General features: G+C 38.1%; 5 protein-coding genes across 9 annotated transcripts in view; 3 read left to right on the forward strand and 2 right to left on the reverse strand.

Moving 5' to 3' along the window:
- The window catches only part of aldh18a1 (aldehyde dehydrogenase 18 family, member A1), a 14,407-nt gene extending 8,973 nt beyond the window's left edge, over positions 1-5,434 (reverse strand). The window contains exons 1-6 of one of the 4 annotated variants that reach the window (XM_030163334.1): positions 5,032-5,296; positions 4,731-4,844; positions 2,973-3,124; positions 2,403-2,552; positions 887-991; positions 630-782 (exon numbers count right to left, since the gene is read on the reverse strand). In XM_030163334.1, the coding sequence (XP_030019194.1) occupies positions 630-782; positions 887-991; positions 2,403-2,552; positions 2,973-3,124; positions 4,731-4,821 (651 nt within the window). In that variant the 5' untranslated portion in view covers positions 4,822-4,844; positions 5,032-5,296. Of the gene's footprint in view, positions 1-623; positions 783-886; positions 992-2,402; positions 2,553-2,972; positions 3,125-4,730; positions 4,845-5,031; positions 5,298-5,318 lie in introns of those variants that run through there. The other 3 variants (XM_030163333.1, XM_030163331.1, XM_030163332.1) reach the window with 3 other exon arrangements.
- Positions 5,435-11,419: 5,985 nt separating this feature from the next.
- On the forward strand, positions 11,420-15,809 carry pnmt (phenylethanolamine N-methyltransferase). The gene is made up of 3 exons (XM_030163338.1): positions 11,420-11,902; positions 13,541-13,748; positions 15,275-15,809. Exons 1-3 carry the CDS (start codon positions 11,731-11,733, stop codon positions 15,711-15,713), a joined length of 819 nt encoding a protein of 272 aa, XP_030019198.1. The 5' UTR covers positions 11,420-11,730; the 3' UTR covers positions 15,714-15,809.
- Positions 15,810-16,568: 759 nt separating this feature from the next.
- On the reverse strand, positions 16,569-37,288 carry LOC115439513 (protein phosphatase 1 regulatory subunit 1B-like). The gene is made up of 5 exons (XM_030163337.1): positions 36,925-37,288; positions 28,994-29,077; positions 26,878-26,953; positions 17,939-18,061; positions 16,569-17,837 (listed from the first exon to the last, which is right to left on the reverse strand). Exons 1-5 carry the CDS (start codon positions 37,051-37,053, stop codon positions 17,707-17,709), a joined length of 543 nt encoding a protein of 180 aa, XP_030019197.1. The 5' UTR covers positions 37,054-37,288; the 3' UTR covers positions 16,569-17,706.
- A 5,932-nt stretch (positions 37,289-43,220) lies between these two features.
- On the forward strand, positions 43,221-46,872 carry LOC115439512 (neurogenic differentiation factor 2-like). 2 transcript variants are annotated; one of them, XM_030163336.1, is made up of 2 exons: positions 43,221-43,410; positions 45,498-46,872. In XM_030163336.1, the coding sequence occupies exons 1-2, from the start codon at positions 43,286-43,288 to the stop codon at positions 46,582-46,584; spliced, it is 1,212 nt and encodes a 403-aa protein (XP_030019196.1). In that variant the 5' UTR covers positions 43,221-43,285; the 3' UTR covers positions 46,585-46,872. The 2 variants fall into 2 exon arrangements, with proteins under 2 accessions (XP_030019196.1, XP_030019195.1); XM_030163335.1 differs by having other exon boundaries at positions 43,238-43,643.
- A 17,557-nt stretch (positions 46,873-64,429) lies between these two features.
- Positions 64,430-71,908, forward strand: part of med1 (mediator complex subunit 1) — a 10,939-nt gene continuing 3,460 nt past the window's right edge. Inside the window, exons 1-16 of the mRNA XM_030121540.1 lie at positions 64,430-64,550; positions 66,370-66,476; positions 66,852-66,930; positions 67,238-67,292; positions 67,531-67,663; positions 67,818-67,846; positions 67,962-68,033; positions 68,194-68,268; positions 68,675-68,838; positions 68,978-69,089; positions 69,485-69,609; positions 69,755-69,882; positions 70,068-70,269; positions 70,390-70,485; positions 70,605-70,710; positions 70,794-71,908. The exon at positions 70,794-71,908 is cut by the window's right edge and continues 3,460 nt beyond it. Coding sequence (XP_029977400.1) covers positions 64,430-64,550; positions 66,370-66,476; positions 66,852-66,930; positions 67,238-67,292; positions 67,531-67,663; positions 67,818-67,846; positions 67,962-68,033; positions 68,194-68,268; positions 68,675-68,838; positions 68,978-69,089; positions 69,485-69,609; positions 69,755-69,882; positions 70,068-70,269; positions 70,390-70,485; positions 70,605-70,710; positions 70,794-71,908 — 2,719 coding nt within the window. The remainder of the gene's footprint in view (positions 64,551-66,369; positions 66,477-66,851; positions 66,931-67,237; positions 67,293-67,530; positions 67,664-67,817; positions 67,847-67,961; positions 68,034-68,193; positions 68,269-68,674; positions 68,839-68,977; positions 69,090-69,484; positions 69,610-69,754; positions 69,883-70,067; positions 70,270-70,389; positions 70,486-70,604; positions 70,711-70,793) is intronic.

Below are 71,908 nucleotides of genomic sequence, written 5' to 3' on the forward strand. Positions count from 1 at the left end.
AAGGCAGACAAGAATAGACAACGGCCATCTGCCGTTCATCCATCTGAGCAGATTAGTGCACCACTACCCTAACTATTTTGCCTGAATAAATGATTTTTTTTTTTGAGAAAAAGCAACAGGGAAACTTGTTAATTAGGGCACATTGTATCAAATTTGTTTTAAGGGATTTAAAGAAATGCAGATTCGGTTTCTGTAAGATTTCTAAAATGCAATATTTCACACTATTACAGCTATATCATGGCAGAATTTCATGAAATATTAACAGAGAGAAAATTAAGTAGAATATTATTTGGAAAAAGACATTTGTTAGCGAATGTGGTAGGAAAAAGGGAAGATAGGAGGAATCTACCTCCAAAGGTTTAGTTGCATTCTCTTTCGACAGCACTTCCACCCCAGTGACTGCATGCACATGTTTTAATTTTAGAGGGTAGAGCTGGTGAGGTGAGGCAGTGTAGCAGAGATGATTTAGAATGTGGATGACAGATAATCTACTAGTTAATGAATGCTATTATCTCTATATTGTATAAACTCTACATAATATATCTGCCAGCCACGTCAGCACCCCTGCTGCCACCACTGCCATCACCACCACCGGAGTCACCCCCCCTGCTGTCTGTACCCACATTTACCCCCTGCAGGTCGCTGTTGGGTTCCGGTGGGGGTACCACAGCATCATTAGTGTTGATGATGGGCACGATGTTCATGCGCAGCAGCTCCTGCAGTGTGCTGTTCAGGTTCTGTCTCTTTTGGTCATCATGGAAATCCAGATTCGTCACAAGGACCTTAGAGGACAAAAAGACGAAACTTTGGGAAACAACTACGGCTTAAAAATAGAGTTGTTACTCCGCATTAAATGCTCACATGATTTGCTTTCAAATGCAAGTACCTGTGCAGTGCAAGTACTGTACTGGGTGAACATAGCCTCGTACAGAGCCATCAGACCACTCTGTCCTGCTGCAGCACAGGCCCGGGCCTCCAGCACTGGCAGGGACTGAACAACAGACACACAACACAAATCTCAGAAGGGAACAACAACGTCTGAAGGATTTTAACCACCCACCAGTACATTTACACATGATGCACGTTGAGCATTTGTGTTGTATGCGTTATCCTTGTTTTCTCCATTTGTCTTGTTACATGTATTTCATATGCTTTTATACAGTGTGTGCAGACTGCAGTTTCTATTTAAAAAGGTGCAGTGTGTAAGATACAGGGAGATTTAGGATGATCCAATGAGAGAAATGGAATCTAATATTCATTTTTATACTTCCAGTGTATAATCACGTAACTGTAGAATGAGCTGTTTCTATCTGCAGAGGAAGAAGGTCACCTCCACGCCATTTTACAACATTATGTATCTCAAAACTGACTTCCTGGGGCATCTCAGTGACTATCCTGGCAAAACACACACCACATGGTCCAAAGCCTTAGCACAGCGACCTGGCTTTGTATTCTTGGGCCAAGTCCTTTGCTGCATGTCACTCCCATCTCTTTTTACTATGTGCTATCTCTAATGAAAACAAAAGGCATAAAAATATCCTTAAAAAAAGTGACTTCCTTTTTTGCTCTCTGTTTCTGTATCAAAGCAAATGGCATCCACTGTTAAGATGCATAACAGTTTCTTACTATGTTTAATTATGGACCACAGTTAATTTCACTAATAGTTCAAAAAGTCTGAATTTGAACCCTCCAGGTGCTGCAAAGCTATCTTTATATTCATTTTGGCAAAAATCGAGTGGATTTCTACAACCCATTTTAATTCCTGCTTAATTTGTTATGTCTATAACTAGTTACGTCACAACATTTGCACATGTAAGGTCAAGACTTGCGACGAACATTTTTGCGAGTACGCCATAATTGTTTGTTAGCAGTTGTAGTTTATACTGAAAATATGTCCAAACATTGAGCCGATTACCTAAAATGTTCAGTTGTTGGTTGTATTAACAAACAAGTGGCTGAACAGGACAGAGCAGCACAGCCAACAACCTAAAGGGGGTGGGGCATGAAGTGGCTCATGTGCATTTAAAGGGCCAGTGCTCAAAATGACATTTCTGGTGTCATTGCTCAGAAATAGGGTTGAAGATGGACCTGTGGACCTTAATTAATGAATTCAGACCCAAGTATAGCATTTACAGTTTATGTAGACCACAGGGAAATGTTTTAAAATATATAACTCCATTTAAAAAAAAAAAAAAAAAGTAAAATATCACTCCTTTAAATTCAATCTCGTTAATATTTTATGAAGTGTTTAGTAACTGGGCTGATTTTAGTAACAACTACTACAAGAGAAAGGTGTCAAGTCTACAGAAATATGTAGAAAAAGGAGCAGCTGCTGGTTTTCTTTGTCAGAAATCTTTTACCTGAACTTGCCATTCATTCCTCTACCATTTTCCTTTTCTTACCATGTCTTTGAGCTGATTCTGTCCGGAGTGCAGGGCCTGGCGGACACTCTGGGACAGCAGGATTTCATGTCTTAATCTTTGTTTGCCAAAAGCTACTGCTCCACTGGTGACGATCATCATCTCTCTGCCTTGATTCTGTAGCATGGCCACCTGGGTAATGAATTAACCAATTAGGACTTGTGAACTGGACCAGGCTAACAGTTCTTTTCTTTGCTCAGAACCATAAAGTGTATGGCTTTAATAGGTCCACAAGCACATATATCCCTCAAAGATATTTTTAGCTTCAGTTGACCATATTTGGAGAGATCCCTAGAAATTTCTTGTCGTGCTCAAATAATATATTTATCACTGATACAACTTTCCAGAAATAACTTATTCTGTACAATTGCTTTAGTGTGGTAAGACTAAAGTAACGTAATTTCCTTTTTACTATTTATTCCTCAAAGAGTATGAAAAAAATCCTGTCAGAACTTAAAGCCATTGTTGACTTTTATCTTTATCTGATATTTGTTGGAAGACCTAAAAAATGTTTAATGTTGGCAGTTAGTGTCAGTAATTAGTGCTCTTCACCTGCTCCACAATGGAGGCCAGCCTGCCAAGAGCCAGGCCACATTCATCCCCACGGGTGACCACAGCACTGCCAAGCTTCACAACGATCCTCTTAGCCTGACGTAGTTCACCGCGATGGGCAAAGGAGCCGCCATGTGCCCTTCCATTGGGAACTGTGCAGAGGGAATAGATGCTATTTTTAAGTGTTTCATCACTCATTTCAATAGTATGGTCTGCCATAATGCAAGAAAATGTAAAAATATGTTAATGGCAATAGTAGCAGATATATTTTACTGTCAAGAAATTGGCCATGAGAAATGTATGGCTGTAAGTATTGAATCGCTGAGGAAGAAACTTGCTTAAGCTTTCATTTAATTTGATAATGATACAGACTCCAAAAATGGTCTCACAGCCTTCTAAAATGTTCTGACACAAAGAGCAACCATCCAGTAATCTGATAAAATATACAACATAGTGGAGTGGATGACAACTTTCTAAAACAAATATGACTAACACATCTCCTAACCCATGAATATATTGTTACACAGTCTGCTTTTCCACACCAAGTTTCCAAATCTAGGTGTGCAAACAACCATGTTTTGCTAGGTTTTCGTTTCATTGATTACATGACTGAGGCAAGCACATTGAAGCTGTCCCCTCCATCCATTTGTAACCTGGGAAACAGATCATCACAGTCTTTAAACTGCCACATCAGCAGAGCAGCAAAGCAGCAAAGCCCATGCTGACAATACACATCTCTGTGGAGCAATGAGGCGCAAGAGAGAAAGAGGCCCATGACATCTTGCACTGACTACAGTAGGTCAGAAAAGCCCCCGCAGGCAAAATATCTCAGTCAAAGTGAGCACAGAAACACACACCTATCTCCTCACACTTTATTGATTATGCTGATACAACCATGACAAAGTCAAACTTGGGTATTTACTTTTAGAATAAAAAGATAAGAGTCTTTATAGGCAGATATTAGCAACATTACAAATTAATTTCACTGTTGTGTTTCGACAAATTAACATTCCTATGAAAATCTATACATTATAAGAAAACAAAAAAGTTTGCAACAAGTTCAGAGCGTCCTAAATGACATTTTCAGAAACACTCATTTATTTAAGGTATACAATTCCAACACACGATACTATCACAAACACACAGCAGCTACTACACACATAAGAAAACCTGTGGTTGTTACATTTAAAGGCTTAATTATGGAAACGGATGTTTTATTTTCTGCGGAAAGACACCTAATCATTTGAGTTAACAGAAGAGCACTTTGCCTCTTTCAGTGAGAAGATGCAGGGATACAGGTTGTTTTACTTTACCCCATTCTAAAAATACTTGTTGACTGTGTAATGTCTACCGAGTTTACAAATTCACATCTACTGTGTATTCTCATTCAATAAGCTATAGTTGAGCAACATGGCCAAAAAGATAAATCTTGATTTTTTTCAGTGATTCAGCAATTTATATTTTTAATCAATTCTTTACAGGCTACATAAACTGAAGAGAAAATGTGATAGTAAATATTCTTTCTTTACTAGTAGTATTAGCCATGTATGATTTCAGAAACACACCCACAACAAGAAGTGAGTAGATTGTATTTTGACTTATTTTGAGCAAGAAAGGTTTCCAGAAGAACAATCTGGATTTGGCAATTTAAGCATTTTTCATGATTTTCAGAAAACCAAACCTTAACTGAATTAAGCTGATATACTGCCCATCCCCACAGCATGCATTAACCCATGTAAACAGTGCATCACTGCTTGCCTTGTGTCAGTGATCTGGTGAACAAACGGTAGACGTGTCTCTGGGAATCCTGGGGGATCCTGGAACACAGGGTCAGCCTCCGGAGCAGCATTGTCAGGTTGTTGCCTCCTTTACCTGGAAAGGACATTCACAAGACAGACAAAAGATAAACTTCAGCCAAGGCATCATCTGTAGTGTTTCCCTGCAGACTTAGGATGTAAGTGTTGGAATTAAAATGCCTGGGCCTCTTTGTAGTGTACAGTCAAAAGGCAATTTACTGCCTCTCTTCATGGTAAAACAATTAAAAGACGGTTGTTCTTACTTCCTGGCTCCCAACCTCTTTTGTCCTGTATCTCTACCTGCCTTGTGTAACTTCTACACAGTCTTACTCATCTTCTTTTTCACAGCTATTCCTTCATTTATCACACAGACAGTTGATCACAGCACAAGTGGGACGACCAGGAGCTCGACTCCTCCCCTAAATCACAGAGCTGCTGATGAAACTGTCACCGCAGTTTGCAACAAGTGAAAACGGTCCGTCCTACTCAGCTTTCCTCACATTCTGTTCATAAAGCGCTAGTGTTAAAATCCCGGCAGCCAATTACTTACCTTTAGGTTCACTGACATTAATATAAAATACTGCTTTGTCTCCCAGATAGCCTCGTAAATTGGCGGTGAAGTGGCAGGAAGTGACGTCACGCCGGCCGGTTAAAAACCCGGAAGAGTTGCGGAAGTGATTTTGTATTTCAAAATAAACGTCTTAACGGTTAAACCAAGATGATTTTTGTCAGATTTTTTTAAATATTAGAACAATTTGTACAATCTTGCACAACGCATAACATAACTCTACCCTCAAAAAAACTTAAAAAAAAAATAAAAAAATAAAAAAAAAAAAAAAATTGAAGAAACCTCAAAAACTCCACAAAGTAGATATCCAGGATGGACAGCAATTTATGAAAATAATATTAACACAAATAAGATATATTTTATATAGAGCAATCTATGTTGTGAATGAGTAGCATTTCAGGCATTGTAGTAATCATTCATGGCTACTTCTGAATTAACCACTGTCTCTTAACCAAGGTTAACACAAAACCACAATTTCTATTCATGTTAAGTGCTCCTAGGAGTTACATAGTAATATTCTAATATTTCCCTGTTCTGAAAACGAAGTGAAATATTTCCTTTAGTTGGCACATATTTAAGATTAATCATACAGTTCAAAACCCACAGGAGTCTATTTCAACCAGGTGGTCCCAGATGAGATAATTCCATATGTTTGCATATGTATGTAAGGACACATTAAATCAAGTCAAGTTCATCAAATTCTTCACTTTTTTTTTTTTTAACCTAGTGGCCATTATCTTATTATTCTGAAACTGATAGGAAGCTGAACTTATCAGAAACAACTGGGAAAAAAAAGACTCATTTTACCAAGTTGTTTACCTTTTATTTATACCATGGAGTTGGATAATTAAGGCCAAGTAGTGATAAAAGTGGTCTGCACCTGCACTAGCCTGCTGTGACAAAATGAAAGGTAAACCAGAGCAGACCTGACTGACACTGTCGGACTCCCACTGCCCCTAGCGCCATAGATAACTAAATTGTCCTCTGTAGCTCCGGCTAAATGTTTATTATTCCATTATATCTGTCCTGTTCTTTTCTCTGTTGTTCATTTTTGCTCTTTATCTGTTCTTCTGTGTTCCTCCTCCTCTCTCCTCTTTTATCTATTGATCTGACTCTGGGGGAGGAACTGACCCTTACTGTGCTCCTGGCTCCACTAATCCCCTTCTATTACTGTGTAAGAGTGTGTGTCTGTGTACATCTACAAACGTGGCTCATTTTTATCCTGAAATATCATAATTGCAAATTCATGTCATTAAGGGAAAAATGAGCAATAAATTCAGGACACAGTGAGATGTAAACACATAAAGAAATAAGATTATTCAAAGATTATTTTTTATATTTTTGTTAATTCAAGACTATTTATTTGTTAGTATATTTTTTGTATGTAACATACACTGAAATTGACCAACTCATTTAACCCATCACTAGCTGAATATGCAGGAACACACCACACACTGCAGATTAGGAGCAGTGGGCTGCCATGTCAGGTGACCAGGAAGCAAATAGGGAGTTAGATGCATTGCACAAGGCCACATTAGGAAACAATTTCTTGCTGGTCTGGGGAATTGAACCGGCAACCCCTCTGACCCTTCCCACAAGCCACTTCCCAACCTGCAAGAGCACAGCTGACCCAGTAGTAATACAAATGATTATTACTCTTTAAAATTCTCGTTACCGTAGTGTGGTTTTTATTATTCAATAATTCCTCCCTGGGATCGATAAAGTAGTTTGATTCTGATTTTTTGTCTCAAGTACAATGCAGAGGAACATAGTGGACATTTAGAACTTCTCATGTTCTGAAGTAAGCGCATATATCTTTTAGCTAATTTGAAATTCCTGTCCCTAGTAAAAGTAAATGGATTACAATTCCATCCAAACCAAAAACAGGACGATACAGGACCTCTCACAAAATGCAAAAATCCAGGACAAAATAATAACATCAAGTTATTCTCTGTTCATGGAAGAATTTGTTTTGAAATGTGTACAATAATAATACATCCACACCCTTAAATAATGAATTGTAATCCAAGGTAGTAAATAGATAATCTCGAATATTTTCCTTGCAATCCTGAACCAACTTTACCATAAAGGTTGAGAATGTCGGAATAATAAACTGTGAGGGTTTGATATATCTGACCAAACGTTGCTTTATTAAACTTCACATTGTAAAGTCTGTTAAACTAAACCCACATACAAAGAGGCTGAGCGGTTATCCTCTGAAGAAAAGCAGAAAAGATCAGAAGAGGTGGGCTGTCTTGATGGAAGGTGGAATCATTTGAAGAGGAAAAACATGTTTTTGTGTGTGTGTATTTGGAAAAGTTCTGTCAAAGTTCAAAGAGGAGGACTGTATGAAGTAAACAAGAGGAGATCACAGCAATGTAAAGAGACAATGGAACAAACAGAAGGAAAACATCAGCACTGAGAAGAGCGAAAAGTATTTTAATAAGTGAAAAACTCTTTAGAACTTTCTGAACAAACGCTGATGAGTATATAAGTTCAACTTTTTACTGCTTGATGATTTTAGAGATTAGATGTGATTATGATTACAATACATTACATTTTCACACATTTCCAACACAATCCTGATGTTTTGGGTTTTTTTTCAGATTTTTATGTAGAAACATTGAGAAAAATTCAACATACATTTAAATTGCATTGTGGTCACGTAACAAGTATGTGACCAATGACCAATCTTTCCATTCTCAACATTTCAGTTTTTCTTTTTTTGTTAATAAAAAAACGGTTGAACAGTGAACAATGGATGCATTGTTACATAAAGAAAACACATACGAAAGACCAAGACACTTTGACCTCCTGTCTCTAAAGAAAAAAAGAAAAAATAAAATATAAAAAGCAGAATTAATTAAACACACAAAAAACAAGACGATTCCAGATACATTGTCATTATATTGTCATTTCTTGTACATTCAGGGTTCCAACAGATTGTGTTTGGTAAGTGTAAACAAAAATATCCACTTTGACCATAGATTTGAAAATTTGTTCATTTGTAATTGATGGGAGAAGGTTAGTCTTTCCATCTGGTAAATTTCATTCATAATATTTACCCATTTTTCCAGATTAGGTGGTTCAGGTTGGAGCCAGTGCCTAGTCACAGCCTTTTTGCCAGCAGTTATTAAAATTCTATGCAAGTAGGCATTGTTCACTAAAATTTCAGTTTTTCCCATAATTAAGATGGCAAATTCAAAAGGTAAGGTAACATTAAGTATATATTCTATATTTTTGTGTATATCCTTCCAAAATTGTTTTATTTTTGGGCAGTTCCAGAATATGTGCCAGTGATTGGCATCTTGGCTTCCACACTGTCTCCAGCACTTAAGCTCCTCCCCGCTACAGTGGTCTTTTTGTTTAGGAGTAATGAAAAACCTAACACTGGGTTACAAAAAAAGGTTTTTTGCAAGTTGTCTAGGTTTTTTCAACTGAATTAGGACCATTTTGCACCGCTAAATCCAAAAATGACATTTGTTTTTCTCAATCAGGTCAGGTTTTTTTGCTAATTTGATTTTGAAAAATTGTCATGTCTGCTCCCAGACTGTGTCTGTCTTTTCTGTTTTCTCTGTCATTTCCTGTTTTATTTTGTTAAGTTTCCCTCTTGTGTCATGTCTGGTGTCTTTACTTCCCCTCCTTGATTGTTTCACCTGCTCCTGATTACCTGACTCCTCCCTGATTGTCTCCACCTGTGTCCTATTGTCTTCCCGCCCTCTTGTGTATTTAAACCCTGTGTCTTCCCCTGTTCCTTTGCCAGTTTGTGTTCTACCTTTGTGTGCTCACTTACCAGCGTTTTTGGATATCTGTCAGTCTGTCTGCCCGTTCTTGACCCGTTTTTGCCTTCCGACCACCGATTCTGCCTGTTCCTCGTCTGCCTGCTCGTCTGGTTCTGACCTGGTTCGTACATCGACTTCTGATTCTGCCTATTCCCTGACTACCTCAGCCTCCAACGTGTTACCTTGTGTTTCGACCCTCGCCTGGACCCTGACCGTGAGTAGCCTTTCCCTCATGTCCCGTTGCCTCCTGAATTGCCCTCCTGTGTATGACCTGGTTTGTTTTTTGACTATCCTCTGTTTTGCCCTAGTCGGGGTGTTGACGGGAATCCTCCGGCTCGGCCGTGCTGACCATCCATATTCTCCGCTCACAGCCCAGACGAAGAGTCCAGTATCACACGCCTTCATAGACGTGTTAACAATTTTGTGCTGTGTTTTTACTACTGTGATTGTGTTTAATAAACACTCTCAATTGGTCATCTGTGTTCTGGTCTTGCATTTGGGTTCAGCCTTTGTACTAGTCCCTTTACAAAAATTTGATCTTCTCACAAAATATAATAATCAATACCAAAATAAGATTGGTAAGCACACTTTATGAAACTTGTGACTTGATTCCTGTTAGGTACAATGGTGTATTCACCGCAGATGTAGCAGAATACGTCAGGCTTATTTTTGCAAGATCTTCTAGTCGAAGCCATTTCATTCACCTGTAATATTAAAAAAAACATTAATCATAAATTGGCAAAAGTAAAATCTTCAGAACTCGTTTATTGCAAGAAATATGAAAGAATTTTGAATCATATGATGTGAAAATGCCCATAAATGTAAGCAAAAATGTTAAAAAGCCAATATGTAGCATAGTTCAGAAAGTTGACCTGATTGAGCAAAATTAATGTGATTTTTGGATTCAGCACACCAAAATTATCCTAAATCATCTCAAAAAACTTAAACAATAAATTTGTTGTTGACCAGTGTAATCAAGCATTTCCAACTGAATTCCCTCCAAGAATATGAGTTTGTGCATTTCCACACAGATGTACCGTAACCTTGCCATTCTTCATCAGTAATAATAGTGGTGCTGTCCTTTTCCCATTTGATTTTCACATATTGTGTTGAATATGTTTTTTGACTCATAAACCCTTTGTATAATCTGGATGTAATACCTTTTTTAGATCCTAATGGTTTTGTTTTTATGGGATGTTACTTCATAGGAGTTTTATTTTCTCATGTTCGTATTCATGAATGTTCTTCTCACCAACAGTCAGACATAAACAAACATTGTGTTCTCAGAACCAGTGACAAATTGGTCTGTGGCTTAAGTGTAGAAGGCCCTTTAGAATGATGGTACTGATATGAAGAGCCTGTGATAGGTGGGTGGAGGACCTGAAAGCCATATGTGGAGTCCATTAGTAGGTCTAGTGTTGGAGGAAGCCCCCTGTTCTGATGGTATCAGTCCCTGAGGCTGGACACAAAGGACAAAACAAATGCTATCAGGACAAAAAGCACGATCACTATCTCTGCCTATGAAACTTTGGGAGTTGCCCAAAGCAAAGACGCACACATACAATGACACACGCACTCACACTCAGGTATATAACGGAGTAAAAGGCAGCAGTGCACCTGAGGACTAACCGCCAAGCCAAGGTGTTGGATAGTGTGTAAGTAACCTTCATTTATCTACTCTCAATCATTTGCTTTTATCTTTCAGAAGGTGGATTTAAATATATTTAAAGACATTTATTTTCATGTATATAAACCCATAAAGACCTAGAGCTACTTTTGTGTCAGTTCCCGAATGAATTTTTCTCTCTATTCAACCTTTTTAAAGTGATTTATCACCATTTATTGTAATATTATCCTCTGTATTTTGCATTTTTCAATAAGAATCATGTATTTTTCACTATATTTAATTAGCCGATCACGTAGATGTTCCTGAAAACTCAGAGTAAATTCAAAGGATATTATATCAAAACAGAGAAAACTGAATAGGAAGTGACTTTTTCAGCTAATCTATCAATAACTGAACATTAAACAAGTGTCTCCATCCACTGTCATTGATCCAACTCGTTGGGTTTTACTGGTGAATCAGTGTTGTAGAAGATGACAGTGTTTCCACGTTCACTACGGAGCCTTTGAACGTCCAAATGGGTCATATCTGATGGCCATGAAAAGATGACAAACTGCATTTTACACCAATTATTTACATGTAATGATAGGATTAGTAGATCAACAGGTATTAAACAGTTCAGATCGGTAGATGATTTTGGTCACCAGTGAATGTTTGGGTCTTTATGGGTTAAAACTGAACCACAATGTTCAGGCCGAATGCATGTGAAAAAACAAGAGATTTGTGTAAATTTAAGGCCTTCACATCCTTATCCTCACTAATCCAAGATGTAGTCAACTGCACTTTTCATGTTAGATTATTAAGTGTCTCATTGCTTGTTTTGACAAAGGTTTATGCTTATTAAAATATGGAACACTGACTGATGAAAATACATTTCTGTTGTGTATTTTAACATAAAAGTTGCATTCTTGTGTTTTTCCTTTGCAATGCTGAGGGATTTTTGATCTGGCAGTTCTTCCACAGCAACAACTGCAAAGAAAAGAGCAGAATGGACATGAAAGTGGCAGAGAATGGAGTGGCAGCCATGGCATCCTGCTACCAGAAGTTTGATCCAGCAGCATATCTGCAGTACAATTATACACCACCACGGGCTGATTTTGAAAGAAAAGACAGCATCGTGCCATGGAAACTAGCATGCTTACACCGAGCTTTCACTGAAGGTGAGGAACGGATAAAAGACCGTCTAAATAGCAATACCTTTTGCATCCTCCTCAGATGTTTTTGCGTTCTGTCACATTAATGCAAGTCTGCGGTGCCTTTAATTTTTCCTGATATTTTGGTTTTAACCCATAAAGACCCAAACATCCACTGGTGACCAAAAGCATCTACTACTGGAAACTGTTTAATACCTGTTGATGCTTTAATCCTATCAATACATGTAAATAATTGGCATAAAATGCAGTTTGTCATCTTTTCATTGTCATCATATATGACCCTTGGACGTTCTGAGGCTCCGTAGTGAACGTGGAAACACCGTCATCTTCTACAACACTGATTCACCAGTAAAACCCATAGAGTTGGATCAATGACAGTGGATGGAGACACTTGTTATATGTTCAGTTATTGATATATTTGCTGAAAAAGTCTGTTTTTCTTCAGTTTTCTCTGTTTCAGATTTAATAAACCTCAACTTTAATCTGAGATTTTATGATCATCTTCATGATCAGTGAAATAAATATTAGAAAATACTTGATACCCACAGAAAATTTGCAAAATAGAGGATGCTAGAAGCACTCGGAGAGCACAGACCTCCGCCAAGGCTGATCAGTGGCCCCTCCCGTGGGCCCCCCCACCCCACCCCCGATCACCACCAAAATTTAATCATTTCTTCCTTATCCCATTTCCAACAAACCCTGAAAATTTCATCAAAATCTGTCCATAACTTTTTGAGTTATGTTGCACACTAACAGACAGACAAACAAACAAACAAACAAACAAACAAACAACAGACAAACAAACAAACAAACAAACCCTGGCAAAAACATAATCTCCTTGGCGGAGGTAAATATTACAAAACTAGAAGCACTCGGAGAGCGCAGACCTCCGCCAAGGCTGATCACTAGCCCCCCCTGTGGGCCCCCCCACGCCAAGGAGGTTATGTTTTTGCCAGGGTTTGTTTGTTTGTTTGTCTGTCTGTCTGTCTGTTTGTCTGTCCGTTAGTGTGCAACATCACTCAAAAAGTTATGGACAGATTTTGATGAAATTTTCAGGGTTTGTTGGAAATGGGCCCCCCCGTGGGCCCCCCCACCCCCGATCACCACCAAAATTTAATCATTTCTTCCTTATCCCATTTCCAACAAACCCTGAAAATTTCATCAAAATCTGTCCATAACTTTTTGAGTTATGTTGCACACTAACGGACAGACAAACAGACAGACAGACAAACAAACAAACAAACCCTGGCAAAAACATAACCTCCTTGGCGGAGGTAAAAATGGTGATAAATGAGTTAAGAAAGGTTAGATACAGAGAAAAATTCATTTGGGAACTGTGAAAAGTCACTTTTTCATCAATTTTCTCTGTTTTGATGTAATAACCTTTGATTAACTCAGTTTTCATGAATTAAGAATAGGAAATTAAATATAGGAAAATACATGATTTACAGTGAAAATTGCAAAATAAAGAGGATAATATAATAATACATGGTGATAAATCATGTAAGAAAGGTTAAATAGTCAGAAAAATTCATTTGGGAACTGCCATAAAATTAGCACTGGGTCTTTATGGGTTGAAATCTTCACCAGTCATTTATCAGTTTCACCTTTGTTCCATTTATTTCTTTATTCCAACTCATCCAGGTGATGTGAGCGGTGAACTTTTGGTGGACATCGGTTCAGGACCCACTCTCTACCAGGTTTTAAGTGGCTGTGAGGTTTTCAACAAAGTACTCCTCACAGACTTTCTGGAGGTGAACAGGCAGGAGCTGAAGCGCTGGCTCCAGGCAGAGGGAGGCAGCCTGGACTGGACGCCATATCTGCAGCACGTTTGCAAGCTCGAAGGCCGGAGGTACAATCAGATCATATGATTCTGATTGAAATTTCATTCAGTAATTAATCCCTCAAAGACTTAAACAGTCACCAGTGACCAAAATTACCTACTGATCTGAAATGTTTAATAACTTTTGAACCAATAATGCTATCAATAATTTGAAATAATTCAGGTATAATGTCATTTGTCAGCTTTTCAGCAGCAACAGATGTTACTCATTTGGACCTTTAGAGGCTCTGAAGTGAATAAGAGAACACTATTATCTTCTGCAACATTGATTCTCCGATAAAAGTCATGTTGTTTGACAAACAACAGTGGTTGGAGCCACTTGTCATGTTAATGATTTACAGTTAATGATGTACAGTGTTTTGGTGCAAGGTTTCTCTCATTTGATCTAATAACCTATAACCTTATGAATATCTACATAATCAGTGCATTAAATTTATCAAAATAGCTAATTTTAATTAAAAAAAAAACTTTTCAGTGGATATGATGTAATTTTTTATTTTAAAGTAAAGCTGTGAAACTCTTGTCCACTACAGAGGACAAAAATGCATTGCCGGGTCTCAGGAGGATAAGAGAGGGAAGAAGTTGAGAAAAATCTGGTAAATTTGATAGTCATCACAAAAAATAGTTTTAGGTTTTTGAGGGTTAAAAGAAAACCAAAACACTGGATGAAATAACTGAATATCATATGAGACAAACAGTATTTCGTGCTGTTCATAATTTGTAAGAGAAACAAAAAGACCGACACAAAAATGAAACAAAAACTGTTGATTCTTCAAAAAGAAAAACAAAGGAAAGCTACTCATGGAGTCTTAAAATGAAACAAAACTAGAATGAAATCGAAACTCAGACTGTAGGACTGAATAAAAATGAAAGATAGTTGTTTTTAAACAATAGGAACTGGAAAATGGATATTTCAATAATCAAAATCAATAACAAAAATCAACATTGTGCAATAATCATAATCAGTAATGTGAAATAGTCAAAAATAATCAATGTGTAATAATCAAAAATCTTCAATGAATAATGAAAATCAATAATGTGTAATAACAGCTGTACTTAGGTTTCACTGTTCTCTGCACGTGTCTACGAACATATGTGAGAGGGATGGGGCGGTGTTTTTACTGTTTTTACTCTTTATTCTAGGTCTTTTAATACTATTTAAATATTTTGTATTTTATATTGTGTATTTTTTTTTAACTCAAGTACTGTTTCTGTAAAGCACATCTGACATTTGTTGTGAATGCTCTGTGTATACAATGACAATAAAAAAAATCTTGAATCTTCAGTCAAAACCTCATATAATAAATAGAAAATAACAGATTATAATGCTAAACAGTGTGTTCTTTGTTTTTGAAATTGTAGTCAGACTACTTGCAGTGATGGTTGTTTTAATTGACTGTTTTTAGATAGAAGAATAAACTTTATTGTCATTGTACTCATGTTACAATGAAATTATGCAGGCCTCCCCCCCAGTGCAATCCACTGGGGGGGGAGTTCTGAATTTTATATAATTTCATTCATATTTTTCTTTCCAGACCCTCAGAATGGAGAGAGAAAGCTGCCAAGCTGCGTCAGGTCATCTCCGACATCCTCCCCATCGACGTGCATCGTCCTCAGCCTCTGGCCCCTGGTGCCCTTCCCTCAGCCGGGGCCGACTGCCTGGTGTCCTGCTTCTGTCTGGAGAGCGTCAGCCCTGACCTGGCTGCCTTCACCAGGGCCTTAGGACACATCCAGAAGCTCCTGCGACCCAACGGTCACCTCCTGCTCATTGGAGCTCTGGGAGAAAGTTACTATTTTGGAGGTCCTGGGGTGAAGATCCCTGTGGTCCCACTGAATGAGGCTCAGGTCTGTGCTAGTCTGCAACAGAGCGGCTTCACCCTGATCAGGCTGGAGGTTTACACACTGCCAGAGGACATGAGGGTGGGGGTTGATGATGTGACTGGGGTGTTTTTTGTAAAAGCAAGGAAGGATTAGTGGGACAATGGAGGAATATTTGTTAAAGTTAAGACATGTGAGACTGTCTATGAGAGGTAAGTGGTTTAGCATAGCAGGAATAAAAAAAATATAAGGAAAATCATATTTATGTTGCTACTAACAATAATAACTACACATAATATTATGTAGTCAGTTTTGGGTCAAATGAATGTTTTAGTGATAGTCACATAAAACAAAAGTGCTTAAAACAACTGAAATCTATCCCCTTACATATAAAGTATATGGGTAAGTATTCATCATTGCCTTGAGTTGCTAAAAAGAGCCAACAGTGTAAGAAATGTAACTACACATTGCCACCTGCAGTTAAAACAGAGCTACTACACTATCAAAAATGTAAGGCTTTGCTTTATGTAAGAAATGTTTTCATTGTTAAAGCTGCTCTATTGATAATCTCTGTGTTTTCTTGTTGATTATGGACTGTATTTTTGTCAATATCCTTGCTCTGAGGCCCATGTTCTCCATAAACTTTAGTTTATTTAGTTTATTTATCTGCTTTGTTTGGCATTTGTGTCAGTGTGAATAAAGATTCGATGGTACACTGATTTCATACGATGCTATCTTGTTTGAACCAGACTCATGCTCATACATTGATGATGATGACAATGATGATGAGGAGGAGGAGGAGCTATTAAGTGGCTGAGACCACTGTTAAAAACAATCCATTACATTAAATCTACAAAGTATTTTTTATTTTTTCTATGCTATTTGATAATTGTTCAGGTAAGACATCTGAGATGCCAAATTACCACTTTTATAATTCTATTATTTTGTCTTTAAAGCAAAAAATACACATAATTGAGATATTTACTGAACACTCAAACACACAAGCGCAAGCCCAATATATTCGATTTATTAGCAAGCAACACAAAACATTGTCTATATACAAACATGCTCATCATTTATACAGTTTTTGAGAAAAAAAGAATAATCTTCCAGCTCCCACTTGCCAAATCTGTCGCCATAAACAAATCATACTCATTAATATGTTACAAAAATAATTTTCAGAACATTAAATCAGCGAGGATGTGCAGTGTTATTGTGATTAACTAATATTAGCATTTAAGTCGAATATAGTTCTGCACTCCAGTCTTCTGCAATCCACCTGTTTATGATATTTTTTTCAACCTTGAACGCAAACTTCTACAAGGTTTTTAAAGTTTATTTGTCGAAACCTTTATACTATTATGATTATTACATAAGCTAAGGACCCTAGTCACATAAAAAAGTGACCTCATCTGGTCCTTCAAATAATACTCCTCTACAAACTCACATTATCTTCATCAGTTTTCAGATGATGTTGAAATACAAAATATAAGTATATACTGTGTCTGTACATTATGCATTAAGATATTGTCAGCAATATAATAATTGTCCCGTTGGAGTTCCCGTCCTGAGGTGTGTACATCAGATCATTTTTGAGCTTTGTGTTTTAGCACCAATGTATTGAATACCCCACACAATACTATGTATATGTATGCACTTAGCAAATACATGTAATTCTATATCTTGTTTTTACACATTCATGTAATATAATGAAAACTTTGTTAACAGAGCAGGTCTCAGAATGTACGTGAAAATGTTGAATCTTGTTAAATCCTTTTGGCGAGAAAAATGCTGCAGTTCTCAGCACTTCTCCTATTTTCAGTGCAGTGTCCTTGGCTGATTGGAATTTAGCCCTGTCTTCTTCTTTGGCTGACGGTGATGTCTATTTTTTCCTCAAACCTGCTTATTATTATTCTGACCTTCATCAATGTCTCATGGCTCATTTTCCTCCCTCTCTCTCTCTCTCTCTCTCTCTCTCTCTCTCTTTCTTTATTTCTCTGTTTTTTCCACATTCAGCTCCATTGCGTTGTTGTATGCATGCACTCACACACAATCCCAGATAACACATTCATATGCACACCCATGCACGCCCACGCATGGCCCATACAGGCCACGTCAGACCCACTCTGATCAGAGTCCTCTTCATTTGTCACTCCCCCTTTTCTTCTCTTTCTTTGGCCTCTTCTTCAGCTCTGTGGCGATGGCTGAGATTAGCATTTCCTTTTAAACCGTCCGGCAGGGCAGGCTCATCCCTAAAGGGTTTTATTTCTTCACTCACATCTAGCAAGAAAGACATTTCTAAATGTTTTCCAGAGTCTATGTATAGGTCAGTATGGGACAGGAAATAACATAATGTGGAAAACTGTGATGTTTCTACACACCTTTGGATGAGTCTGTTTGGTAGCCCTCCTTTTCTTTTTTCTCCTCCTCGTCCTCAGAAGAGGAATCATCTTTGTCCACAGAGAGCAAAGAGGACAGGTGGGCCTGAGCCATCTTCTGCACAACTGACAATGCAAACAAATAAAGCATAAAGCAGTGCAGTGTGTGAAAACAGCTGAATAGTGGTTTCTATGGGTATGAAAAGTAGCAATGGCAAATCAGTCAGCATATTTATTCTGGCACTAGTTGGAGTAAGACAAGGGTTCATAAAGTGAGATGCACGTACCCCCATGGGTACTTGGAAGAAGCCCAGGGGGTATTTGAAATTTTGGGGGGAAAAATACATTAAAAAAGTCATCATGTACCAAATCCAGAATAAATAAAGAGAATTAATGCTGAAATATAAAACACAATAAATACATTCATATAATAATTTTCTTGTCAATAATCTTATTTAACCTTTGGTAACATTTTAAGAACATTTCTATTTTATATTATTCAAAATTAGTTTATGTGAGTAGCTAAGTAACTATTTTTTGTTGATGAAAGGTTCATTTATTAATTCATGACCAATATATTTATTTTTCTTATCAATGAAAGAGGGCACTTTTCAATTTATATTTTGCACACAAAATTTACTTTAAAAATGTGGTTTTATTTTTATATATTTCAGTTAAATATATGTTGTTTGTTTACAAAGTTTTGAAAATATAAACAGACACCTTTAGCGCAGGAACAAATCTTGCCTAATTTTATTCAATCAGAAATACTGAAGCGAGAGTTAGGGGTACTTGCCTAAAAAAAGTATATTTCAGAGGGTATTCCACTGTAAAAAGTTTGAGAAACACTGGATTAAGTCAAAGATGTGGAGGAAGTCTGGGTCTTAACCTTAACCCATAAAGACCCAGGGTTACTTTAATGGCAGTTCTCAAGTGAATTTTACTCTAGATTTGACTTTTTTTAAATGACTTATCATCATTTATTCTGAAATATTATATTATTTCATTCATTATTAGAATTTAATATTATCCTCCGAATTTTGCATTTTGCAGTGCAAATAATATATTTTCCTGTATTTAATTTACTGATCGTGTATGTTCATAAAAGCTCAGATTATAGTTACCTCCGCCAAGGAGGTTATGTTTTTGCCAGGGTTTGTTTGTTTGTTTGTCTGTTTGTCTGTCCGTTAGTGTGCAACATAACTCAAAAAGTTATGGACAGATTTTGATGAAATTTTCAGGGTTTGTTGGAAATGGGATAAGGAAGAAATGATTAACTTTTGGGGGTGATCCGGAAGAAATCCTGGATTCTGGATCACTTTGAAATTTTCGTTAACATTGTGGTAAATGGGGCCAAAATTTTCGTTTCCCAATATCTCACTTAATTATTGACCAAAACTCATGAAACTTAACTCAGGAATTGACAATGGGGTCCTCTATCACATTTCAAAGGCTGATCCGGATCTGATCCAGAAGGCGGATTTTATCTCAATTCATATAAAAAATGGGGGTGCCCTTACTTTTTGGCCTACTGTGCCTTAATATTAAAGGTAGAAATTTCTGACAAGCGCCATCATGTAGCTCAGTCAGTTCCACATTGGGAGTATGCCACCGGATTTCATGTAGCTTTAATACTTAAGGAGCTAGATCCAGAAGAAAACCGCCATTACGAGAAATGTGATTTTCGTGAATAACTACTGAACTAATAAGGATATAATTATGAATCCAGTTGCTAATGGTATGTTTTCATGGTCAAGGAATCTTAAAATATAGGTAAAATAAATATGGGACTAATATTTATGGTGGAAATCACAATATGGGGGAATTGTGCAAATCTCATGCAATTTGACTCAGGGATTTACAATGGGGTGTTCTATCAAATGGCAAAGACTGATCCGGATCTGATCCAGATTGCGGATTTTATCACAATTTATATAAGTGTTCTATCAAATCGCAAAGACTGATCCTGATCTTTTTAAAAAAATAAATGTAGGATTTGTATCACCGATTATGTGGGGAATTTTTGCGCTTGGCGGAGGTCTGCGCTCTCCGAGTGCTTTTCTAGTTGGTTATTATATCAAAAACAGAGAAAACAGCAGGAAAAAGTGACTTTCTCAGTAAAATATCTAATTAACTGAACCTAAAACTAAGTGTCTCCATCCACTGTCATTGATCCAACTCCATGGGTTTTACTGGTGAATCAATGTTGTAGAAGATGATGGTGTTTCCATGGTAACTACAGAGCCTCTGAACATCCAAATGGGTCATATCTGATGGCCATGAAAAGATGACAAACTGTATTTTACACCAATTATTAACATGTATTGATATAATTAGTGGATCAACAGGTGTTAAACAGTTTAGATCAGTAGATGGTTTTGATCACGAGTTGCCGTTTGTGTCTTTATGAGTTAAAGTCCAACATTTCTGGGGTGAAAGTCAACCATGTATAGCCAAGTCATTGTACAAGTCAAGGATGTGATGACACCAGGCAAACATCTGATGATTTAATCTCTATGAAAGGTTGACACAAATCAAGTGTTTTTACTACAGCAAAAATACTGACATTAGCTTTAATACTAATGTTACATCAGTATATTACCAATAGAATTACTGCATTCTTCATGTCTCATATTTTGATGGTTGCTTTACAATCTTTGGTGCATGTTGCATATGTGACTATAGCTTTTTGAGCAGGATGACTTACTAAGTCCTCTGTCACAAATCCGAGTCAAGTCTTTCATCAGTGTTAAATTTCAAGCCCTACAATTGCTGCTTAAAGGGGTCATATTTTGCTAAACCCACTTTTATTAGTCTTTGGTTCATTTATTTGTGTATTTGGACCCTAATAGTTCATAAAGTTTGAATCTGAACCCTCAAGGTGCTGCAAAGCTATCTTTATATTCATTCTGGCAAAAATCGAGTGGATTTCTACAATTTGTTTTAATTACTGCTTAATTTGTTATGTCTATAACTAGTTACATCACAACATTTGCACATATAAGGTCAAGACTTCCGACGAACATTTCTCCAAGTACGCCATAATTGTTTATCAGCTGCTGCCGGTGTAGTCCATACTGAAAATATGTCCAAACTTCGAGTTGATTACCTAAAATATTCAGTTGTTGGTTGAATGGGACAGAGCAGCACAGCCAACAACCTGGAGGGGGTGGGGCATGAAGTGGCTCATGTGCATTTAAAGGGCCAGCGCACAAAATGACATTTCTGGTGTCATTGCTCAGAAATAGGTTTGAAGATGGACCTGTGGAGTTGAATTAATGAAGAATTCAGACCCAAGCATAGCATTTACAGTTTATGTAGACCACAGGGAAATGTTGCACCGATCTGCCATCATGTCACCTTCTCGTAGGGTGAAAGGTTGATGTGATTTGTTAAGTGTGATTTTTTGTTAAAGGGACATCACTGCTGGTCCACACTCAGTAGTAGGTACAGTTATGCATCTTAACTCTGGATTCTAGAAGAGAAGAAATTGTCCATTCTGAGCTAATGTAGAAATATGGCAGACTCAAACATTACAATTTTGAGGTATTTAAACTTTATTTATATTTCTATTTTATGCATCTTTATACCTCTACTCCACTGGATCTCACAGGGCAACACTATACTTTTGACTCCTGAATATTTGGATGACATATCTAGTTATTTACATCATGCTGTAGACAGTGATTTCCAATCTTCTTTTGCTCTGACATCTTAAGAAAAGTTACATAGTCTGCTCCCACTACAGATTTATGTGAATGGTCATTAACTCGATCAAATTGTGATTTTTTCCTCTAAATGTCTCACGTGGTTTGAGTTGAATAAGTGTTAATATCTCATCGAAAATCGAAGTCATAACTAAAACCAGAGGAAACTATCAAAAGTTTGTTTTTTCTCACATTAATAGTGTAGTGGAAGAATTGTCTGGTGTCTCTTAAATGTCAAACTGGATGTAAATTTGTTCAAATTAGTTCCTATTCTGACAGTTACAACAGTATCACAATGCAACAATGCTGAAGTTTTCATATGATAACCTAATAATTATGTAAGTCAGAGGGACCAAAATTCAATGTCAACCTTCTTGGCAGGATACAAAAAAAACCCCAGTTACTTTCTGTGGCAAAAACATTAGCATCTGATTCATATTACACCCAGAAATAGTGGGATTTCAGCATAAAGTAAAACATGTTATGGTGATGTAAGTTATTTAATCCTATATTTGGTGCAAAATCATTTTCAATCTTTCGTTTTCAATCATTTTCTATGCAAATCAGGTTTGTTGCCAAAAAGAAACAAAACCTTTATTGATAATTAATTCAAGAAATAGCAGCACAAATTGTCACATGTAATTAAACTACTGCATTTATCATCTGCAAATCCTTTGTATTAACTTGTATTGTTGGTGGTCTGACACCAGCAGATCAGACAGGTTTTCTTTCAGCTACATAAGAATAAAAATATCCTGACACAATATGCTTAACAAACAAATAGCAAAGCCCCGAAGTGGAGTGCAATAGCTGCAGAACGTAAAACATTAATAACATTAGATGCTGACCATTCTGGTGTTAATGAAATTGCTGTGCTATGTGTATAAATTATATTAACATCAGCACAAGTGCGCCTCTGAAATCCCAGATTAAGTCAACGTCACCTGAACAACCTTACTTCACAATTCATCAATTAATTGAAAACGTTTCAGATTGGAATCACTTTCAGATCTGGGGCCTATTTTAACGGGAATATCAGTAGATTGTGTTATGCTATAGATGTGAAATACAAGAGAAGGAAAAGAATCAAAATATATGAAAATCTGGGCTTTCTGCTGCTTTTATTATGGATCAATGTGTCTCTGAAATGTGAAGAAAAGCCTGAAACACTGGGTATTTCATCAGAAAATAGGACAAATTGGAACAAAACACTTTAGTGCTAATACATCTGTACTTTTTTACTTTTGCCCGCAGTGGAGTATATCTGCATTGCTACTTTACATAAGAGAAAAATTTAAATATCCTACTTTTTTTCTTTTTTTCTTTTTTTTTTTTTTTTTACCACTGGCATAAATGCTGTTTAGTGAAAGACAAAAACCAATATAATACTTGCTACTAAGTTAACAGAAGTCTATCACAGTGATTGAACACCACTAAGAAATCATTAAAACAGTATAGAAAATACAAATTAAAATGGAAGTGATGATGTAACTCCATGATGCAGAGGTTGACAAAGGTTTGCCACAGTAATCCTGCATATATGTGGTTTTATCAGCTATAGATGAATGACGTTTCTTGACGCAATACCATCTGAGGGTTTAAAGCTTGAACCCTTGCCCTTAACACACTGAAAATTCCAATTCCTTGAATATTTTAATTCTGTTCTGGGTCATAGCTAAATCCCATCCTTTCTTTCTTTGAGAACCATTATTTTTAAAAAACACCAACAATTTTTTCACACAAACTGGTGATTCTCAGTCCATCTGTGTTCCTAAAGGACTAGACCTTTCTTGGATGGTGCTTTTGTACCAAATTATGACTACAATCACTGCTTCATCTTCCCTGTTTCAAATCACAATGTTATATTATTTTTATTTTAACCCATTATTGGCCCTAAATTGCCCCCTTTTTAATTTTTTTCTTGAATGTTTTTGAGTGAGAAATGAATGTACTTTATGAGTAAAATGAAGTCAAAGTACATTTTAATATCACTGCATTTTCATGAGGCCAGAAATTAAAATCTGGATACCATTTTTAACACATGCAGTGGGAAGAGTAGTGTGGTGACCTACAGAACAAATGTGACTATTTTTACTGATCATTTATTTATAAATCTATAATAAAGAGTCCCATATCTCATGTATCTCACTACCTATACCAAAACACATTAGCACAACAGTTGTGCTAATGTTGGTGGCCGTGGCTCAGGTGGTAGAGTGGGTTGTCCAATAACCGAAGGGTTGGCGGTTTGAATCCCACTCCATCCTAGTCTGTCCGTTGTGTCCTTGGGCAAGACACTTCACCCTCCTTGCCTCCAGTGCCACTCACACTGGTGTATGAATGTGTATGAATGTTTGGTGGTGGTCGGAGAGGCCGTAGGCACGAATTGGCAGCCATGCTTCTGTCAGTCTGCCCCAGGGCAACTGTGGCTACAAGTGTAGTTTACCACCACCAGAGGGGGAATGTGAGAGCGAATGAATAATGGATCAATAATGCAAAGCGCTTTGGGTGTCTAGAAAAGCGCTATATAAAAATCCAATCCATTATTATTTATTATTATTAATATTATATTAGACTATCTGGGAGTTAGTTCTGTACAATCCTTCCCCACTGTATATGCTTGTACTCTTTTGTTCAGTAAAGTTATAATGCCAACACATATGCATTTCTCAGTTTCTGTATTAAAGGAGTGATATTTTGCGTTTTTAAATGGAATTATGCATTTTAAAACATTTTCCTGTGGTCTACATAAACTGCTTTAAACTCCACAGGTCCATCTTCAACCCTATTTCTGAGTAATGACACCAGAGAGGTCATTTTGAGCGCTGGCCTTTTAAATGTACATGAGCCACTTCACGTCCCACCCCCTCCAGGTTGTGGGCTGTGCTGTTCTGTCCTGTTCAACCAACAACTGAACATTTTAGGTAATCAGCTCGAAGTTTGGACATTCTTTCAGTATGGACTACAACCACTGCTGCTAACAAACAATTATGGCGTACTCTGAGAAATGTTCATCTGAAGTCTTGACCTTATATGTGCAAATGTTGGGATGTAACTAGTTTTAGTTTTTGCCAAAATGAATGTAAAAATAGCTTTGCAGCACCTGGAGGGTTAAAATTCAAGCTTTATGAACTATTAGCATCCCCAAATACACAAATAAACGTACCAAAGACTAATAAAAGTGGGTTTAGCAAAATATGACCCCTTTAAAATACAATCTTAATGTATGTGAAGTCTGTACAGCAGTAAAAATAAAAGTTTCAGGAAAAAAACAGCTTGTGTGAACCAAAGTGGCAGTATTTAGTTTGACCTCCCTTTACACTTGACATGTGATTTATTGTATTAATTTTCTCGTGTTTTATACCAGGTTTCATTCAACACATCTCAGATGTTTCTGTTTGTGTTGCAAGTCGGCCACAGAGTTTCACAACTTTAAACAAAAAAAGAAAAAAAAGAAAAGAAAACTGTCCACCACAAAGGACATTCCATACAAATTTTAAAAACTGCATCTGAAAAAACTGTTGCATCGTTATGTTTCCAATATAGGCACTTATTTAATAAAAAACAGAAAAAGCTGGTACTTTGCAGACATTTCCTGGGTCTCAGGAGGATATGTGCCACTTTGTTTTGTTTGTTATAATTTCCTAGTTAAATTATTCTATTTTAAAATTCTTTTGGCTCTCAATGTGGTGAGCAAAGTAAGCTTTTCATTGTACATGTAAACCTGTTCTACACATGACAATAAAACACTTTGAATCTCTTTGACTCTTCTAGTCACGGGGTCAGGGGTCACACTAAATACTGACTTTAATCTTTAGAACCCATTTAGTTCAGTTTTTTTGTGTGTCTTTTAAGGCTGTGCACATTTTTCCTGCATTTTCTTGTTGTATCTAAAGGACAGTAGATCAGAAATAAATGTGTGCTCATTTCAACTCTGCAAAAACAGCTAAGACTTTTGCACAGTACTGTATGTTCATCACTTTAAAAAATCAATCAATCAAATAAATAAATTAATTAATTAATTATAATAATAATAATAATAATAATAATAATAATAATAATAATAATAATAATAATAATAATGTGATCAACTCATTTTTCGGTCACTTTGGCTGTGATATGTGCAATGATTCTTGGTAATCTTTCTTATCACATTGTTTTTTAAATGGGTATTGTTGACATGAAATGGACAGAGAATATTTTTTGTTTTTTATACAGGTATGGTTAGGAATTGGACATAATTTATTTTTGATAAGTATATTATTGCTAAGAAATGACAGTTTTTTTTTGTGCGTTATTGTTATGAAATGGATAGTACTTTTGTTTCTGATATGTGTATTACTGTCATGAAAAGGACAGAGTTTATTTTTGTTTTTGATATGTGTATTTTTGTTACGAAATGGACAGAGTTTATTTTTGTTTTGATACGTGCACCATTACTGTAATGGAGAGGATAGAGTTTATTTTAATGTGAAATGCTGCTGCAAAATGGAAAGTCTATCCTTGATATGTACAGCAATTTTGTGTTTTATGCAAAGTCAGAATTTAGTCTGATATGTGAAGATTTTTGAGTTACTTAGGGAATCTGACGTAAGAATTTAGGGTAGGTGAACAATGAAGTAAGGGGGCGGGAGATTATAAATTAAACTTCCTCCTGCTCCTTTTCGAATGGTTTACTTTATTTTTATATAATTCTTTTGTTGTTTGATTTTATTGCAATATTCGAAATAAATAAACACACCTCGCGACTGAAAAATCTAACGTAGCGAGTTACCTTAAGTCATGTCACAGACACAACAGCAACAGGAGACAGCAGGGCCCAAAGTCACAAAGACAAGTAATAACATTCAGCTTAACCTACATATCCGTACAACACAAAACCATCTTTGTATGTTTATATTTGAGCGAGTATGAGTGGTTTTGTCAGCATTTGTCTCCATGTGTTTGTGTGTGTATGAGAAAGAGAGCCCATGTTGCAGCTGTGTGCCCATCCTATAATCCAGGATGATCCAGGAGACACTCACAGCTGTCTCTGCTCCTAATCTCACACAACACACACATTCACACACAGGCATACACACATCCCTCACAGTGTTTTTTGGATATTCCAAACAGATATAGAGCACATGTCAGCTGCCACGGCCGAATTAGATCTCCCAAATTCTTGTATTTGTTATGTAAAATAAAAACAAAAAAATGTGAAATCCAAATGCACACTGAGGCCAACGCTTTTACCTTTGAGCGAGGGCGGCTGGTAGGTCATCGTGTTGACCAATTTGGATTTCAAGGCTCCGTTCTCTGCCAGCATCCACTGCACAAGTAAACAGAACATGTATTTGAGTCAACAAGCACCAGCACTGATGTGAAAATATAAAACTGGGTTAAGTTGAATATTCTTGCTCAAAGAAAAATGCACAACATCTCATGTAACATTAGTATTAATACTAATGTCAGTATTTTTGGACTAGTAAAACCACTTGATTTGGGTCAGCCTTTCATGGAGATTAAATCATCTGAAGTTTGCCTGGAATCATTGCATCCTAGACTTTACTGTCTAATACAACAATGACTGTACTCCATGTGGTCGACTCTTTTAAATAGCAGCTCAAGACGTTGTTTTTCAGGAAAGTTTTTGGTTGATGGATTTATCCTTTTTATCTATTATATGAAATTATTCTTATGTTGTTTTATTGCACACATTTTATGAACAGCACTTTATGATTTTTATCTGTGAAAAGCACTTTAAAATAAACTTTACTAACTTTTACAATTTTTATTTATTTATTTATTTATTTTCATCGGTATAATACAACCCAATCTCCTCAGGCTGAGGAGCAAGAAAAACAACAGAACAGAAAACAAACGAATGAAAAGAACAAGCTGTGTTGAGTCAGAATGTGTTTAGGTCCCTTAATAGACACATTTTTCTCTGAATGTAGGCCATTTTCCCCAGTTTTTATAAAGAGATTTTCTTACAACTTCAGTTTATATTTAAGACATTCCATGACAAGTATATCATCTATGATTGAAAGCCATTGGTTGTAAGACAGAGAATCCGTCTTAAAGGTGATATTTTGCTTTTTTTTAAAAGGATTTATGCATTTTAAAACATTTTCCTGTGGTCTACGTAAACTGTTTTAAACTCCATTTAAATTCCACAGGTCCATCTTCAAACCTATTTCTGAGTAATGACACCAAAAAGGTCATTTTGAGCACTGGCCCTTTAAATGCAAATGAGCCACTTCACACCCCACCCCTTCCAGGTTGTTGACAGTGCTTTCTGTCCCATTCAGCCAACAACTGAACATTTTAGGTAACTGGCTCAAAGTCTGGACATATTTTCAGTATGGACTACAACCGCTGCTGCTGACAAACAATTATGGCGTACTCAGAGAAATGTTCATTGGAAGTTGTGACCTTATATGTGCAAACTAGCTATAAAATGTAACAAATTAAGCAGGAATTAAAATGGGTTGTAGAAATCCACTCAATTTTTGCCAAAATGAATATAAAGATAGCTTTGCAGTACCTGGAGGGTTCAAATTCCAATTGTTTGAACTATTAGGGTCCACATACACAAATAAATGTACCAAAGACTAATAAAAGTGGGTTTAGCAAAATATGACCCCTTTAAGCCAGGTCTTTGTTATGGCCTTCAGGAGGATCTTGACAAGATTTCAGTCTAAGACTGTACATTACATTTTAATGATTTACATGTGTTCTTGTTTCAATTTTTTATGTGTTCCTGCTTAAAGACAATCTCAACAAAGCTGAGATTAAATGCACTGGTTCCGAGGGGAATTTACAGTTAGTGTGCACAGACTGGGTAACACATAACTTCTGATTCAATGTTGCAGAAAAAAATATTAGACCATCAAAAGTCATCAGTAACAATAGTTATGCAATCAAGTACTAACTCCTGTGTGTATCATGTGACTAAAACAGACAGAAAAGAAAACATGGAATGCCTAAAAGCATTGTTTTTATCAGTACAATGCCATAGATATTGACGTAAGAACTGAAGTGATTTTGGTTATTATCAAGAAAACCATGGAAAATGGATAGATATCAGCTCTGAAATTAAACTCTTATGAGCTATTTTTGTTGTTATCATTATATTTGTCCAAACAAATGTACCTTTAGTTGTACTAGGCATTAAAATGAACAAGAACTAGAAGAAAACAAGGTTGGTCGAATATTTTTTCTTCGACTGTATCCACAGAAAACAAGACACATTTACTGATTAGAAGTCATATTTTGTTGTTTTGAGGTTTATTTGTTATGTAAAAGATATGCAGACATGAAATGATGCTCCAATCGGTATGGTGAATAGTAAACAGTGGTGGTTTACCTGATGGGGGCTGGTGTCATCGTCTGGTGAAGGGGGGTCTGTTAATCTGAAGAGTGTGGCTGGTGTCGGCCTTCGACGTCGAATCTTAAGGAGACAGAATGTGAGATTGCAAATGTGTTCGAACAGAACATGAGTTCAAACACAATGTCATATTTAGTCCTACACTGTAAAAAAAAATCCTGTTGTTTTTATGGAAAAAAACTGGCAGCTGTGGTTACCAGAACAATACTGTAAAAAAACACATCAAACTGTAAACATATTTACGGAGTAACATGTAGATTTAACATTTTAAACATTGGATTTAGCCCTTTCATGTATAGTGGTCACTACAGTGGACAGCTATTCTCCTGCTGTTCTCTTGTAGATTCATGGGTTTTGTTGTTTTAGTTCCATATCAGCCAACACAGTGGACACTTATGCACCATCCCATTAACTGCAACTCATACCATTATTGTAACTTAATGTTCTTGGTAAACCTGATCTGCACTAACATGATTGAGTGTAAACCAATTGCTGATTGTTATTAAACTGTAATTAACACTTTTCTTAAAGAGAAATGTTTTTTTTTTTTTATATTATCACCATGAAGTGAGTAATAACTAGTATTACAATATGATAAAAATGCGAGAAAACATCAGATTGGCAGCATCAAGAATGTTTTTATTTCATCATTTTCACACAGTATATCACTTTCTAATACTGAGTTTTAAATTCATGCTTCTTTGCTTCAAAAATTAAACACATGGTGTCCAGCTGAGTGGGCATTTTTGTAACTCCATGAAAAACAGGTTCATTAAAAAAAATCAATCACAGTGTTTTTTTTTCATGCCTAAAGAAGAATTAAAACACTCAGGAAAAAATCTTGACTAAGGTTCTCATAATTCATGCACTTATATAGCACATTTTATACATCTTCATAATGTCCAAAGTGCTTTACAAAGCCACCAGGCCCTAATGGAAGCAATTTAGGGTTAGTGCTTTGCAAGGACACCTTGACATGTGGATTGTTGGAGCCAGGATTTGAACTGCTGACCCTTTGGTCATTGGAAACCTGCAGCTGAGCCACAGCCACCCATTATGTTATATGTTTAAAATGTTGAATTGTTAAATGTTTAAAAAAAAAAAAAAAAAAAAAAAAAAAAAAAAAGCAAATAGGCTGTTATTTCAACATTATGGTCTTGCAATTTAAATGGCACCACATCGTTTTTCAATTTGCAGTTTTATTTTCTCAAAACAATAGAAATACATAATTATCTACGTATAAATCTGGTTTTGTTAACATACTCTTTCCATATAAACTACAGCTATATTTGGTTTAATCATCAACTCAACAATCTTTTCAAATAAATAACTTTGCACTGTATTTTCACTTACAGTTCTTTTATGTTGCAATTATATAACTTTTGGTGTCATTTTAAATGAATGGGAAAAGGACAAATGTGGGTGTAGATGTTCTTTCTCACTGATTGAATTGGGTTTGGCTTTGAGATGCTTTGAAGGAACATTGTTGTTATACTTTAAGTACTTTTTAAAATAATGGTGACGTTTTATATGTATGTTCTTATCAGTTTTAAGTTTGTTTGTAGTACTGACTTTCATTGTGTTTATAGGTTAGGATTAGGGTTAGGTTAGGGTTAATCTCAATCACCTTTTTTTTTCCTGGTTAAATAAAGGTAATAATAATAATGATAATAATAATAATAATTCTACGGTCATTTTTTACAGTGTGGTCTACTACCTTGTGGCTCCGTATGGTATGTTCACAGTGGATTTTCCGCTTAAACTATGCAAGGAGAAAATACATATCATTGCATAACATCATTCAGAACCATTGTTATCCAAACCGATCCTGAACCAGGATTACATCTTGTCATAGATGGAGCTCCTGGTCTACAAAGAGGTGGCTGGATTACTCAATTTTTCTGACTATGCAACACCATGTTCCCTGTGTTGTTCATAATCATGTAGGTGTGTTAAATCCTCATCAGCCATGTTCATCAGATGCATGTCAACTTCTACTTAAACCCTCTTGGACCATCTTACATCACAATGCTGAATAGTGTGAAGGGCCTGGAGGAGGCAGGTTTGGACAATGAGTGCAGATTCTGTTTTCGGTTTTCCATCCTCCGCTGCTACTTCATAATTGTGCTGTTTTTATTTTTTACTGTGTGTATTATATGTTGTTGTAGTGGTAGACTGATGTCGACTTGGGTCACAAACTGTGGGTGGTACAATGATTGGAGTAGGATGTTCCTTTTTTTATTCTGCGTGAAGGAAACTCAGTTATGCAAACACATTGTTATGAAACTCCTTACGTTTAATATATCAAATAATTTAGCTAGAACGAGCAAACTCATCTATTACTGCATTCACTTTTGACTTTACTCTTATATTCTTTGTACTCCCGTCGAACGCTGCTTTTTCTAATTGTGATTTTCTCATCAGTTTTATTCTTGCGGATGAGTCTGTTTTTAATGAATGGATCTGTTTTTAATTGGACTCAACTGAGCTAAACTGAAATCCTGGATGTTTGCGGCAGATTTTGTTTACTGCCATGAAATTTCAAGCTAATTAAGTTAATTCTAGCATAATATTTGTTGTATATGAATCTACACAAACATTTAATTAATCATAATACTGGTTGTTTCTTGACTGAGATGGAAAAAGCATAGCACATCCATTACTCTCTGTGTGTTTCTAAAGTGTTATGTTGATAAGACAGTAGATGTAGATATAAGTGGCCACCAAGCCAAGAGTGTGGGCTTGAAATGTGTGGGCGACTTTCACTGTGGAGTAACTCTAACTGCTTGTGCTTCACGCTGTAGGCTGGATTCATACATATTCATTACTCAGACACCACTATTATAGATACACGGACATTGTGGGAGTAGAAATTTATGTATAAAATTTTTTAAAAAGCATCCATTTAGAGGTTTAAGTGTCACCATGGGTATTACAATGAGATAATTTCAAAAAATATGAACTCCACACAAGACAAATAGGTACAAAAACAAAGTTCGGGTCAAATACCTAGCTGAGAGGCTTTTCAGAACCACTGTGACCTTTTCTTAAGGTTTTGCTAATTTGGTTGCAAGAAGGTCAAGCACCAACAGAGAGCAGAGTATTTTCATCCACTCTCGAAAGGTTAGTGAATACATGAATCTCAGTGCAGCTGCATTGGAAACTTTAACCCATAAAGACCCATGTGTTACTTTTGAGGCAGTTCCCATATGATTTTTTCTCTATGCTTAACATTTCCTAGGCAAGGCAACGCAAGTTTATTTGTATAGCACATTTCAGCAACAAGGCAATTCAAGGTGCTTCACACAGGACATTGAAATAAAAAGAAACACATTTAAAACATTATAAAAGAAACATGTAAAAGGTGATTAAAAACAGCAAGTAAGAAAACAACATAAAATTAAAAAAAATTTAAAAAATAAATAAAAACACACACATATTAAAGTAAGAGTTGCAGTGCAGAGTTTCAAAAGAGAATATAAAATTTAAAAAGTCAAAAGCCTTTTAGTCAAAGGCAGCAGTGAACAGGTGAGTCTTTAACCTTGACTTAAAAGAACTCAAGACTCTCAGCAGACCTGATATTTTCTGGTAGTTTGTTCCAGATATACGGAGCATAGAAACTGAACGCTGATTCTCCATGTTTAGTTCTGACTTTTGGAACACAGAGCAGACCTGCACCAGATGACCTTAGTGGTCTGGATGGTTCATACTGGACTAGAAGGTCTCTGATGTATTTTGGGCCTAAACCATTCAGTGCTTTATATGCTAGCAAGAGAATTTTAAAGTCTATTCTCTGAGAGACAGGGGTCCTAAGTGATTTATCACCATTTATTATAAAATATTCCTCCATATTTGGCATTTTTCCAGTGAAAATCAGGTATTTTCCAGTAATTAATTTACTGATCATATAGATGTTCATACAAGCTCAGATTAAAGTTGAGGGTTATTACATCAAAAACAGTGAAAACTGAAGAAAATATTATTTTTTTCAGTAACCCATGAAAACCTGGTGCTACTTTTGTGTCTCTATTCAACCTTTTTTAAGTGATTTATCACCATTTATTGTAGTATTATCCTCTGTATTTTGCATTTTTCAGTATGAATCATGTATTTTCCACTATATCTAATTAGCTGATCACGTAGATGTTCATACAAGCTCAGATTAAAGTTGAGGGTTGTTATATCAAAAACAGAGAAAACTGAAGAAAATGTGACTTTTTCAGTAAAATATATCATTAACTGAACATAAACCAACTGTATCCATCCACTGTCATTGATCCAACTCCATGAGTTTTACTGGTGAATCAGTTTTGTAGAAGATGACGATGTTTCCATGTTACATCCAAATGGGTCATATTTGATGACCATGAAAAGATGACAAACTGCATTTTACATCAATTATTTACATGTATTGAAAGGATTAGTGGTTCAATAGTTATGAAATATTTTATATCAGTAGATGGCTTGGGTCGCTTGTGGATGTTTGGGTCTTTATGGGTTAAATAATTTGTATTTGTCATATTTCTCACCCATTTGGCAAGTGCTTGAGCTGGTAGAAGATTAACTCCCCTTTTATTGGAGTTACTTTTTCGACATCCAATTTTTTTTTTTTTTTTTTTAATCATGCTGACACAAGTTTTTAATATTACAAACAGACTCAGTTGTTTTTTTGTTTTTTTTTTAGATACACAGTTTGCAGGAACAATAAGGAACAATTTGTGATGAATAAAATATGAGGATTTATAGGCAAAGCGAAAGACAGCATAAGCATTAATCCATTTTGGCGCAACCAGTCACACAACACTATGCCATTGCCAGTGAAAGTGAGGACAGCTGGATAAAACAGTGTGCCAAGTATGCACGTCTAATGTGTTTCGGCAGTTTTATGTGCTGATTTTGTTCGTCTTTTATTCCCAGCTTGGAACTATTCTGCAAAAGTAAAAGTAAAACATTTTAAACAACAATGTGTTATTGTCCCTGAGTGTTTTATGTGATTTCTGAGTGAAGCTGTTCAAAAAATAGGGCAGTGTAGTGTTTGCATATTAAACCATTAATCCCCTAACTCATTTTGGTGGCTAATGACCTTCCTGGTTACCTAACGTTAAACTTCCGTACATTAATCTGGATATGTATAATGCACAATGGAACTACATGGTACCCACAGTGTCCTTAAGGGCCCTTAGGACAGAAATAACCTACTGTATCTATGTGAAAAATACACCACGCAGCAAACATACAGTATAAATCCCTTCAGTGATAGAAAACGCACACTGGGTTCATGAGGTGCTTTCAATTTATTCGTGAATAATCCTCTGTGAGGCTTGATTTGACTATGATGCATTCAAGTAAAGATAAATCAAACCCACTATTGTCATTTCACCTCCTTTCTTGCAGTGGAGAATTTCTTAAAACAAAGAAAAGCTGTTGATGAAAGAATATTACATCCTATTTTAACCCCTAGACAACCAGGTGACTCAACTGGAAACAGCCTCATTTTGCAGTAGTAAACTCTGATGAGGACAATACAGACGCCCACTCAACATATGCGCGTTTGGAAGTGAGAAATAACCGGTGTAAGCCCCTGAATTATGCTCATGAGTGATTCCACTGGTGTGTTGTATTCAGTGGTAAGTGAGTGTGCCTTTTTCACTTCCTGTCATGGAAAATTTGCATCTGATCACACTTTTGAAGACTGCTCATTAAATCGTTTTTCATTATTCATGCCACTTTGTGAATGAAACCAATAACCAGAGGGAATTGTTAACTGATACAACACAACTGGAATTTAGCTCTTGGCTGCGTTTTGGCACAAATTTGTTCTTGGCATTAGCTGTCCTTGCCCTTGATTCAGAATCAGGCCTCAGTCATCCTTAACTAATCTCTTTTAGTTTTAATCAGTTGTTCTCCTTGGCTGATTTTTTTTTCCTTTTCTCACTCTTATGTGCCTTCTGTCCATTATCTCTTTTCCTATACCTTCTCACTTTCCCATGCTATTTCATTCCGTCACACTTTTTTCTACTTTTCTGTGTTGGTTTCCATGCCACTGCAGGACATTTCAATGCTAATGTTACACCTGTGTTCTAATAATGTTCTACAGGAACTGATCTGTAAGATACAGCCTGAAGAATTCCCACAGCTTTCATAAAGTGCAAGCATGAAAGCATTAGACATCCTTGACCTACAGTAACCTAAACAGTAACTTTACAGACTTTTACTTCAGAGTGTTTCTGCTTGAATAAGGCTGTGTTTACTGCAGCTAATGAATTACAGGAAAGGTGACAGTGGCTTTCAAGTATAACGTCCATAGAAGATTTTTGTGTGCTTTTCAACAGGATGTTTCAGCTTTTATTCCTTTTACACGTGTTCTAAGGAAAGACTTAAAATAATCTGGTTCTAAGCTGGTAAATTGACTGAGTGTTTTATGGAGGAAACTGAATCAGCTTATGTTTTCATCAAATGCTATTAAAGAGCCTTTAAGTGGTGGAAGTTCTTATGTAAAACCATCTTATAATAATAGTAATAATAATAATAATAATAATAATAATAATAATAATAATAATAATAATAATAATAATAATAATAATAGAGGAATCTAAAAATGACTGGTCTCCAGATGTTGTGATTAGCATTCCTAGTTGTGTGATGCTAATTAGCATAAGAATTTAATTAATTCAAACCATGCCTCAGTGGATATATGCTGGCATTTCTATGGAATCAGTCTGCTCAGAAAAGCAAATGAAGAAATGGCTGGGAAATTTAGGGGGTAAAGAAAGTAGCCCAAAGCCTTAGAGACTGTGAGTTCTGCATAAGCAACAGATGTGTATGAAATATTTCAGTGCCTTACACTATTGAATTATTCGTTTTTACACTCCATAACGAAATAACCTCTCCAAACAGATGTCCCATGAAATCTCTGAAATCTGCAGCAAATAAGCTATTACTGACACTGCACCTGGACTCCAACAGCCTGGCATTGAGACATGAACATGATGCCTTAAAAACAGAAAGACTGGAGAGAATCACTTGGCTGCCATTTGGAGAGTGAACTCTGCCCAAATGTTAGAACCTTGATGGAATTTATGGGCTGATGCCAAACAAAATGTCAGGTCTGCATCCTGCAACTTTATTCCTGTTCACACTGCACTATTTCACTGGCGCACCTTCTGTCCCACCAGGTCAGCATGTTTTACCCACATTGGAATGGTTCCGTATAAGCTCCAGATAAGTGAGTTATAGCTGTTTTATTTTACATAACAGCACTCACCACCTCCTCCAAATATATGACTAACACCATGACCTTCTTTTAGACAAATGTGGTGAGAGCTCCATTACTGAGTCTAATTTCTAATATTACTAACAGCACTTTTCCCTACACTTTCTCCTCCACCACCACTCCATTTGAAGGGCAGAGATGCCTCATCACTTTTCTCCAAAATTTCAGGCTGCACAGCTCAGCTTAATCCCATCGTTGTCCATATTCTGCTGCCCACTGAGTAATACACAACATCAAAACAGAGTTCTGCAAAGTCGTGCTAGACTAGTTATGTAACTGTCTGTCAACCCATGGCCGGATGTTTTTGATGCCCCAGAAAAGGGAAACACACACTTCTGTGTAGCCTACTTTAAAGTGGTGCAGAAAGTTGTGGGATGTTGTATTTTTAAAGCACACACTTCCACAAAATATAGCTGACCCCTCCCCCATTACGCACTGACCCTCACAGTACGCGAGCTGTTTTATGTTAATGTGCTGTTAAGCCTTTAAAAAAAAAAAAAACAACCCAAAGTGATTCTCATGCAGCCTTGAAACAGTTCAACACCCAGATTTGACCTCCTCACCCACTCGTAAACTTCCACCCTTCCCCGCATCATTACAACATCAGTGACATTACGCGCGCCGCAGCCATCCTCACCATCTCCACCTGTCGTGGGTCCAGCTGGGGGGGCACCGAGGAAGGCACTGAGAACTGGATCTTCCTCCTCGCGTCCTTGTCTGCCTCCCGATCCATCAGCTCCGTGTCTGCGGGCAGCAGTGGGTCCATGGCATCCAGCCGGTCACCTCCACAGCCGAGAGCGCACGTCCAGTCCAGGCGGAGTCTGTGTGAAGTTCAGGGTCCACTGTATGTGCGGGCTTTACAACCTATGAGTGGTCACCGGCATCCTTTGGCCCACCCGGGTCTTGTGGTCTGGATAGAGTCCTGAGTTTGTCTGGTCAGCTGTGCCTCCTTCTTTCTCACTCCTGTTTCGCGTCCGCCCTCTCTCTCTCTCTCTCTCTCTCTCTCTCTCTCTCTCTCTCTCTCTCTCTCTCTCTCTCTCTCTCTCTCCCTCTGTGCTGACCAGTATCAAGACTGATGAGGAGAGACAAGTGAAGGTGGGGAGAGCTGAAGCTATGTGATGCTTTCAGGTGCAGTCGGAATTATGGAACTTAACCCATAAAGACCCAAATATCCACCGTTTACCAAAAGCATCTACTGATCTAAACTGTTTAATACCTGTTGATCCACTAATCCTATCAATACATGTAAATAATTGGCGTAAAATGCAGTTTGTCATCTTTTCATGGTCATTTGGACGTTCAGAGGCTCCGTAGTGAACATGGAAACACTGTCATCTTCTACAACATTGATTCACCAGTTAAACCCATGGGGTTGGATCAATGACAGTGGATGGAGACAGTTGTTTTATGTTCAGTTAATGATGTCTTTGCTGAAAAAGTCAGTTTTTCTCGGTTTCAGATATAATAACCTTCAACTTTAATCTGATATTTTATGAACATCTACATGATCAGTAAATTAGATAAAAGAAAATACTTGATTTCCACTGAAAATTCACAAAATACAAAGGGTAATATTACCAAAAAAAAAAAAAAAATAGTGATAAATGACATAAGGAAGGTTAAATAGAGAGAAAAATTCATTTGGGAACTGTAAAAAAGTAACTTTTTCTTCAGTTTTCTGTGTTTTGATGTAATAGCCTTTGATTTACTCTGTGTTTTCATGACTATCTAAATTAAGTATAGGAAATTAAATGTAGGAAAATACATGATTTACAGTGAAAACTGCAAAATAAAGAAGATAACATAATAATAAATGGTGATAAATCCCTTGAGAAAGGTTAAATAGAGAGGAAAATTCATTTGGGAACTGCCACAAAAGTATCACTGGGTCTTTATGGGTTAAAATCTTCACTAGTGATTTATCAGTTTTACCTTAGTTCCATTTATTTCTTTACTCCAACTCACCCAGGTGATGTGAGCGGTGACCTTTTGGTGGAGACAGTTGTTTTATGTTCAGTTTTTTGCTGAAAAAGTCACATTTTTTCAGTTTTTCTGTTTCGGATATAATAACCCTCAACTTTAATCTGAACTTTTAAGAACTTTCACATGATCAGTGAATTAAATACTCTGAATCACTGAAAAAACACAAAGTAAAGAAGATAATGTTACAATAAATGGTGAGAAATCATTTAAGAAAGGTTAAATATAGAGAAAGAAATATTTGGGAACTGACACAAAAGTAGCACTGGGTCTTTATGTTGTTAAATCTCTCGTCAATGTCGAAACAATCTTTAAATTAAAAAGAAAAAAAAGAGCCGTCATTTTAAATGCCTCCAGAATCGAAGGAGTGCACATTTACCAGGTTTGAGTCACCAAAAAAGAAAAATTAAGTCAAAAAATGTTGGTTGGCTGTAGTTTATAAGAATCAGTTTTGGGTCAAAATGTCAAATTCTGAGAATAAATGAGAGAACAGGTTTTACTCAGAAGGAATGTTTGTCTCAGAGCAACAGATCTACTTCAAAACACATTATAATACATTCATTATACAGGTTTTATCTGGTGGGAGATTTTTAAATCTATTGTTTAAGTGTACATAAACCAATGTACATGTGTTATAAGACTTTATCATAAACAGCTAACCAGCATTTTAGTCATTTATTTTCATACTGATCGTATTAATGAATGTAGGATTGAGCACATTTTATCACTGAGGCAGACAAATTCTAAAAATTGCAGACCAGTGTAATACAACTGTCAAAATGATTGAACCCAAACAGAGATATGTTATGGGAATGGAGGCTTAACCCATAAAGACCCAATGCTTACATTTGTGTCAGTTCCCAAATGAATTTTTCTCTATATCTAACCTTTAAGAGATTTATAACCATTTATTATAATATTATCCTCTGTATTTTGTGTTTTGAAGTGAAAAATCAGGTATTTTCCTATATTTTATTTTCTAATCACATAGATGTTTATGCAGCTCTGATTAAAGTTGAGGGTTATTATACCAAAAATGGAGAAAACTACAGAAAAAGGGACTTTTTCCATCAAAATCTATCATTAACTGAACATAAACCAAGTGTCTCCATCTACTGTCACTGATCCAACTCCATGGGTTTTACTGGTGAATCAGTGTTGAAGAGGATCACCACAGAGCCTCTGAACATCCAAATGGGTCATATCTGATGACCATGAAATGATGACAAACTGTATTTGATAGGATTTATAGGATTAGTGGATCAGAAATTATTAAACATTTTAGATCAGTAGATGGTTATGGTTGTCAGTGGCTGTTTGGGTCTTTATGGGTTAATTTTAATATGAAGTCTTATTTTTTCCAGTTATTCATTGTCAGTGAGCTAAGAATTGTGGTTGCAACAATTAACACATCAAGGACAGCCATTCACATGATTTTCACAAAAGTGTAGACCATACATAATTACCTCAGAGCAGTTATGTAATCCTTTTATTACATTAAAAGAAATCATCTTTCTTTTTTTTTTTCTTTTCTTTTTTTTTTTTTACATTGTTTTCCAAAAGATGTATCCGAAAACTGCAGGTCAACGCTTTCTATTCAGTGGCTGCATATATTAGTATATGAAGGTTCTTGTAATTTTATCAAAAAGAGAAGTGCATTGCCATGGCAACAGCTTCTCTTCAGAGCATTGAGATTTGGAAGCAATAACCGTAATGTGTATCCATGTGTCAGGGAGGGTGTGCGCGCTCACGCATGAGTATATGAATTGATCTGCTTTTCAGAAAATGTCAATAGGATGAATCACATGGAGCCACGCAGAAATTATGCATTTCTTTAATAATGCTGCATTAATTTTGTATCTTCTGTTGAGATTAATAGGTGGAAAGAGAGAGGAGCCTGAAGAAACAGATTTATATTCAAATTACTCCTTGTGGTTGAAATTGAAAAACATAGTCCATACTAAAGGTTTCCATGTTTGGTTGTAGTTCTCTTATTTCAATAATATGAGCATATGGACTGTACAAACACTTGCTATTGTCACACCTGACATAAGGTGTGAAAATAAGAGTTAGTGCCCTCTAGGGATTAAGAATAATAAATGTTAATATGTAACCCCATGCCCTACAATCTCTTTTATAGGATTTATATCATATAGGTACAGAGCCTCATTAAAATAATCTACAGGATTATAACATCATAGCCACAGAGGATAATATATACACTGTCTATTAGATTCACTGTCAAATGGGATGAATTGTTGATAGAAACAGTGTCCTAAAGACACCACTAGGGGTCGCTAATATGCGCAGTCTAGAAATTGTAACTTCTAATGGGATAATATATAGGCTGTAAAATATGGTCTGACAAAAAAAGGGGGCTGCAAGATTTTATAATAAACCATGTTGTGGTTCAAAAAATTTCTTTAATGTTTTGGTGGATAATATTTGACTATATATTTACATATTTCAGGTGAGTATCAAGTAGATAGATAGATAGATAGATAGATAGATAGATAGATAGATAGATAGATAGATAGATAGATAGATAGATAGATAGATAGATAGATAGATAGATAGATAGATAGATAGATAGATAGATAGATAGATAGATAGATAGATAGATAGATAGATAGATAGATAGATAGATAGATAGATAGATAGATAGATAGATAGATAGATAGATAGATAGATAGATAGATAGATAGATAGATAGATAGATAGATAGATAGATAGATAGGTTTTTAACCCTGAGGGAAATTCAAGTATTCAGCAGCTTTGCATACAGCACAAGAAGACAAAAAAACAGACAGACCAAAACAGGTGGGTTAGTAACTAGGATGACATTAAAGTTAATATATATACTCTAAAAAACTTGCTAAAGACTTACTCTAATGAAAGCTTTTTGTACAATACTGTAAACAAGACTAGACAAGTAACACTGAAATGTTGAGAAATAATGCATTTGAGTATTTTTATTTTTTATCTATTTTTTTTTTTTTTGTTAAATGAGCAACAATGGAAAATTTAAATTAAAATGAGTGTTAAGGTAAATAACACTGGTCTACAATTTTTTAGAAATGATTTGCTTCAGAGATTAAATGTGCTAAGTGTTACGTATTTTAATAAGATTAATTGGAAAATAAAAGACAAAAGTGCCGGTTTGCTGATGTTTTCAAGGTATATGATTAAGTGTTATTACACATATATATTGGTTTATGTACATTTATATAATAGTTTTATAAATCTTCCACTAAATAGAACCTGTAAAGTGAATGCATTCTAATGTGCAGACAGTGTTTTGAAGTAGATCTTGTAGCTCTGAGACAAATATTCCTTTTGAGTCAAACCCATTCTCTCGTTAATTCTTGAATTTCACATTTTGACCCAAGGCTGTATCTTGGAAAGTTCAGCCAACCAGCATTTTTAATTGATTTTTCTTTATCAGTGACTCTCATGTGGTAAAATTTCATTACTTTTATTCTGGAAGCATTTTCCTTGTAGACCAGCGTAATCAGACATAGGCACAGACAGACTTTATTTGTCATTAGGATTTGCATCAAAATGAAATCATGATGCAATGGCTCAGTGCACAACAGGAACAATGACAGTATCATACAGTATTATATTAACAGTTCAAAGTATGTATGAAAGAAGTTAAAGTAGATGGCAAAAAGGATGGGATCATTTAAAGACATGCACTGGCGTTTTATCACCAGTAGATGTCACCCATATGTAAGGAGAGAAAACACATGCTCCTATTTGAACATGCAGTGAATGTGTGAAACGATTAAAATCCCAAATATCAAGCTGTTAATGCAACATTCAAGCTCTAATGTAATTAATAGTTTGAATAAATATAATTAATCTGGTTGAGTTCACACAGAGCTTTGGAAGATTATCTGTTTTCTGTTTTTTTGGGTGGGGGGGTTTTGTTTTTTCAAATTAAGAACAAACTTATGGAACACAAGATAAAAAAAAAATGTATTAACTTGTGTAGATACGCAACATTGCATCTTTAACAATGTATTGATTAAATACCAGTATGATTTCCATATTTGAATGCATGAATTGTTTGTTATTTTCTTTATGCTGCACATCATCTCCTTAAAAATAGGTCTTGAAAGACAGGGGATGATTATAGTCAGAGTGTAGATGTTAAACTAAACAAACTAAAGTAATTTATGTTTGCATTCTGTACTTTTTTTTTTTTTTTTTTTGGCTTTGCAGAAGGTGGCAACACAGGGGCTCATCCAGTCAGTTTTAACAGTAGATACATACATAGATATTTGCAAAAATTATATTATTCTAATTCATTTTTTTGTTTTTGTTTTTTTGTCTGAAATAAAGAAAAGTGTCCAAAAACTGCATGAACAAACGCTGTGAATTCCTACTTGTCTCCCTGCCTCTCCTCCTGTCTTGTCTTGCCCCATCTTTTGGCCCCTCTGTGCAATCTGTGCCTCCGCCACCTTTGGCACCAGCCCGCCCACCGGCACCTGTGCCAAGCCTGGCAACCCAAACCAAGATGCTCTGCTTAGCTTAGTTCAATTGACTCGTTTAGGCAATTGCTCCCTGACTCTGATCTTCATAGCAGAGCCTTCTTCAGCTCAGGCCTTTGTTTGAGAACAGTCTGTCTTGTGAATTTCTTGTTATATTTGGCCTTATTGACTATAACATTCCTATATTAAAGCCCTTGCTCCTGTAATAGCCTATTATTATTTTTAGGGTGTAATTTACATGATTTGAGTGCTGATTAATCTTTTTTAATAATCTAGAAATCATTAAGGAAGCCTGTAACAATGCTCTAATGAGTGTTAGTCTAATATCTGAGTAACATGATTCTATTTTTGTCAGACTACTGTAATTATTTCTCATAAGGCATTTGTTTTCCTAAACCTTCCATATGAGATTAACCCCGTTTTTTTTCCAATAGAGAGAGGCTAACAGAAGCGGTTTGAATCCAGTGCGTTTTTTTGTGCCATTCACTCCTTATTCCATTTTCTCTTTCAGCTCAGTGACAGATGGCGAGTCCTTCTCCCCCAGGGGAAGCCAGTCTCTGTGAATGCGGCCGCATGTCAATCACCGGCTCTCATGTGATGGCTCTTGCCAATGACGTGCCAGCCATATGGGCCTGGCATCAGAGCTGGTATGTAACCCACCCAGTCCTGCCTCTGAGGTGCCACACGGCTCCCTCCACGCGTTTGGACTGGGGATAGCAGCAGACAGAGCAGGGTGGCAGGAGAGGAGAGAGGTGTGAGAGCAGAACACAGCGCTTTGCCTGCACAAGCATCCTTGTAGGGCGTGTGGATGTGATGCCCACCCGGAGAGAGATGGTGTAAACAAACCTGCTTTGCCCCGTCACCGAGCTCCACCACGGAGGTACGTTCCACATTTCCATCCATCCTAGACTTTTAGATACACATCTCAATCGATTTTCCTCTTTGTTTTCATGCCTTATAGTGGAAACAACAGAGATTTTATTAAGCTTGTCTTAAAATGAGGGGCTGCTTTTGTATAATCGCAAGGCTTTAGACTCTATATCGCCAGTCTCATCGAGCATATTGATCCACCTACGATTATTTTAAGGATTGTCTTTCTCTAAAATGCACAGTCTGTCCTAAGGCGTCATTAGTATTAATAGTTAGTTACCCTTGAAACTCGCACTACAGAGGGAATTTAATCACATTTTGTTGGCAATCGGATAATACAATACCTAGGTGTGTGATTGTGTATATACTAGATGTGTCTGTGTCTGTGTGTGTCTGTGTGTGTGTGTTGCACGAAGCGCGTCCAGCCACTCTGGGGGCAGAATCCTCTATAGAGACACACAGGCTAATTGACAAGGTATAGGTTGGCATTAATTATATTGTCAGAAAAAAAAATGTCTTTAGAGTCAATGTGCGCATCTGAGCGCAGCACAAGAAATATATCAAGGTTTTTGGGAGATGTTATTGTTTTTTATTGGTTATCATTTCGCCTCATTCATCTAATGAGCCTATTGGTCATTAAGTAAAGTATGATTTAATAAGAAAATCTATGGGAATTCAAAGAAAGATTTCGGATTTAAAAGGCCTTTTTTGCAGACATTTTGGCCTTATGACCCTTGCAGGTCTGATAGTCCCAAATCCGAATTTCTAACTTAAGAAAAACACACAGGAGAGTCTGAATTAGCAGCGTTTTCTTTCATACATGACACCTAATTTATAACTGAAGTACCGAAGGAAATACACTAGAGTTCAGCCATGGAAATATTCACATAAGGGTGTTGGTGGGGCCTGTTACAGTGGTTTCCAAAATATGATTCGGGAGCATGCAAAGGGCTCCCTGATAATGACACAAAATCGTTTTCAGTGTCATTGTGGTGTTATTATTATTTATATCATGACTATTAGTCTAAAATGAGATTTCCATAACAGTAATGAAGTAACCTGTTAAAACAGACATATGCGGGTACCGGTGTTGAGCATCCTGTGGACCACATAGATGCCTGACACTGCCGAAATGCTCCAGGTCTGTAATTTATGAGATGGAGGAGGACCAGGGTACCGGCACCTCTAATGCGTCCCCTGGGGGTCCGCTGAAGCAGGCCATGGCTCCCTGTGCCGGACTGCTGGAGGGGACAGGCCGAGGCGCACCGGATTACACAGCACTGCCATAACTGTTGCTTTCTGGCCTTAAATAATCATATTCTTTTATTCCGGATATAATTTGGTTTATAACTTGAGAATATAAACCTTTTAAATAAGGTACAACACCTGCTAAATAAAACTGTCTTTTACAGACGTACATTTTTAAGACATAATCACAGATAATAGACATAATCACAGATGCGGTGGATCAAGTTCAGCCTGTCAGGACAGTATTTAGATAAACATTATGGTGTTATATACTAACAGTGGATAAAGGGTGGTCAAGTTTTCCAATAATGTGGAAAAATTCTTGCCTATAGTTAAAATCGTATGGTGATGTTTCAGGCATTTTCCCAGAAGGCCATGCGTTGGACCTGGTTAAACCACAGGTATTTAGAGGAATGTCAGCCGATGACAGGCCCAGTTTAGCCCTGGTCCAGGTCATCTTCCAGAGGACTGTATGTCTAGGCCTCAGGTTGTAGTCCTTAGGGATGGGGCACCTACGGCTGTGATAACTCAGTGCTTTGCTTTTACGACGCACCTAAAGGTGCGTAAACAGCAGCAGGACGCAGACCAACTCAAGTGTGGGCTGTTTTTCTTGCAGGTTGCTTGCCACAATGTTGAGCCGTCTGTTCAGCGAGGTGCTGCCGGACGTCCAGAGGCTCGCGGCTGACTGGGTGGAGGACAGTGAGACCGTGGATTGCAAGGTCAAGGAAGAAGACCACGAGCCGTGTCACCTGGGGGACGAGGACCTGGACGAGCCACAGGAAGGCAGCAGTCGAGCCGAGTCTGAAATGGCAGGCGATGATGATGACGATGATGAGGCCGAGGAAGAGGAGTGTGGTGATGAAAACAGTGGAGAAAAACCCAAGAAGCGCGGCCCAAAGAAACGCAAGATGACGCCGGCGCGCGTGGAGCGATCCAAGATGCGTCGACAGAAGGCGAACGCGAGGGAGCGCACGCGCATGCATGACTTGAATTCTGCGCTGGACAATCTGCGTAAAGTGGTGCCGTGTTACTCTAAAACCCAAAAACTCTCAAAGATAGAGACTCTGAGGCTGGCCAAGAATTACATATTAGCCCTGGGGGAGATTTTACGCAACGGCAAACGTCCAGATGTGGTGTCGTACGTGCAGATGTTGTGTAAAGGCCTGTCCCAGCCCACCACTAACCTGGTGGCAGGCTGTCTGCAGCTCAACACCAGAAACTTCCTGACAGAGCCCTGCTCGGACGGAGCCCGCTTCCACATGCCCGGCTCTCCTTTCTCCGTCCATCCGTATCCCTATCGGTGTTCCCGCCTCTCTAGTCCCCACTACCAGCCCGGAACCGGAGCCCTGAACCTGCGGAGCCACACCTACGGCTCTGGGTACGAGGCCGTGTATCCACCGGGTGGGACGTCCCCAGACTACAGCAGCCCGGACTACGAGGGCCAGCACAGTCCACCCGTGTGTCTGAACGGCGGACTGACCGGGAGACAACAGGAGTCGTCTGAGACGGACAGGAACTATCATTACTCTATGCATTACTCCGGACTGACCGCGTCTCGACCCAGCCACAGCATACCTTTTGGGCCCTCGGGAGCGCGCAATGGCGGTGCGCATTCGGAGAACATTCCACCTTTCCACGACGTGCATTTGCACCACGACAGAGCTGCTCCATATGAGGATCTCAATGCTTTTTTCCATAATTAAGCCCTCACAATCAGGCTTTTTGACCTTCTAATGACAATCCTATTATGTGTAATATTGTTTGGAGAACAAGAGGATTTTCGGAAAGGATGGGAGATTGCAGTGACAGAAAGAATCCTCTGATTACCTTCTGTATTCTACTGATATCATCCCTATACTGTTGTACATTCAGTGTGTCCAGTATTATCCTGTATGCAGAATGAGTGCAATTGACATAAACCATGTATCGGCCTACAAAAAACATGTTATGACTCAAACAACAGAAATAAAAAATGTTTTATAATTGTCTGACATGATCCAACAGATTTTCTTCTGAAAAACAGAGGGACGTTTAGTGTCGGTACCGTGAATAAAACAAATATGGTTTATATAACATAATCACAAGCTTCTTTTTTATTAGGCTGTTGGTATTATTCAATATTTTAAAAACTGAATAAACACACATTTTGTCTTTAATAATCTGTAACATTTCGATACGGTTTAATTTAATAAAGGTCCTGCTTGTTAAATTTATAATGATATCGAAATATTTCACTTGAAAACTTAAGACAATGAAAATAAATGCTTCATACCCATTAAACTGTTGTCATATTATAAACTAAGTCAGCATCTCAAATTTAGATGCTATACGTCAACTGTAAATTAATTTCCTTGGGTAGATTTTTCTTTGTAAAATATAAGTATTTTCCTGTATATTTTAGATAACATATATAGTTACATGTAGTAAAATAAAAATAGATTTTGGTGTTTCAGTGAACAACATAAAGGAAGCATAAAGTGTGGCGAAAGTGCTGATGGGGGACAAAACAAAATATCATATCACGTTTTAACGTTAAAGAATCATATGACTATTAAGCTTAATTTCTATTGGGTTTTAACACATACAATCAAATGAGTGAATCAAAAATAAAGTTAAATATTCCTGCGTATTGGACAGTTAAGAAAGGGAAGATGAACACGGTTAATGCGGTCGTGGAATCACTGCAGAAAGAATTATATTGTTTTTGCATTTTTAAATGTAGTTTATTTACATTAAATAAAAAAAAATAAAAGAAGCAGGTCAGTAATCACAGCCTCACTTCAAAATATTTTTGCTTTAAAGCTTACCTTTCTAAAAATGAATGAGAGGTTTATCCTATCAAATGTAATAAAACACGTTTTCTGTAGGTTAAACCTGGCTTTTACTATAGATAGAGTAAATATTTACATAAAATTGCAGTGCAAAACTGAGATTTCTTTACCAATGACACATGATGTGTTTTTACAACCTACAAAAATAAGTATCCTCATTTTAGACCTGTTGCTGAATGAGCTTAATTTTGGGTGATTTGATTGAGATGCACAGACCCAAAAAAAAAAAAAAAAAGACCAAAAAGACTATGATCTCTAAATCAATACCTTGGGTCAATTAGATTCCTTTTAAATGTGTAGGAATTACATGTGTTTTTTTCAAAGCTTACTCCAATAAAGTACATCGAACAACAGAGGGATCAGGATCAGTTAAAAGTGGATCATTTGAGGCCTAGTTCGACTCAGTTTGACAGACAGAATAAGAGCCAACACCTCACAAAACTCATGGTGCAATTTCACCTGACACCAGATTTTCCCAGGGTGGTGGACATGGCTGTGGATCAGGTCTCAGCAGCAAGATGAGATTCGGATCAAACACCTCACACTCTGCAGGTGAGTGTATTTGCAGTCCTCAGCGGAAAAAAAAAAAATTATTATGCAAGACTGCTCAAGTTAAAGCAAAACTCGTCTGACTTGCTTGATATGTACTTTATAAATGAAAATATTTTTAGCCTATTTAATTAATTAATTTCATCCTGCTCAGAGCTGAGGATATTAAAATCTGCTGACAGCAAAAGCTGCCAAAGATGCAGATTCCTGGTTTATTTTAAATACTTTTTCATCATGAAATAGAATATTTGATCCTTTTGAGTTTGTGTATGCTACTCCACATTATCAGTTATTTCTCAAATCAATAGTGGGAGCAGCTTCCATGTTTGGAACTCTGCCCCGGGTCCCATATGTTGCAGCGGACATCCAGGGGAAATCAGCACCGGTCACCGCAGGGTGGAAACTGGTCCATCCAACACGGTCCTAAAGGAGCAGGAGAGATTTAAGCAATTTTTACATGGCAACGATTTACACAGCAAAATGTAGCCTACATTTTTTTGGGTTACAAAAATAATTATAGAAAAATCCCTCGGGTGGAGCAGGTGTAAATTCAGGTGACACTTTCCTTCACCCAAATAAAATTTTATTTCAATGTGATCTGTGTGTTTTCTCTTTTTTATATATATTTTACGCATAAACACTAAACTCTTTGATTCCAGAATTAGAGGCAGAAATAAAAATTAATTCAGCTTAATGTCAGCATCAAAAATGACAGATCACGACCTTTAATAAAAGGTGCATGTATGAAAATGAGAAGATAAAGAGAATATATTTATCTTACAATAAACTAGACTGAGAAAGTTTTAGGTGTATTAATCGTAAAGTCACTTTTTCCAAAAAGTTAATTTAATCTCATTTTTATTTTAATATAAATAGGCAATTTAAGTATGGCATGCCAATATAATATGCAAAAAAAAAAAAAAAAAAGTTCCTGTCACAGAGCCACTCTTATGCCCATTAGAATGCGTAAACGAAGCCTGTCATTAAAGGTGAATGTCATTTTGGCCTCATATTCCCAGCATCCCCTTGGGTCAGGGGTAATCTGCTTTACGGCCCCAGGTGAAGGGTAAGGTGAGAGTCACATTTCTACTTTTATCCACTCAGTTACACTGTGGAGTTGTCTGCGTGGAGGGGCCGCGGCTGGCAGAGGATTTGATGGAGGATTAGGTGCCAAGTCACTAAATGTCTACCAGTAAAGCCAGAGACCAGTAAAGCCCACCATCACCAGCCCGGTGCCAGCTGCGCCACGTGGCAGCCAGGCGGCCTCTGCCAAAGTGGCCCTTGTGGGAGGGACCCAGTATTTCTTTCCTAATTCACTCAGCATCTGTTCATTATTCTCCGTAGTTAAAGGAGGCTGAATGTCCACGAGTGTCCTGGAATAAAACGGTCACGCACTTTTGCAAGGACTGCAGAGACACGCGTGAAGCTAATCGGATATTTCTAGAAGGTCAAAGAGGTGTTAGAAATCCACAGTCTGTGAACTCACCTGGGCCCACATTTATGGGAAAAAGGAAGAAACTGAAGTGGGATTAAATCAACAATTTTTATATTTAAGATTTATCATTATTATTATTATTATTATTATTATTATTATTATTATTATTACACAACTTAGCGAGATTTTTTGGTATCTTCAATAATTACGGTTCGTTTAAGTATATTTTTGGTCGATAATAGATGCGGGCCTACATCTCACCCCCCCAAAGCAGAAAAACGGGCTGATCGTTTTCTCATAATGCGCTTCTCATTTTAAACATCTATGACAAATAGGCTTAACTGACTTAACTGACGTAACTTAAGTCCATAAAATCAATTAATTGGGATTGATTTCAAGCGTAATTGTTCAAATGAATGTTTATGAAATACCGTGCAATTACTGTAATGAAATAATCCAGCATGGGGTTGAGTTTTACTGCTTTATTAAAAATGATCAAATGATCCGCTAAAATCGTAACACAACACTGCAAACACTACACAAAGTAGGCCCAGCCCAGCCCAGGCCTGCGTAAATCTCCATCTGGAGAGTTTTACTCCCATTTATCAGATTAGGTAAACATTTATCGGATTAATTATTTGGGGATTAATGCAAAAAGTATTTCACAGGACTAAAAAAGCATCATAATCATAACATGGGGAGCTTTTTTTTTTTTTTTTTTTTTTGTATTGCAGATTTGCAGATACAGGAGATAGAACACAGTGGCCATGATATTGAGATGAGAGACAAAGGCCCACTGTGTGAGGCCAGGACCTGTCATCTGAAAGCTCCTGTGGGGTAAGTAGGTGTGTGTGAGGATCTGAACAAAGCATTAACATATTTCATCTGCCACCTATTTTGTTTTTGCCATGCAGCAGTTGAAGGCAGAGTACAAAAATGCAAAAAAATGTTAAAAACATCACTTGGATGAGCATGTTTTGCGACAGATAGAGCTAAATTTGGGAGTCACCTCCACCACAGTGGGCATCGGATGCCACTGCATCATGCTCACCCACCGTGCTGCACCCTCCCACTATCACCACCCTGCCAGTCTGAACACCACGCCCAGCTCTGTGAAAAGAGATGAAGCTGGCACAGGATGAAATTCCACTGCATCTGTGAAACAATGGTAATAGTGTGTGTGTTTGTTTGTTATTTAATACTCCCTGCCTGCACATCCATGCTCATGGCTAACTGTCTTTGAGGGTAGGAACATGCGGAAGGTGTATCAGTATCAAGCCTTGTTGTTGTTGTTTTTTTATTTTGATTAAAAAGATGAATGACACATAGACAGAAACACTGCAACCAAACCTTTCACACACTTGCATCAAATAGAAAAGCACACAGAGCTTATGAGTGAGGATTTGTCATGTTTGATGTGTCTGTTTGCCCCAAGTGTGTGTGCGGTGTACAGTCTGTGTTGTGCATGGTAGGGTAAAGAGGTTGTTGTCACTCTGCACAGATGGTGGGAGTGTTTTTTATTTATTTTTGGGGTGGGCTGAGGGGGTGAGGAAATGAGGAGGTGAGGTGGAGGGGGGGTGGGCAGAGGAAAGGGAAAGGAGAGGCGAGGAGGAGGGTTGTATCTGATGCTGCCATGCCACGGTCACGCGGGCAGCAGTAATTGGCCTCCATATTGAGGGGTTTTGCGGTGCTGCAGGGTGGGCAAACTCCCAGCTGGACCTGTCAGATGGTATTCAATCCAGCTCATTGCCCTCGCTCCTCTGCTCCTTTCGCCTCACTTTCCCTGTGTCTCCTCTCCTTCTCTGGCATGTTTGCTTCTTTTTGTTCCCCTTATCTCGCTGCCCTTTTAACCATCTTTACTGTCTCTGCCTCATCCCACACACAAACTTATACCAACTCTCCATTAATTCTTTAATCACACACTCATCACTTATTCTTTTCCCACAAGCACACTTTCCCCTCCCGGCATATCACTTTTTCCCGCACCTTTCTCTTCTCTTTACTTTCTTCTCTGCAGTTTTTCGCACTAAATGGCACATGGTCACTTCTATCTAACACGTTCAGCTTCTTAAAGTACATCACACCCTCGCCTAGCTCCTCCATCGCTGGTCACCCACGTGCACACATACACACTCTCTGTCCGCACACACACACACACACATACACACGCATACCCAAAATGCACTTCATCCAACTGGTTTTCCCAAGCCACACAGAGTAGCTCCCACCCCTGCAATTGTGTCTCTTTAGACATGTCATCTTAGAGAAAGTTATGACTGATCATCAACCAAGACTAATTTCAGTCCCTTTTATTTTTGTTTTTGTTTTAGCAAGAATACTGTACTTTACGCTGATGCAGGGTTTATTTTATAATTTTTTTGATCCAATATCCAACAATAGGGAATTACTGACAGAATATACAGCTAGAAAATGTTAGAAGTGCAAATATGAAACACTTGTCATATTATATACAGTTAGGCCTTTATAGATATAATTAAAGTTTATATACTTTATGAATGCACTTTACCAGCTGCTTGGCAGGGGCTGTCTTAGAAACGTACATTTCACTGCTGCTGTTCATGGCTGACATGTTCAAATCTGTTTCTTAATGAAGAGAAAACAAAAATAGAGAGGGTTAAACATCCGTTTTGGGTTTTTGTTTGTTTGTTTTTTTTGTAATAAGCAGCTAATCTACTTCAAATCAGAGGCATTTTTTTGTGATGTAAATAAGCATAACATTCCAGTGTATATTAAGCCATTTTAATGCAGTGACCAGAAACACTTATGCACTTAGCTTATGTTCAGGCCTGATTATTTGTAGGTACAGTATAAGACAAGTTTCCACCAGGTGTGAGGATTTCATTTAAAGTTCAGTGAGATAAGCCCGTGCTGGTCACTGCCCATATGTTTCTAAAATGTCCCTCTCACACACAACAGACAGCCGCCAGATGTACACACTGCACCATAAATACACTGCATTATACTGTATAATACACTGCTTTGTACTACCATAGGGCATGAGAAGACAAAATTATTGGTCTGACCTTTGGATGAGACGCTCCCTCCCTTCGCTGATTAGACTGTAATTACACAACAAAGACATGACATACTTCCCATCGTCAAATATTTATGAAGTATTGCATCAATACAACACTGTCATGACCTAAAATCGTGATCAAGAAGCCTATTTGTATTTGGTATTGTAACAAGTGCTGCAGGTGGAATTTAATTCAAGGGAAAAAATCGCTGATTTAAGCAAGTGATGCATATTATTATCACTATAATAAAAGTTAGACTGCATTTTTGGGGAGGTGGCACTATGGGGGGTGGTTAACACTAAAATATTTGGTAAATGCTTAAATAAATGTTCCCTGATGAAAAGCTGTTAAACCAAAAACTGCTTTGTTGCATTAACTGCATGTGCCTTATCCTTTCTGCAGAGTTTGTGCTTTCACCAGTGTCTCTTTCTGCTGGTATTTCCTGCTTTGAGGAATCAGCAGTGTGGGGTTGTAATGGACTAATGAACAGCTGTCACTGAATTTAAACACTCTCTCACACAACCAGACAACCACGGTGTCCCTCAGATATGCAGATGCATGCAACACACACACACGCACACACACTCTTTAGTCGCTGGCCTTGACTTCCCAGCCACCCACAGGTTTCGACTTTGTGTGGGATTGACCTCGATCTTAAGTGTGCATTTAACTGTCTGTCGTTTCACGTGTTCGTGCAGTTCATTCTCTGACCTTTTAATAAATACATCAGACTGAAGCTGATTTCAATCTTGGATGCAGCTCAACTCATGCACATCTAAATAAGTTTTCCAGAGGCTGATATAATTTGAAGTGGCGATTATGTTCTGAAAATGACCTGATATTGTTAACTTTTATCACCATTATCCCTGTTTTCTAATGATGCTTATCGGTCAAAACTCTATGCCACTGATTTCCCTATTGCCACCGGTCAGCCTAGTTTTTACCACTCCATCCCCTTTTTTCCTCATCCCCCTCTCCACCTTATGCTCAGCTTCTTTTTGTCTGCTGATCTATCTCTCTTGACCCTTCACTGAATGCTGAGAGGAGGTAAACAAAATGGAGTGTGTGTCCCAGTGGTAGCCTTGAGACGAGGCATTGACATCGCAGCCTACGCCTGCCTTTTCAGATTAAAAGAGATTATCATAAGAGGAACGAAGACAGGAACTCTTACTTCCCATGACCACATGGGAGGACCGCAGCGGGTGAGGGGGTGGGGTATTATCGATTGAATTAAATGGAGACTTGAGGATTGTAAAGAGAACTTAGAATAGATGCTGGTACGTGTTCATGCATATAAACACATGGAAGCATTGATATGTATACAAACATAAGCCCCTAGATCAAAACTGGTAGCATTCATTTCACATGTGATGAAAAAACACATCAATGATTTATCCTGGTTAAAAAAATACACCAATGTTAAGTAATATGGGGTTGAGCCTCTTATGCGTACAGTGACCACGTCATAAATAGTGTGTTGAAATAATAAGGGTTTTGTTGGTGCTGCAGCTTTTTTCCTCTAATAAAGGTACAGATTTCAACAGTGACAGTGTTGTACAGATATTAAAAAAAAAAAAAAAAAAAAAAAAGTCAAAACCAGTGAGTGAATGGGCAGCCGTCACAGCCAAACATCAGAGCGAATGAGGAAGTGCATCAGGATGAATAAATCAACACTTTCCCCTGAATTAATCTCTCTCAAGTTGAAATTTTATTACCAATGAGCTTGGACATCTCCATGGTAACAGGAATTCCACTGCCATTCCCAAGTGGATTCACAACTAGCATCTATGGACTGACAGTATGACATGCTGTGAACATTTTCACTGATCGCAGTTCTGTGCATACACCTGCAGAACCGTAGAAAAGGCACAAATGTAAAATACGCACACAATACGCACATATACAGTATTTTCCCATCAGCCGCCTAAGCATTCAGGACATTTTATTCATTTTTCACGCTCAAATATAGAATTATAGAGTGTCTTGTTCTTTTCAGGTTTGTGCAGACGCTGTTGTTTGCGACAATGACTGACAGCTCAAGTTTTACTGCAGGTACACACACACTCCCAGACACACAAAGAAACAGTCCACTTTGAATCTGCTGTTTTCTTGGTCTTTCCAGTTGGCGGCGGCCAGACGCGGCAGAGTTGGCACAGCCAGAGTCGGAGTGCCAGGGGGAATGGAGCGCCACATGGCATGTTCATGGCAAGGCCAGCTGGGGGGGTGGGGGGAGGGGGGGGTGGTTGTGAGTATACGTGTGTGTGCTAGTAGGGGTGTGTATATGTGTGTGTTGCGTTGTGGGGTATGGTGGGGTGGGGTGGGGCTTTTGCATCTTAAATTCCACAACATCTGTTCAATAGGCTGCACTATATACTAAAGCTGGTGTGTTTACCGGCAGACACTGTAATTGGGGGTTGGTGTGTGCATTTATGTGCATGTGTGTGAGCATGTGTGCCGTCTGTGCATACATAGGTGTTGCAGAAGAGAAAGGGGGTGGGGGGGCAGGTAGGGGGAGTGATGGGGAGGGATGCAGGATAGTGAGGCTAAGTTTCAATTTTGCTACTCTTGGCTCAGCAGCTTTCGGTGCATGAAATACAGCCTTGGTCAAAAAAGCACAAAAATCAAACGAGAGCTATTAAATTCCCTTCACATATGGCCATTTTGCTCGAGGCTGATTTATGGCGTCTGACGTGAGGATCACAATTTGTAGTTCATCACAACAACTGGGTTATGAGTAATTTCAGCATCATCTTCATATAGTCTTGGTGCCTTTGAACTAGCTGTGTAGTGGCGCGTGGGGAGTCATCACTCTGTTCTCCAATGCTGAATGTACACAGACACTGAGTGGGCATGGAGCACTGGGGCAAAGGCTTAGCACCTCCTCGATGAAGTCTGAGTATGGCTCTTCCTCCACACATGGGAACGTAGGCATGCTCATACAAACACGCAAACACACGCACATACACAGCAAGTCCCCCTCCTCGTCATCCCTGCTGGCACTTTGGGGAAAAGTTCCCCCTCCCACCCCCCATTTATCTGCCCCCTCTCCACCTCCCCCCCACCCGTGGCAGCCGACGTCCCTCGCAGCGTGGCGTACCATCTGTTGCCCCCCCACACACACACCCCATCCCCCCCTACACCATCCCACCATTCTCCCCCAAACCTCCTCCGCCTTCGTGCGCCGTCCTACCCATACATGACACCTCTCTAGGCCGGCTCTGCGCACCACCAAACATGAGGATACACACATGTACAAAGCTCCACAATATACTATCCTTATCATTGCATACGAACACACTAACATGATAACACCCTTTGCTGATCACACAACATTAGACAACAGAAACCTGCGCAAGAGTGATCCACTGCCGAGCGAACTACAGATGAAGTTATACAGTCAGAGAGAACACATAGGGTCTGCTGATTGCTCTCATGAATGTTTAATTTGTGAGGCTCTAATAGGGATGAAGTCTGTAAAACCTCCTCCAACACCTCCAGGCGAAAAGTGAAGCCATGCCAAAAGCCTAATTAAATGTTTTTTAAACCTTTCCCCTTGGAGAGGACACAGAGTAGTTTCTCCCCAAAGTGAGTCTGTGCTACTGAGAGGTGGGTTAATGTATGCACCAGAGCCAACTACACATGGCCTTAACCTGTATGCATGTACACTATTTGGCTCAGTCGAGGACTTATTTAATGTAATATGCACAAAACGCTGTCTTTATCAGCATTTTAAGCCAGGGTTGAAACGAGAACCTAAAAAAAAAAAAAAAAAAGCATTTAAGCATCAAAAACTGAATTTTAGACAATACCACTTGATCATAGAGGTAGGTAAACGTATTGTTAATCACATATCCTTTCATGATATTTCAAAAACAAGAAATTACTCATTTGTTCCAACACACTCATGAGAGTTAAACATTGTTATGACATGTGTCTGCAAATCACGTATATGTATAATCTCAATGTAATTTGCCACTGAAAGAACTGCTACTATTTCCTTTTCGCTGATATGAAGGAGGTGGCTGCAGTGGATAGTAGAATATTCGGGACTTTGCTAAGTTTTTCTGTATGAACTCAAGCAATAGTATCTTTCCTCAATCTAGTGCTGTCTATGGCTAAACCTAAGCATTAAAATCATTAAAATGTTACTACAAATTAACTTTACATTATATTTTATGAGAAACATGATTAAAAAGCACCATGATTGGCATAAAATACATATATATTCAGAAATGTGCAAATAATTTTATTAAAATCAGAAATTTTGGTATTATATAGATTAGTTCACAGGTCTGTACAATAATGTGGTTTGTTGCAAAATGAAATGTTAAACCAAAGAACTTTTCACATATTCTAGACTCATATGTTGCATATTCACTATTTCTTCAATAAGAGCAAAGGATTTTTAATACCTATGGTCAAATTTCCCCTAACTAAACGAATCTTGAAACTTCTAGGAAGATTTTAGCAGCTAATTAACCACAATTTAACTTGAAAACAAGGGGCGCACCCCTGAATACTGAAACCTGCTACTTCATATTATTTCACAGAGTCATGACCTGTACAATATGCCAGAGAAACTGAAGTCTCTGGAAGATGCTGGCAAACAGGCTCAGGGTCATTCCAGTTGATTCAACTGATTAAAGCAACAAATTAAAATTTATACGCTGCATTTGCCAAATTAAAAAGTGGACTGACTCCTGACCTTGGTGACCAGTCGTCCCTGTTTCTGACACATGGATGGAAGAGACATGTTAAAGATCTATAAAACACTTACAGCATTTCCTTTAGACTTACATATTTATCTGACAATGAGCAAATGATTATGGGATATGGCCCTGCAAATGCCATGCAATCAAAAGATAATGGAACCTCATAATGATGCTTTGCACAGATAAATTCTTGTTTGAAAAGTCTTTGTCTAACTTTTGAAAATAACTGAATAAACAACTGCCAACCAACCTCATATTGGAGGATTTTCATTTTCCATGGTGTTAATGATTTTGGAGTTAGGTATTTTTAATTATTCCAGCAACAATACAAATTTTTAGAAAACCCTGAATCGCTGCCATGTTTTGGCATTAAATGTTCAAATTAAAATGCACTTAATGCTGGCACAAAGTATTCGTTACTGGCATCTTTGTTCTTAAAATAATGAAATTGGTTCTCAAAGCTAAGAGCTCCTCATGTGTGGGTGGGTGTGGGTGGGTGGGGGTACACGTGTGGACAGCAGATTGTATCTAAACAGAGGAAGATGGATAGACAGGGAAAGGGCCACTGCTGTTTGTCCATTCATCTCAGGTGTTCGTAGAAGAGCTCAACAATGACAGCTCATCCATCAGCCACAGGGGTACTACTGAGCCTCCTGGAACAGAACCAAAAACCAGCCCTATCCATCATGCTCTTCTCTTCTCTTCTCTTCTCTTCTCTTCTCTTCTCTTCTCTTCTCTTCTCTTCTCTTCTCTTCTCTTCTCTTCTCTTCTCTTCTCTTCTCTTCTCTTCTCTTCTCTTCTCTTCTCTTCAAACAGGGAGGACAAGGGACGACAGGGGAAAATGCAAAAGGAGAAAAATACAGATTAGCAATGCATAGGGTGAAGAAAGGCACAACAACTTAAACAAAAGTTTTGAGCTAGAAGGTGAGGAGTGAAACAAAAAGGAGAATGACAATGAGAGAGTGTGATGAACGTGAGTATATGAGGAAGAGGGAGAGAGAGAGCAAGGTAAGCAGCGACACAGCAGCTGTCGACCTAATTCCTTCTTAACGCAGTGCTTGTGCTCTGATTAAGAAAGCGATCTGGCCTTTAATTTCCTCCTGACACCGGCTAATGCTCTGTATCTCAATCGCCTTTCCCAGCTCTTCCTCTCATGACTGCTACACAACAGCCTATGCTCAGCCAATCAGCACATCCAAGGTTGCCCTACCAACAGTACCAAACACACCAAAAAGAAACATTTGGAAGATCACTCAGGTGACTCCCAAACTGTACACAGCAAACCGAAATGAACATCATCGCCCAGATTAAGATCAATGATTGTGGTATTTAAAAGGCATTTCCTCTTGCCCCAGCAAAGGAGTCACGGTGAAGACAAAAATAGGAAAACGGTTCCACAAAATTAAGAACAAAATGTTTGTCTATTTTTTCACAGTTATCACAGCAGATTTCAGCAGATGACAAAACAGTGTCAAAGACTCAGCAGTGTTTTGGCATGACAGATAACAACATTAGGGGCGTAGGTTGGTGGTATGCTAAATTAGTTAAATGTGTGAGTGGAAGTTTTTAGATTGACATGAAATAAAACTAAGGCCAAACCACGGCAGATCTTTCAGCTTCATAGGCATCAGTGTCGCAACATTAGCTTTGCTTTTTGGGAGTGCACAGTTCTTGTAACACTTGTTTGATCAGCCAGATGAAAATGAAAAGCATTCAGTCTTAAAAGGCGACTAGAATAGAGATACACATGCAACAGGGTAGGCAGAGTTCCTGTGTTTTTCAGTCAATGGACAGATCTGTCCTTAATGCTACAAAACTATCCACCGCATGTACCCGTTTTTATTTGATTTAGTGATTTATTCCGAACATCCAATGAAATTTAACATATATGCACTTGCAAAACATACATAATAATACAAATATCAAGAATCATAACAATCTTAGTCAGAAGAAAAGCACAATAATTCCATTTACATGCCCGAAAAGGGGTGGGAAGAAGTATAACTTATTTAATCCCACCCCCTCTCCCTACAATATTATTAATAATATATGTCCCTCTTCCTTTTACATTACTCTTCTATATTTATATATCTATTCACAAACACACAAACACACACACATACACACACACACACACACACACACACTCATTCATCCATATACCCATATATACGTTTATACATATACACACATACAAATACACATATAATCTTTTACCAATGCCTTTCTTAGTTGTACTAGCTAATAAATAAACAAATAATTATTAACTCAAGGAATCCAAATCCAAATGAATCCAAATGACATTCTTGTGGTTCAAACACATTCTACACATGAAATCACCTGGAATTACAAAAATGTCTTCGTCCAAATTAAGTTACAATTAAACTGACACTTTTGCAATATTTGAAATAAATAAGTAAACAAACAACCCCTATATTGCATCATTATGAGAGACTGATGGAATTACATATTTTTACATCTATAAATAAATGCAGAAAATACCATACCATGCAATACCATGCCTCAAAGATAGGGCTGAGAATTGGCAAGAATCTGACGATAAGATACAAATCGCAATACTAGGATCACGATACGATACATCACAATATATCATCATACTGTTAAAAAGGCAATTTTTTGTTTGTTTCTTTTTTTTTAGATGATTATTTCCTTGAAGAACTGAATTACAGCCGAAATATGCACAAATACTAAACACATTTTTATTTGATCAGAACAGGATCTAATGCTATATCACAAAATGTTCCTGTGTTCAATCTTAAATTATCTTTTACACACATTACAGTTTAAGATCCTGTCCAAATGTTCATATTCTATTAGTTCATAACTAACATCAGAACATTATTTTAGTTCAATCCCAACAAAGGAACTAACATTATTTAATAAAAGAGTGTTAAATAATAATAGATAAAATACAAGCAAAAAAGAAAAACATAAATGAATCTCTGCCATATCTGCATTTGAATAAATACCTAAAAATGTTGATACAGTACTTTTTAATATCGATACAGTATCTGGAAATGAAAAATCACGATATATTGAAGAATCGATATTTTCTTACACCCCTACTCAAAGGATGCATCACCAGTGAATAATGTTAAGAAATTACATTAGCAAATGAAAATTAAGGTGAAATAAGAAAAAAGAAAAGAAGTAATGGCATCTTTCTCAATATATGAAGTGATATGATGAGACACACTTACCACTAGTTGAGTTTAATAAAAATGATTGAGGAGCAAAATAGCTGTCTGGCTAGATTTAGTGAATAATAATTTTGTTTTGGCTCATGTGTATCAAAACCCCAGAGCGTCTGGGGTATCAGAGAGCTTTAAACAAAAGTAGGTGTACTGTGCTGAGACTCAGCTTTTGCAAACTGGAACAGACAGGCTGTCAGAGGTAGTGGCAGTTGAATTTGACATTTTTCTTTTGTTTTCTTTTGAAGTGGCAGAATAAACATTCAGCTCATTTGATGTAGACAAAGGATTTACGGTACAAATATAAGAGTGGCAATAAACCTACGGCAAACACAAGGTGTGCGTGTTAAGTACACACACACAGACACACACGCCATTCGGACCGCCATGTGGAGTGTATGTGAGAGAGGTGGCGTTGCTAGGAGCACCAGGTTGTGTGTAGACAGTGGTAACAGAGTAGAGGCGGCAGCAGCAGCAGCCTGGCAATGGAGAAGAAAGGAGTGGAGCAATGCCAAGAAGATTCCCCCTGAGAGACTGTAGGAAGGAGAGGAACAGACAGACAGACAGAAAGAGAGAGGGCACACTGATAGGATGTTTTCCACTGATTTTAATAGGAACAATTTACCAAGATACACATCTGATGGCTGATACTAGAACACTCTGGCTTGGATATGACACTAAGAGGGCCATTAAAAAGCGAAAGATCACTTGTTTCAGCTTAAAGGGAGGGGAATATTATAGTATGGATGCGAGGAAATGGTGATGACAGAACAGCAGGAGGGAGAAGACAGTTTACAGGGTTGACTGGAGGGATGAGAAAAAGAAAGAGAGAGACTGAGTCAATCTGTTTGGGCTCATGTTTGCCGTCCCCTCTCTTGTCACCCGTCCGTCAGATATATGGTTAGCCTATTTCCAAGCATCCCACGTCATTTCCTCACCTCTGCGCGTTACCCCGCTGAGCATCTCCCTTGTTTTCTATTTGTTGTCTCCTTTTTCAATTTCTCTCTTCCTTCTTCCTCCTGTGCTCTTCCTTCCCTTATTTTGTCTTTAAACGGGGAGTCGTGTGAACAGGCTATGCAAATGAGATGGTTATTACCCCACTGCTCATCAAGCCGCGCAGAGGAGACATTAATAGGCTGATGAATATGCATGTGAATTTGTTAATTAAGTTAATTATTCTGCTGAAAATGCATTCGTCTTCCAAGGACATCTTCCCCAGGATTTCAACCTGCTCCACTCATTAGTTATGCGATATTTCATACACAGAGTGAGAAAGAGAGAGGGAGGCAGACAGTGGGAGGGAGATTGAAGGGGAGAAGAGACAATGCTGCTTTTGGAAACTGGGTGCCATGAACAGTTGGGGTTGTAAAAGTATGGGGTAAAAATAATGTATTTTTATGTCATCAGTGTTCGCAATGGGATGCGGTGTAACTACCCATAATAGCAAACCACATCCTGGTTTCCAGATATGGCACATTATTCCCAAAAAGTCATAGCTGGAGTTTACACTTTCAGAGTTTTTATCTGCATCTTTTTTCATCCTTGCTTCTACCTCACTGGTTACTTCTCCCTAATTGCTTATTAAAACCCTCTTAAATGAACTTTTTGTGCCAACTTTCCAACACATTAATTAATTGTTGTAGCCAATTAAGTGCCGTTGTGCAAATGAGCCTCATCACAAATGGTCCTATAGGGCCGACCCCTCCTTTCTCTCTCCCGCTCCCTCTGTCTTGCTCATTCCCTTTTTCTACCACCCTCCCAGCTAGTCTTCCCAGCTGCCCTTGCACTTCAAGGCACTTGGTGCCAAAGAAGCAGAAACTGTGTCCTGATAATGCTGCACTGTTCTCTGGACCGTATCCAGCCTTCAGGCTCACTGATCTCAAACTTGTGTGATAGGTGAAAAGCAAAAGGCTTAGTCTTTTCCTTTTGTTTTGAGAGAGAGCTTTGTAAAACTGCTTGTAAACCAACTACCAAGCCATAAATAATTTTGCTGTTTGCATTGTCTGGTTATTTTGTCTGACAGCTAGTGTGCATGCTTGAATTTGGCTACCTTTATTCACAGGAGGTAAATGTGAGTTCACCAAGAGAGATGGTGAAAAAGGAGGGTAGTCTACTTCAAAGCGTTCAATAAGGTTGCCAAGCTGTTCGCACGTCTCTATCTCCTGTGTTAAAACTGGAAACATAAAGAGAAAATCAAATATAGGCTATGGAGCTGCTACAAACTGTCTTCACCACCAACACAATATTATGAAAAAGGGCTGTTAGGAAGGCGTTATTGTAAGACTACCAGTGATACCTAAACAGAGATTTAATGTATCTCCTGTGGTGGGATTACTGATATTTCCTTAACTGTCTAAATTAGAAGGTGTGGTATTTTTCATTCCTCTGGTGGAATAATATTAACATTGCTACATCATGATATTAACAAGATGAAGTGACAGGGGCTGAACTTTCTTTTCTTTTGCCCATGTTGGGTTCTGCCCACTGTATATGGACATGGCACTTATACACCCACCAGGAGGATTAGGGAAGGTTTAGTGACTGTGCCAGCCTCAGTCACAGTGCCACCCCTTCCCTCGGCACAGAGGGGTCCCGCTTGGCATGGCAAGGTGAACTAGCCTCTGATTGATGGGCATGGTTTCAGCCCGCTACTGTGCTCCCCAAGGCCCATGCCTCCCTTTCCTTTCTCCTACTGATGTCTTGGCAGCGGTGCCCACCTCCTCTTCCATGCCAGGCAGCCAGCTAAAACTCCTGGTGGGCACATCAATTACATAGCGGCACCTCCCCTCTTTTCTCATGTCTATCTGTGGGTCTGTCTACTGTCTCAGACGATGCCAATCTGGTCCCTCTCCATCTCTACTGCTGTCTATCCCCTGTGTGTGTGTGTGCATGGAAGTGTGTATGTGTGTTTACTTTTGCACCCATGCTCACATATGTATATCTTTGCATATGCACAAATGCACATATTCATGCACACACTTCTGCTGCCTCTCTTGGGCAGGTCATGCTTGGTGGGAAAATCCTCCCCAGAGAGCACTCACTTGCCACAGGCTCAGCTGTACAATAGGCTCAGGTGTGCGCATGTAGTACGTACATGGGTGTGTGTGTGGTTGCATTTTGCCTTATAAATACCCACATTGTGTTTCCACTGCTTATATTACTGCTTCAAGTGGCTGCTTCATGAATAGGTGTGCAAAATGTGCAAAAATTATAGAGTAAAATACCGTTTGTGTAACGATAATGCATTGTTGTGCTTTTTAAGACAATTAAGGCTATTATTTTAATTATCCACTGGATTTTGGCGCTTCATTGCTTTTGGCAAAACATGAATCATTTACTCGCGGAGATCGTACGCCATCTGGAGTTTTAGTCGGACCATTGTTTTTTACTGATGCAGGAGAGATGAGAGATGCTGAAGATTACAACCATACAGTTGTAATCTTTAACAACTAAATAGATGGGTTTAAGTTTACATGTAAAAGAAAAAAAAAAAAGAAAAGAAAAAAAAAACACAAAAAAACGCCTTCTACTGTGTTTGTCCTAGACTCAGTATCAACGACGGACTCTTTTTAAATAACAAAAAATATATATAAATAAAGAAGAATAATGAAATAAAAATAATAATTTACCTGGCAAACTGTAAATAAGTAAATAAAATACATTTGAAAAAGTGGTGACAGATAGAGTTGCTCCATCCCCCGTTTAGCGAGACGGACACGGTACGGAAGCCCGGATGGGGAAGCGGGGAAACCGAAACGGGGGACGGGGACAATGGCGGCGGGGCCTGGTGTTTCTATGCAAAGCGGTAGCCCTGCGAGAGAACTAACTCTCTCTGTTCAGCAAGGAGGAAATCAAAATCATGCAGATCGGATCAAAACAGAAGAGGTGTCCGGTAAGAATAATATTTAGTTTTTGTTTAGCTTTGTTTGTTAATGCTGTGCCATGCCATTACAGGACGAGGCAACTAAAGCTACAAGCTAACAGCTAACTTGCTCGACTATGTTAACGATTGCTCTTTGTTGGTTGTGTTTTTATACGTTAGCCGGTTGGATATGTATGTTTGTACTAATTAATAATATATTAATAGCCTGATGACGTTGGTATTAAACACTAGTCAGGCACTGAGCACTCAACGTGGTTTCGTGAAGCAACAACTAGCCCCATGTAGCTTGATAAGCTAATAACTTGCAACATCAACTTTCCAGTAACAATGTCATTAACGTACTTCATTTTAAATTAATTACTGTCATTTAACAAGTTTATCCCAGTTTTACTATTTATTGAACGAAAGCTGCACATCTGAAATATGAATAATAAAGGCTGTAGCAGTTCATAGTGACAGATTAAGAAGATACAAATCAAATCTTATTTCCTTTACATGGTGTTTATTTCCTTGACATCTTTATTTCTCCATGGCATATGCATGTAGAAATGCAAATATTGTCCTCCAACATATGTAGAAAAACAAAATAAAATACATTGACTTTTGACTGTCTGGGAGATTAGTGTATTTATCTTGCAGCGTCGAAAGACAGTAGAAAATATATCAGGACTGATCTAGTTTGTGGTATCTATAAATATGATTCTGCAGGAAATATCTCACAGAAACTTAATAATATAAGAAAACTGATATTTAGCTGATTGCAGCAACCATAAACTAAATAGCTGTGAGCTATTGAAAGTCATCTTTAATATTTTATGTTACTTATACACTTTTTGTTATTGACAGAATTCTTATGTAAAATTTAACCATAGTCAGTCCGTGATGAGAGGACTGATTGTCTATTACAGCTCTGTTGTTACACCTTACTTAGATGTGATGTAGGATTTTTTAAGAAGTAATATTTAAATTAGGGTTATGTGATTTAGAGAAAATTCACTATGATTATTGTGGTCAATACTGGGATTTGTTTGGTTGGTTATAACAGAAAGAGTATTGATCACTCAGTAATGTGCATTTTCTTTCTATGTGATTGACAAATTTGTACAAAAAACACAAAACTTTATAACAACTTTAAAAAATTTATTTCATTTTGCATGCTTTACAGAGTGACAGTTTCTTTGTACAGAGTCACTCAATCAAAAATATAATGAAACATTGATTCTTTCAAATGAAGTGCTTTGGTGATACCATGATTGCATTGCAATTGTGATTTGATTACTTGTGTAGCTGTAGCTCTTTGAACTATGTTTGAAGAGAAATAGTTTTGCATTGTCAGTTTGTATTTTTCAGTATTTTCCCCAGTAATCACCATTCTCTTGTGTAGTTAATTGAGTTTTTCAGAACTCATGTCGTCGTTTGTTTCACAAAGACAAGGTGAAACCAGTGGATCGTCTCAAATAAGAAGGATTTATTTTGGCACATACAGGATAAACAGGGATACTGACAGTGTGTCGGCATCCGAATACAAGTTGCATCTAGTGAACAGTGTTTTTCAAGGTTTCCTCGGAGTTGTTACACGTATGTGTTTATGTAAATTGTAGATAAGTCCATGGCTCAGCTGGTGCCACTGTATCCGTGAAAGGCCTTGGCACACTAAGATTGTTTCTAACAGCTTGTATGAACTTTATACAGAGTAAAAGTGTGTCCAAAGTTCACATATAGTATAATATGGCTAAATAATGACTTAATAAAAGTAAAAGTAAGAGTAAAAGTAAAGATTCACACTTACCAATAGGAATAAACAACATTTTCAAACTTTTACTTTTAGAATCAGAGAAGCAGAGTCGCATGGCTGCTTTGCTGGAGAGACTTCATGCCAAACACAATGCTTCTCGGCCATGGCAGGAGACCAGCAAGGTGGTGCGTCAAGCAATGGTAAGCCAAAGATATTTACATTTGACATAAAAATCTCTTGAAGGTCATGTGGAACTTGAATTATGGGTTGTTAACAGTCTGCAATAAATATAGTCTTTTATCATTCCTTATTAAAACACACAGCAGGCTTACTACCAGGCCAGTTTAGTTCACAGTTCTTGCAATTAATCACCTAATTGCGCAAACAAGTTGTTGTTTTTTTGTAGCATGCCTGCTGGGCCAGTGAAATTGCAGCAGTGACATTTAAATGTCTGACCTTTTGTGCTGACTAAGCCAGTAAAAAACAAATCTTAACATCAAATGTTGTTGATGAAGCATTTTGGTGTTTTCTCAGCTATTATCTTATGCACTGCTTTTCCTCACATTGCATCCCAGGAGAAACGTGGTATGATGAATGCTGCAGGTCACCAGCTCCTGCTTACCTGCCTGGAGACGCTGCAGAGAGCGCTGAAAGGTGAGGCTGTCAACTCAAAGGACAGAAACGCATAAGAGAGCACGACAAAACATGAATTTATGTTACCGTGTTGCTCTCCATTATTAGATAATTGCATCATGTTCACATTAATAGGGTCATTTCTTTTATCCATTGGGGAAAATTTGTCATCCGTAGTACCACTGAAAATGATTTTTAAACATTTTTCTTTAATCTTGTAATTCATGCATGGAGGCACGGTGTTCGTGACTTTAAAGACACTGGACAACCAATTTATCTCAACCAGCCATAGTATGTGTTTAATGTTTTCCCTTCTTCTCTTTCATAGTTTCATCTCTGCCCTCCATGACAGATCGATTGGAATCCATTGCTCGACAAAACATGTGAGTTATACCATATCTCTCATTTTGCTTAAGTTTCTTCCTCAGCTCAACGAGTAGGTTCTAGCAATGGCTGATTTAGAACCTAGAGCGCAAGACATACAGGATGCACAATGAACAGTGTTTGCTAAGCTTGATGAATGTGGGTTATTTATATTTATATGATGGTGGTCAAAAGCTTTTAAGTAGCACAACTTACCCATAGAGAAAGCAAGCAATTTATCTTATCTTTTCTCTGCAGGCTGGGCTCCCACCTCAGCCCATCAGGGACAGAGTGTTATATCACATCAGACATGTTTTATGTGGAGGTACAACTGGACACTGGTGGTCAGCTAGTGGACGTCAAAGTGGCTCATCAGGGAGAAAATCCTACGGTCAGTTGCGCACTGTGCTGCAACTATCCTTGTACAATCTATACAACAGATTTGCAGATTCCATCCCTTGATTCTGTTTCTTATTGCAATGTAGTTATTGACTGTTATAACTGAACAAAATCTATATAATTTTTCCTTGATTTGTTGGTCACAGAGTTGTCCTGAGCTGATTCAGCACCTAAGGTAAGAAAAAAAAAATCACAATGCAGTGTGTACACAAACTGCTTTTTTTTGATGATCCATGAGAAATATTTTTGTCGGAAAACTACCAAATCTGCCCTTTTCTTGCTTTTATCAGAGAGAAGAACTTTGAAGAGTTTTCTAAACATCTGAAGGGGCTGGTTGAGCTATACAAGCTCCCCGGGGATAAGTAAGCTGCATGCATGGCTGATACTTGAGTCGCTTTAACTCACTAATGAACATAAAACAGTCTGTGACAAGAGTTTTTTAAATATATGTATAGCTATATTAAAAAAATAATATCTGTTTATTTTCCACCTTCGTAAATATTTTATTCATTTCTTTTCTAGTAAGCTGAAAACCAAGATGTATATAGCACTACAGTCTCTAGAGCTCGACCTCACTAAGATGATGCACATGTTCAGGTAAGCTGACCTCCATCAAGTTTTAAAACAGTTATTTTCCTGACCAAAGTGGGCCCTTAAAACTTAGGCTTGAAATGCTTAAAATATTTTGGCTGTAGGTGTGTCTTCTGTGTTATTACCTCATTAACATCCACAGAGAAACACAGTTTTCTAAATAATAATGGCCTCAACAGCCACTTAGTGTGGAGTTTACTTACATCACAGGGCCATAAGAAATTTATTGATTAGCACCTGCTATGTCATTGCCTGATCAGTAATTCCAACAGTTTAACAGAGGTGATTCAATGCATCTCTCCTGGACAAAAACACCCTTGTACAACAGGAAAACATTCTAAATAATGGGAAATAAGGCTGGCTGGTACATCCTGTTTTTGCAAACACTTAATTTTTTCTTTGTGTTTTTTAGGCTAGCAACCAATGCTAATACAGTGGACACAATTCTTCATGGCAGTGTGGGTCTGCTGACAGCCCGGAGTGGGGGACACCTTGTTTCTCTTCAATGTTATGTGTCCCCTTATGACATATTTGAGGAAGGAACGGGTACACAGCTCAACTTAACAGATAGCAATGGTAAGTGTGTGGATTTAGAAACTTACTTGTGTCCGTAGCTACACAATGATACTGCTTTTGATTCTGCTGTGTCATTTAGTCTCTATCTGCAGACACCATATCATCATCATAATTATTATTATTACTCTTATTTCTGCAGTGCCACGCTCACTGGGTGTCAGTGTATCTGTGACGATCGAGGGAACATCTGCAGTCTACAAGCTCCCAATTGCACCACTAATTACTGGATCCCATCCTGTGGACAACAAGGGGTGAGAGAGTAGAACTTTGTTATGCTCATGCACAAGCACTGATAATTAGAGTGAGGCTGTCATCTGAGTGTCTTCTGGGCGCAGGGTGTTCCCTACAATTGTAAGGTGTACATGTAGCACCCAAGCCATGTTGGTGAAATTACTGAAAAATCAATGTGGCGATAACAAAAGTGCCAATTTCCCAGCACGTGGTCGACTTGTCATTATTAGTACAGTCAATGTTACAAGGTCTTTTTCACAAATAGGTTAAGGACAAGCATCATTGAAAAGGGAAAGTAAAGAGGGGGGAAATTATTTCAACCCACATAGACCTAGACAACACCTATAGGAAAACCCTGGAGTGTACAATGGTTTAACAACCACTTGATTTATCGATATCATTTTATGTGTTTCAGGACACCTTCTTTTTCCACTGTGACCAACTCCAACTGTGTGGACCTGCCAGCTTGCTTTTTCCTCAAGATGAATCGGCCCATGCCTTTCTCACTGTCCTTCATTCAAAGGATGGGCAATGCCACGTGTACGTTTATAGAGAAGTGATACTAACACATTTCTAACTTACTAATGTAATTTGCAAGTCAGGAAAATGTTCCTTAACTGCCATACTAGCATCTTAGACTTATTTGGATCTTAACAGTTCTCCATTTTTATGCCTCCCACACTAGCAATCCCAGTGTTTGAGAGCCCCCCCAGCCTTTCTCCTCTGTACCAGTTAATTGTCCAAAGCCAGCTTCAGCTCCTGGAGGAGGGAAGTTCCACACCACCACCATCACACAACATGCATTTCTATTCAGTAAGTACAAAACCTTCTCTCACATCTTTTATCTTTTTTATTATTTGCTGGAATTACTGTTAAGTCCAGGATTTTTTCAAATAGAAGACAAACAATCCTACAGCTAATCAAAATTGACAATTGATCATTTACACAAATCATCAGAAGAAACCATCCTAAAACACACTGCGTTAATGCTCTTACAGATTTTGCCAGACCAGCAACACTGTTACTTCTTGAATGGCGATGCACCGGTGCAGGATGGTCATTCTCTTCAAGGAGCACTGGTGTCCAAGATCCCATTCCGCCATCCAGCACAAGTACCACCCCTGCTGGATATCATCAGGCACCAGGCAGCCTATAATAATCTGATTGGCAGCTGTGTGAAACAAACTTCCGTCAAGGAGGGTGAGTATTTAAGAAAATTTAATTTAGGTGGTCAGTAGAGAAGATGAACTGAAGTTTTGTCTGTGTGTTAATGTTTAATGCCAGATTATTTTTAACGAGCCTCTGTGATGTTGTTTTCAGATAATGCAGGCCTGTTGCAGTTTGAAGTTTGCCCACTCACTGACTCCAGTTTTAGTGTCTCTTTCCAGCATCCAGTAAACGAATCATTAGTCTGTGGTAAGTTTTTATCAAAATCCTAGCAATGCATTACATAACATTGTAAATTACAGAATCACTTGCAAAATTTGTCTTTTTGCTGCTCTGAGTCGTCTCTCTTTTCTGACATCTTCCTCTAGTGGTAATGGAGGTCATTGACTCCCTACAAGTATCCTGTAAACTTTATAAAGGACTGTCAGATGCCCTTATCTGCACAGATGAATTCATAACCAAAGTAGTGCAGAGGTGAGTTAGCTTTTCAGAGTGGATGTTGAAGTGTTTTCCAATTCATGTGGAAGTGGAGATAACCTTTTCTTCCCCCTTGTCAGATGCATGTCAATCCCTGTCACTATGCGGGCCATTCGGAGGAAAGCAGAGACCATCCAGGCAGACACTCCAGCCCTGTCACTGATAGCACAGACAGTCGAGACTATGGTGAAGAATAACCTGCCACCTTCTGGAAGTCCTACCTACAATATGGCGGGAGGCGACGCTATGGGACTGCCTGGGCTCACAGGGGGCAACACGCCGACTGGAGGTGGACCCCCCGGAGGACCTAACTTTACAGGTCCCATCACTTTACTATACGGGATGTCCCGATCAGACAGACAAGCCCAAGGAGGAGAGTGTGCAGCCCAAGGCGGGGCAGCTGGCCAGCAACAGATACAGCAACAACAACAAGCAGTCGGAGGCCATTCAGATGACTACAACAAAGTTACCCAGAATCCAATACTGACAAGTCTGTTACAGATAACTGGAAGTGTAGGCTCCAGTCCCAGCTCCCAAAATGCACCACCACCTCACCAAACTCCACCACCAACATCTTCACCTGCCAGCAACACCAAGAATCATCCTATGCTGATGAACTTGTTGAAAGACAACCCCACCCAAGATTTTGCTGCACTGTATGGCTCTAGTCCGTTAGAGAGGCAGAATTCATCATCTGGCTCACCGCGTACAGATGGAATGGGTGGAAGCTGCCCTGCAGGTAGCGGAAAAATCAAGAAAAAGCGCCCACGGGGGACAGAAAAGGGTGGTGTGTTGCCGGGTGCTGCTGCTGGTGCAGGGGGAAGTGGTTTAGGCATGAAAACACAGCAGTCTTCTATGCAGCAACACCATCAGCACCACCAGGTCACACATGAGGATGACTTCCACCGTGAGCTCCTCTCTATGGATGTGGACGCTTCTCAAAATTCTATCTTTGATGTAAACTTGACTGGTGATGGATTAGATACTCCCCATAGCATTACTCCTGCTCCCAGCCAGTGTGGAACTCCGCCCTCTGGACCCAGCATGCCTTACTCACAGTCTCATGTCCAGTCTCAGCAACAACCACCAGGCACTGTACCACCTCGTATGGTGCGCCTCTCTAGCTCTGATAGCATTGGGCCTGATATCACAGAAATCCTGTCAGATTTGCCAGAACAGACAGGTAAGGGCAGTG

The sequence above is a fragment of the Sphaeramia orbicularis genome, chromosome 19, assembly GCF_902148855.1.
Source record: "Sphaeramia orbicularis chromosome 19, fSphaOr1.1, whole genome shotgun sequence".
Taxonomy (NCBI): Eukaryota; Metazoa; Chordata; class Actinopteri; order Kurtiformes; family Apogonidae; genus Sphaeramia; species Sphaeramia orbicularis.

What these genes read in the sequence shown, in the direction of transcription:
- pnmt (XM_030163338.1), top strand. Translation starts at nt 11,731, where the DNA reads ATGGACATGAAAGTGGCAGAGAATGGAGTGGCAGCCATGGCATCCTGC. An exon ending in ACACCGAGCTTTCACTGAAG is followed by an intron (nt 11,903 to 13,540) that starts GTGAGGAACGGA and finishes CAACTCATCCAG; the next exon opens with GTGATGTGAGCGGTGAACTT. An exon ending in TGCAAGCTCGAAGGCCGGAG is followed by an intron (nt 13,749 to 15,274) that starts GTACAATCAGAT and finishes TTTTCTTTCCAG; the next exon opens with ACCCTCAGAATGGAGAGAGA.
- LOC115439513 (XM_030163337.1), bottom strand. Translation starts at nt 37,053, where the DNA reads ATGGACCCACTGCTGCCCGCAGACACGGAGCTGATGGATCGGGAGGCA. An exon ending in ATGACACCAGCCCCCATCAG is followed by an intron (nt 26,954 to 28,993) that starts GTAAACCACCAC and finishes TTACTTGTGCAG; the next exon opens with TGGATGCTGGCAGAGAACGG. An exon ending in CCAAACAGACTCATCCAAAG is followed by an intron (nt 17,838 to 17,938) that starts GTGTGTAGAAAC and finishes CTTTCTTGCTAG; the next exon opens with ATGTGAGTGAAGAAATAAAA.
- LOC115439512 (XM_030163336.1), top strand. Translation starts at nt 43,286, where the DNA reads ATGGCGAGTCCTTCTCCCCCAGGGGAAGCCAGTCTCTGTGAATGCGGC. An exon ending in TGGGCCTGGCATCAGAGCTG is followed by an intron (nt 43,411 to 45,497) that starts GTATGTAACCCA and finishes TTTTTCTTGCAG; the next exon opens with GTTGCTTGCCACAATGTTGA.